Source organism: Triticum aestivum, chromosome 2D (genome assembly GCF_018294505.1).
Source record: "Triticum aestivum cultivar Chinese Spring chromosome 2D, IWGSC CS RefSeq v2.1, whole genome shotgun sequence".
Taxonomy (NCBI): Eukaryota; Viridiplantae; Streptophyta; class Magnoliopsida; order Poales; family Poaceae; genus Triticum; species Triticum aestivum.
The window spans coordinates 589711202-589783290 of record NC_057799.1 but is presented as its reverse complement, the minus strand read 5'-3'; the positions used below and the strand labels follow the sequence as shown (position 1 = coordinate 589783290).

The window sequence follows — 72089 nt, the reverse complement described above, 5'->3', positions numbered from 1 at the left end:
CGACTCTAGCCTCACCATCGTCAACTCACCGTGAGCCACTCTACTCTACTCTCCGTTCATATTTGCATGATTTTTTTTATTTCGTTTGCAAATGTTCAGTGGTCTCACAGATGATTTTACTGGTGTGTTATGTCTGTGTTGCAAAAAAAGTGGATATGCATCACCAGAGTCATTGCGGGCGGAGATGACGCTCAAATGCGACGTCTATAGCTTCGGAGTCGTGCTGCTGGAAATCCTTAGTGGACAAAGGAACGGCGAGGCGCAGAGGCTCCTTTCACATGTAAGTAGAAACTGCATCGTCTCAATTGTCTACGGTCTTGGCCGTATCTCATGAAAATCATGTTAGCGATTCTCTTTTGTTTTGCAGGCATGGGGATTGTGGGAGCAGGACAGGACAATGGCTGTTCTTGATTCGGCGGTGAATCTCCCTCCCCTCTCTCGGCCTGATTCCCACATCGGCTCTGAACTCGGGAGGTGCATTCAGATTGGGCTTCTCTGCATCCAGGAATCACCGGACGACAGGCCGGCCATGTCTGACGTTGCCGCGATGCTAACCACCAAGACCTCACAGATCGCTCAGCCCAACAGACCCGGAATATATAACCGAACAAGGTTTGTGACTGGTCAGGCGGATCTCACTAGGTCCACAATAATCGATCTCGAGTAGCCGGCTCTGATCAAGATTTGAAATCAGAGTTTACAAGAGCATGGAATGCCCAAGCGAGCTCATTTTTCGTTTATCTTGTTCCGTTGGCCGCCAGTAGCGTATTCGAAGATGAAGATATGTGCTACCAGAAAGTGTAACTTCCTCTGTTTTATCCTTTAATTGATGTGTTCCTTGTCCATGGTTAAAAAAAGTCGCAAATGGTAAGGAAATGCTGGCATTAAAATGTATACTCGCAATCTCTTCTCACAGTTTGAATTACACATGAGAATTTGGGCTGCTACTGGTGGCACATGCGTGAGTGACAAATCGAAGGGAAACATGTATTGGTTTTCGATACTAATGACAGACGGTGTGTGTTCATATAATCTTTGATAGGTAGGATTGTTGTCTCCTGAAATGGGCTATGGTAAGGCAGATCTCTGGATCATCAGTTCATCACCCAAGACCCAGCTGCTGGAGTTCTACTGTTGTACAGTACTGAAAAATGGCTCCCTGCAGCTTATAATCCAGAGCAAATTAGAGTTGGAACAAGGCAGGACCCAATACACTAACAAAATAGCTACTGCCTCTGTTCCAAATTCCAATGAACTGTAAAAAACATCTTACATTTAAAAACAAAGGGTGTAGATTGTATACGTACGTAACAGTTGCGGCAAACTTGACACTGAAAACAACTGTTCAAAATTTAGTGTGATGAAAATAAAATAGACGAAAATTATGTAGACCTAGAAGAAGATATATTTTTTTTTGACCTAACAAAACTCACATCGTCGGTTCAACCCTCCTCTTGCCCCTTCGCAGTCCCTCGCTCGACCTTCCTTCCAACGCGGGGCGGCGGCGGCCGCCGTGCCGTGCCTTAGCGTCACCGTGACTGCCAACGCCTCACTGCCGCCCCCGTCCTCCCGCCTCTCGGGGACGCGCGTCGCCGCCGCCATTGCCGTTCCCCTTCTTCCTCGCCCCCCGGGACATCCTGCCACTGCCCCGTCCCAGTTTGGCCATTGGGTCTCCTTCCTTCCTTGGAGTTCGAGGTATGAGCAGCTAGTCTTTTTAGGAACCAACTACGTACTTTGTTTTCATCCAGCGCAGCATGAACCACCTCAAAATTTACCTCAGATTTGAGTTGTTTATAAATCAATCAATCCCATTAGGGAGGGTAGTCAATTCTGGGATTTGCCGGCACACCATCCATATCCGCCCCTGCTCCTGGCAAATCCAACTGCCATTCAGATCATACCCCGCTCCCCACCCCCAGTAACAAAGAAAGGAAAGTTGCAGCAACATGAACTGCTTGACCTCTCTGTGCCGCCGCCACACAGCCTCGTGGCGCCCAGGTGTCTTGGGCGCCATGCGAGGACTCTTCTTCTGGCACACTGCACCGGCTGTCTGTCGACCGCCGGCGGCACCACACATTCAGAACATTAATCGTGCCATCGCTCGTCCACACGCACTAAGACAGGTGCAGCCACCGCCCTCTCGGCACTACGGCACCATCCTGCCTAGACCAGTGACCCACTTCACCCACACGCATTTATCAGAATGCATCAAGGGAGGTTAATCCTTCTCTTGATCAAGAAGTTCATTGGACCGAATTACATAGTTGAATCACTGTTCTCACAAAAAGCTAGTAGATATGATGTCCCGTATCAAACTTTTCTTGCATTTATGGCTCAATTTGTTGCGTTATTTTTTGAGTTCTTACAAGGCTATTGGCCTTAAGAGCCAATGAAAAGAGTGATATATTCAATCCATGTTTGCTACAAATGTTACACATGATGACTACAACGATAGGAAAAAATAAAATAAAATGGACAAACAAATTCACCTGAATGTCTAGAATCAAAAGGCAAGACACTCATTTCAGATGTCGTAGAAATATTTTTATGGACTGAACTAGTGGCGGAGCTTGACAAGAATCTAGGGGGGGGGGGGGGGGGGGGGGGCATAGCGAAAATATGAACAACTAGGAGGGCAAAGAATTGATTTCTTTTCAAATCTAAGCTATGCATATTAATTTTTCTTCATTATTTTGCCTTGGGCTGGGGGCGGGCGGGGGGGATGGGGGGGGGGGGGGGGGGGGGCATGGCCCCCTCAGACTTGCACTAAGCTCCGCCACTGGACTGAACATTGTTAGCAACTTCAGAGCATTTGAAGAAAAAGAACAATGTTTATGTAGAACAGATACTAACTTGTTCAAATCCATATTAGATAAATAAATTGTCACGTATACATTAATGAGATCTCAAATTGGCATTGCTCGTCTGATGACACGATTATTCTGCATAAGTGTTTCATCCACAACAGGACCAGAAGTGACCCAAATAAAAGTGTTTCGGTGTTACACAGTTCCTGAAACCAAGGTGATAGGCACCAATGTTTTTCTAGGAAGTTTGAATACCATCTTTCATGCTTCCCCATGAAGGAAATGCACGGGGATAACCAGAACTGAGAGCCTATCACAGAATAGCTATCACTTTCATTGAAAAAAAATTGCTGATAGATTTTACGAAAGAAGAAAGCAATTATAAAAAGAACTAGATAATGCTCGGCGCGTTGCTACGATTTTTTCTAGCAATGAACTTATTAAAGATAAAAATAGAATATATGAAAATAGTACCACAGTGCACTTAATCTAGAGGTAAATGGAGGGTGGATGCATGTTACATTGTCTTGTGACATTCAAGCACAATTATTTATTGTTAAAAAAAATTAATGATGTGGAGGGGTTTCATGTTCTTTGATGATGTGGATGGCTTGCATGTGTTAGAACGTGAAAAATGAGAAATTCAATGGTTGCATGGGCGCTTGATGATGTGGAGGACGTGCATGTGGTGAAAAGTGAAAAGTCGATTAATTGCATGCACTTGATGATGTGGATAGCTTACATGTGCATTAAAATGAGAGATGACATGTGTGAGACATATATGATGAGGTAGATAGCTTACATGTGCATTAAAATGAGAGATGACATGTGTGAGACATATATGATGAGGTAGATAGCTTACATGTGCATTAAAATGAGAGATGACATGTGATGAGGTGGATAAGTTGCACGTTAAGTTAAATAAGATAGTGATGATGAACTTTTTAAGCATATAGGATAAGGAAAATTATAGTCATCAATAGGCCACATCAACCGTGGGCCGTTTATGATCGTTTTGCAAATGACTTCTGTTGCACGCTAGAAACATCACATGATCTTTTGATTGCATTGGCTAGAGCATGCACTTCTACATGGTATCAGAGTTAAGAGGTCTTCACTTCAAGACCCGGCTGACGCAATTAAATTGCAGCCCACTTTTAGTTCATATTTAGGCCTGAGGAAGCCACACGTGAGGGGGAGTGTTGACGTATAAAAGTATTGCTGGTCAGATCGGTTTTTTGGTTGCGTTGACTAGAGCATGCACTTCTACAAATTGGACTGCTTCTCCTAATCCACGCGTAGGTCGGTGGGTAGTGACAACTCCCACCCCCACCCCGGTAATGGGCAGCCCACTCGGGCTGTTGTGCGTCTTCCCTCACTTGCTTTGGAAAGTTTTTGAACCTCCGAGACTTTTATTTTTTTTCCAACGCGTTTTATTTTACTGATGTTCTTATTTTTTTTCTGTTTCCCTCTAAAATTCATGACTTTTTCAAAATTATGAATATTTGAAAATTCAGGAACATTTTTATGTTTGCTCGGCGCACGGAACAGGAGCTCCCTATTTTATTTTTGACGCAGCACAGGAGCTCCCTAATTGGACATCAGCAATGAGTCCACACAGTATTGCACTTTTTTGTTGGAATATGGGCTGGATTCGGTCCACGGAAGCCCATTAGCCGTTCAGCCCGCTTCTTCCCCAGCCGTCGCACGTGCGGCCGGACAACGGCACAAGCCACACAACATCAGTGCCCCCCATTCGCCGTCGGCGGTCAGGAACGACGGCTACCGCCCCACGCCGAACAACTCCATGTGCTACTCCCCTAGTTTCTCGGGCGACTTCGTTCCGCGACGGGAGGAGACAGGAATGGAGGATTTGCTACGGCGGCCAACGGTGGCGGCGACGGGCCATCCGCCACCGGCGCGCGGCCGGCCCCACCAGCGCCATCTTCTTCGACACGTACGGGGATCTGCCCCTCCAGTGACGGCGGTGCGTCGTCGACGGGATCTGGGTGCGGCGGCCGCCACTCGCCGGCCTCCTCCGCTGCCCCCAATTCCCCACGGCAACCAACTGGTCCTTCCCGGGCCTTCACGTCCTCCCAGTGGCCAGTGCCTCCCGCCGTGCCAATGGGGTGTGCCTGGCCTCGGCGGTGGTGGAAGGTAGTCCCAGCACCTGACGGACGTCGACGCTTTCAATCCGAACCTCCGGATGCATCTTCAGCTTCAGACATTCAGGGAATCCACCCAAGTTCCGGATGCAGTGATCCACACCCCACACGGTATGTCATATTTTATCTCCACTATCGTGTGAAAAAAACTAGAGTATGAAGCATTATTGGTTTGAACTGTTTAAAGAACACCATCTATTTGAGGGTGCTGGAGAATCTGTCGATGCCAGCGCTGCTCAGAGGTTTGTTGCCCAGCCAGTTTTATCCACGGAGTTGGCTAAACTAAACCAATGAACTGGTCAACAGGCTAGATCTGGAAGTTCTTACCAATGAACTGGCTAAGAATTCGAAATTGCGACCACAAATTGCATCTAAAGTGCTGTTCTCTGTAAGCGGTATGCACGGCCACTAGAGAAATGCAGCAAACAGCTCAACATGGCCTTCCATCTAGGGAGGAGACCCGATCAGGACATGTTCAAACCTCTGACTTTGCTTGTAGTTGGTGTACCGATATTTTTATCTGAAGGGCCATACAAAATGCAGCAAACGGAATCAGTTGTTGCTGTCGTTTGATGATCTGTTGATCAAACAGAACACCATGTTTCCTGGCATGAAGCGAGCGGTACCTCGCATCGTGCCGTTCACCTTGACACCTCGTCTTGTCTGACATGCTTGGTACGAATGTACTGAAGAATCTGTCAATGCTGGCGCTCAAAAGTTTCTTGCCCGGCAAGTTTCGCGCTGGAGTTGGCTTTTTTTAAATCAAAAAGGGGAGTTGTTATAATTCTTATTTCTTAATCAAATTTTATTTTATATGGTGAACCAATCGGTTGGTGAACAAGTTCCTTGAAGTTTCTTCCAGCCTTGCAAGAACCATTCAATGTAGACGCGGTTGATATCAATCAAGGATTAAAAATTGCCGTGACAAGGCGCCGTCCTTACTTCCTACCCAAGACCAGCCACTGGATAATGTTTATCTTCTACAAGTGCATAATTCTGCCACTGCCCCTTCGGATGATTCAAGCACCAAATTAGGCCAGACACATCCAAACACACGAAAAATGTATAAGGCCGGGTATATGTAGACCGGCGGTTAGCCTAGTTACCTTGTTCGAGTAGTCTTTTGCCCCAGATCGCGGGACAAGAAACACCAGCCATCATGTGGTCAAAGAATCAGCCACACCTCCACAGCCTCCTGCTTATCGTCGTTCCATTCCTCTTTGTTTCCACAGCCTCTGCCGCGAATCCTGAATCTGACATCCTTGACAAGGGCCGCAACATCACCGACGGTGAGACCCTTGTCTCACCTGGTGGGTCATTCACCCTTGGTTTCTTCCCTCCTGGGGTGCTAGGCAAGAGATACCTTGGGATTTGGTTCTCCATGGATGAGGACGCCATCTGTTGGGTAGCTAACAGAGACCATCCTCTCACTGACGCTCGCGGGGTGCTGGTGATCAGTGACACGCGAAGCCTTCTCTTGATTGATAGCTCCGGCCAGGTCGTGTGGTCTTCAAACACGACAGGCACTGCCTCAACGACGGTGCAGCTGCTCGAGTCCGGCAACCTAGTCTCGAGAGATGGGAACGCCAGCGGTGCCATCACGTGGCAGTCGTTTGACCACCCGTCAAACACATTGCTGCCCGGCATGAAGATTGGCAAGAACCTATGGACCGGGGAAGAGTGGTACCTCACGTCATGGCGTTCAGCTGACGACCCTGCCACAGGGAATTTTCGCTACATCACTGACACGGAGGGCGTACCACAAAATGTGATGTTGGATGGTGGCAAAAGGATTTACCGCACGGGACCGTGGAACGGCCTATGGTTCAGTGGTGTCACGGAGATGGGCACGTATTCTGACATGTTCATCTACCGATTGACGAGCAGCCCAAGCGAGATAACCTATGGCTATGTCGCCAAGGCTGGAACGCCCTTCTCACGTCTAGTTCTGACCGACGACGGGTTATTCCGACGCCTGGTATGGGACACGAGCAGTCGGGCGTGGAAGATCTTCTTCCAAGGGCCGAGGGACATCTGCGACCAGTATGGCAGGTGTGGGGCATTTGGACTGTGCAACGCCAGTGCACCGTCGACGTCGTTCTGCAGCTGCGTCAGGGGGTTCAGCCCAGCATCTCCCGTGCAGTGGAAGATGAGGGACACCTCCAACGGTTGCCGCCGAAATGTGACATTGGACTGTGGTAATGGAATATCCACCACGGATGGTTTTGTGGTGATGCAGGGAGTGAAGCTTCCTGACACGCACAACGCATCAGTGGATGCTAGCATCACGTTGGAGGAGTGCAGGACGAGGTGCCTGGCCAACTGTTCTTGTCTGGCGTATGCTCCATTGGATCTCAAAGGAGGAGGCACTGGCACAGGCTGCATCATCTGGAGAGAGGACCTCATGGACCTCCGGCATGTAGATGGGGGGCAAAGCCTGTTTCTGAGATCAGCCAAGTCAGAATTAGGTACTACTACACTTTTTTTTGCAAGGATGTTTTTTTTACCTTTGAAACAATTAGTAATGCAGTTTATTTGGTTTTATTGCTCTTTAAAGAAACCAACCGCTGCAATTCAGCTCAAAAAGGGGGTGATTCTGCAAGGTTGCTCAAAAAAAGTTGTTTCGTTACCTTTCAGTTCAGGGTTTAGAAAACCCACTCTCTTTCAAATAAGATTTCTGGTTCTGCTAACTTAGGGGTGCTCTTGAGAAGTACAACATGGATGCCCTCCTTTCCCACATCTGATCTCCACCCATCTAGCTTTGATACTGGAAATATTAATTTTAACTGAATATCATATAGAACTCCAACTCGTAGCTAGATTGTCAACGTTTAACTAAATATTTAATTTGGCGCATACTGTAGCAACTAAGGCGGTAAATTCTAAAGATGTTCATCATTTATCGGTGGTAATTTTGAACTTGCATGATGGTTTTTTCATGGACAACAGACCTAAAGAACTGGGCGTTGACCAGTTGGCTAGTGGCGTGCGAGTTGTAGTAATCATAGGGGCTAGTCCCAGGCTCGCAGGGCGTGTGACTGGTTATTTATTTCTCAATAAATCTCCATAGGAGGCTAGTCCCTGCTAGTATCTTTTTTATATAAACAATCGTCCCTTGTGACGCTTCATTTCGTAGAGGAAATGAGAAAAACTACAGGTTCAGTGTTAATCATACTAGATAACACCCTGCGCGTTGCTGCGGGAAATTAGTATATCAAGTTCTAAAAACGGTTGAAGTGTATTCCTAAAGGACAAATAAGATATGAGAATGAACTGAATTTTACCGCTGAAGTGGGATGCTTGTGAGCTCAGGCAAACCACATTTGCAAAATGATAGCTCTATATTGTTTCAATCTCGCAAATTACAGAAAGCTTATCAACCAAAGAAAAATTATAGTAAGGCATTCATTCTTCCAAGTATCATCACAAAGTTGCAACAATAATTAGACGTTTGGTTTATGAACAGTAATGAAATTTGTGGACCAAAACTCTTTGCCCACTTACAACAGACATCATGGGCGGGAAGCATAGGGACTAAAACTTGCTGCCATCATTACGTCAAGCATACATCTTCAGAAAGCCGCCATCCCCATACATAATCTACCCCTTGCCATGGCTACAGCTGCTCCTGGACACGGGAAGACGCCTTCTAGTAGATTTTTGTGCCATTACAAATCTTACTTTGTTCAAGTATTCCATATCACCAGGGACCACAACTCTGAAGCTCATAGATCAGTTAAGATAGCACTTGAGGACGATAGTTTAAATGCTCTCAGGATGAGTTGTAGTAATCCTGATCATTATAACAGGCAATGGCCTATTAGTTAGGTTATCACTCACATACATCTATAGGAAATTGTTATCATTGATGTATGACAATGAAATCAGATTAAGCGAACTTTATATATTGTACAAAGATAGATACAGATACAAAACAAAACAGGATGTCAAATTTAAAAAAAAAACTGAATGGGATAGCCAAATTCCATACATACAAATCAATTTAATACGCATAATTTGTTGCCAGGGGAGATTTGGTCCAGATCTTAGGATACAGGTACATATACAACAAACAACCGGAACAATAAAAAAGAATAGGGACTGTCTTATCACCAGTCACCCAATGGCGCAATGACATATGTGTAGCTTGTTATTGAGTTAGGTTCCCTGGTCTCAATCGATTTTGCCTTTTCTGTGTCCTGTTCTGCCCCACCCGTCCACCATCTACTTTGTCCTACCCACCCCCAAGGCTAAAGGGCCGGGTATTTTTTATGGAGAGTAAACTTCCAAGCCGATTAGGTGAAACGGCCACCACTTCAGCATCACCACCACTGACTGAAAAAACTGACTGGAACATAATCTCTGAAAAGCATAGAAGTGTTGGAGTGACATGTTCCAGATCGCAGAAAAAACCGCATGCTTCAATCTTTGTTCGCGGAGCTTCACCTACAATGTTACTGTGAAGGAGATGCGGGGTAGCTGATACAAAAGAGAGACGACTTAGTACATGATGTTACTGTAAATAAGATATAAGCAGGAATAAGACTGGACATAAGACACCTGTGCATCAATATATTTAGCACTGGGGAAACACTTTTGAAATCGCACACTTCTTGGATGTATGCATCAGACTTAGGAAAATAATGGCAGGTGACAATAGTATATAGTTAAGTAAGATCGCTGACCTACTTTACTTTTTATCATACAACTTGTCGATAGATACTCAAAAAGAATCTGCACATAGGGCAGATAGCAATTCAAGTATAAAACACAGCTTTTCTCAACAAAATCAGCTATTATACGAATGGTGAACTGCGACAGAACTGGTAGTTCAATCTATATAATGCCAAAGATTGAAGATAGCAATATATCATACCTATCAAGAAGAGACAGAGGATAATATTCTTATGAAACGTAATTGGGTATTCTTAAGATAAATATGGATCATAAACTTATTGAATAGGTTTTTTTTCCAAAAATGCAAATAATGGCCTGCTATATGGACTAATGAACTTGCTATCAATGACTGCATCAAAGTTTCAAAAGACATATTGGCAGTGGAGAATAAAGATTACCTTGATTTATTTTCAACCACCATTTTCATCAAAGACCTTGCCGACATAGATTAAAACATGGACATCTGCGCAAAGAAACATTAGACGGATTGGGGGTTTCAGTTGTCAAGCCACTACAGCCTGAGATGTTGTGGTAGTTGCCCCGCAAATAAAAGGTAAATCAAACCTTCTTGCAAGAATATGAGTTGAACGTATGTACATCAACCGCAGCAACACATGAGAAATTTATGGGGAATTGAGAGGGAGGGAGAGAACAGAGAAGGGCAAGATCAGGAGGCTGATAGATATATGTCCCATGTAGGAGACGGGAACCTGAGAAGGAGGAGGATCGCTTACCTACAAAAGGGGCAAATGAGGCAAGGTCATTGGCTATTGATTAGTTTTTCCCGCATTTGTTTAGCAGGATTCACTTCATAATAGATGGATAGATCAGAAATCACAGAAACAAAAATACCTAGAACAGAAATCACTCAAACTCCCATTACATGGACTCATCCATATATAGCTTGTCACGACATCTTCCTTCTTTCTACGAGCAGGACTGGTGAACGAAGATGTCCTCTTGGAAAAACATATAACTTTCATTTTAGGGTTGACAATTTGTGTAATAAGTAAAAGGAGTAGTTTTATAGAAGCAGTTAAAAGCAAGTAAGTATGCCATAAATGGTACTCCCTCCGTCCTGGTATACATTTCGAGGTTCAAGTTTCGTATCATGTCCCATACCGCACTAGCTAGGTTGTTGCACAAACTGAAGTGACACATACCTCCACTAATAATGTGCATGATTAAATCTGGTTTACCCTCCTCTCTGGTCTTGCCGTTTGCTGGATTGTTCTTACCTACATGCGCAATATAATGCAACAAATTTTCGCCGGAGCAATAATGCAGAACTGTCACAGGTGAAGCGCAGCCGCCCAAGTCGTTTCCTACTGGGATTGTTATTGGTGTAACAGTGCCCCTGGTCACTATAATTCTGGCTCTCGTTGCTTTCTGGTTTTCCCCCTGGAGGAGACGATGGAACAGAGAAAGAATATTAGGTAAAATTTGATCTATATAGACACATTGGTTGCGTTCATATTCCTTTGTTGTAGCATTGCGAAAAAGGATAGAAACAACCTGACAAGCCAATTTTTTTTGCAGTAGACAATCCTCCAAGGGTTGTACACAATGCTCCAAGGGTTGTAGACAATGTCGCTCCTGATAGTCATCCTCCGAATCTTGCGTTACTCACGACATCCTTCCCTGCAGTTGGTCTTCCTGCTGTAGTACAGGCTACAGGAAATTTCTCCGAAGCAAATATCATTGGCAAAGGCGGATTTAGTGTCATCTACAAGGTGTTAATTATTTCTTGTACATAGTATGAACTGACAACTTGTCACGCACTGACTACACAGTACACACAAAGAGTTTGAATTCAGAGTTTCAGACATCCCAACTGCACCCTTCAGTATATCCGTGGAATCTACATCATAACACTTCATTGTACAATCACCAGGGGGAGCTAGATGGTTATGGAACGGTTGCTGTAAAGAGGCTCAAACAAGATAGTCTTAGCGAGAAAATCAAGGGGGATTATGCAAGGGAAATAGTACTGATGTCAAGGTTCACACATGCCAATCTTGTTAAGCTTCTCTGTTATTGCCAAGAAAATGCTGAGTGCATACTTGTCTACGAGTTCATGAGGAACAGGAGTTTGAATCTCTACATTTTTGGTAATCACTGCATTGCATAACATCTAATTTATCATGCATTACATGTAGAAACGCGCAAGACACAACTTGCTATTCCTATCTGTTTTTCTGCCTCACACGCCTATTAGCAACTGTCAGGAGAAGATAGCAGCCTCCGCTCCTTGCTGAATTGGGCGCAAAGAGTAAAAATAATTCGTGGGATCGCCGTAGGTCTGGAATGGCTTCATGGCGAGGGAGTCATTCATAGGGATCTAAAACCTGGCAATATACTTCTGAATGACACATTGGAACCTAAGATAGCAGACTTTGGCACTGCTAAGACGTTAATTGAGGACCCGACAAATCAGACGTTGGTGCAGACAGCGTACGTTTGAAATCTCAAATCCTCATCTATTAGTTGTTCCAAATTCAAGTCTAGCTAGTTGGCAACAGCTATGGATATTTCTGTTCTTGTCTCGCAGCATCCAGGAGAGACCTCAATTAACTCCTTTTTTTTCTTTTTGCTAAATGAAGGGGATATGTGGCTCCAGAATATGCAGGGGAAGGGACCCTGACAGACAAGTGTGATGTATACAGCTTCGGAGTTGTCTTGCTGGAGATAGTCAGAGGCAAAAGAAAAAAAGATGAGCCGGCGTTCCTTCCTCAAGTAAGTACTAAGTACACGTCTTGTAATATCTTCCCACTGAAACGAGCACCGGTGAGTATGAACTCAGCGGATACCCCAAACACACGTTCCACACATTCCGAAGATGGCCGTATCGAAAAATGAGCGCGACGCTGTATGATGGTGCATTTCTTTCTTTTGCAGGTCTGGGAATCGTGGAAGCAATGCGAGATCGGGGAGCTTCTTGATCCGCAAGTGGGTGAACCTGAAGAGGCCTTTTCAGTGCTAGCCAGGTGCATCCATATTGGCCTTCACTGCGTGCAGCATTTGCCAGAGCAGAGGCCTGCCATGCCTGACGTTGTGGCGATGCTAACCAACACCGGCACACACCTCCCCATGCCAAGCAACCCCACGGCCAACATCGGAGCCGGCCCTCGCGCACAACCAATATCGGATGGCACGCCCGGACCGAGCCGGACCTTGTGACCATCCATCACTTGAACAGTTTGTGATATCTTGGGACGAGAATGAAATCCTTTCAAGTTTGAGTGCCTCCTCCCTCCATGCATGGCTTCATTGCGTTTCAGCTTACCAGGGTGACACGGTGAGAGTGTGTGGAAGAGGAATATGTTTCAGACAGTTGCAGCATTCTAACCTTTTCTCTTAACACTGGATGCCGCCTTCGTTTTCATTTTCCTTTCTGGGTATTTGTTCAAATTACGACATGATGGATGGAACTTTCGATCATTAACACACTTTGTATGAGCATTTGGCGCAACAAAATTGCAGCTTAATTTGTGAGGCAAATGCTATATATATGGTCCATGCCACAGGCTAAGCTTTTGGGGCCGTCAGAGATGAGTACAGTAGCAAGTGGAACATGGATCAGAGATCAAAACATGATGCACTGCAGCTTCATTTCTTTTCTACCCAAGGAAAAAAAATCCCATGACTGGAAGAAGAACATGGTTAAATTTATGGTGTATGTAAAAAAAATTGCAAGCACACCATGTCGGTGTGTTTGGCTGTGAGCAAGCATGCCAAGCCAGCCTGCGTGCGATCGTTCAAACGATTATTCGTCTCTTTCCTGTCATTTTTCTTCTTCTTCTTCTTCTTCCACAAATATTCATCAATATGAAGTGCTGACCACACCTGCCGTGTGGTGCTAAAAGTGCCCGGGGAGCGACTTATAAACTAGCCCTACTTGACCCGGCTAAGCGGTATGGTACTAATAACAAAAGCTAAACACAACGCTGCATCTGCGTGCGGCTCCACGGTTGGGCCGTAGGCCCATAGCTCCGTATACTCTGCATCGTGTTCACAGGCGACGGCCCCGAAGGATGTTTCCCGGGCTCGGAATCTGCTTCGTTCATGCCGTCTGTGCCTGTCGGCATACCGCAATACTAGATGCTACACGCAGGAGAACTCAAAAAAAAGAAAAAAAGATGCTACAGGCAGGAAATTTCTCTCAAGTAAAAAAATGCCATTTATAAGAGCAACTCCAATGGGGTGACCCATTTCGTACGCCCGCATCTGTTTGGGTCGGCGCGGACAAAAGTGGCGGCCCAACGCGCCGACCCAAACGGACGCGCGTCCGTTTTTCGTCCGCGGGCGACCCATTCCAGGCCCAATTTTGAGCCGGATTTGCGTCGGTGCGGACACGAGACGGACGCGCGCGCGCGCCTACTCCTCTCCCCGGGCCCGCCGGTCGATGGCAGCCACCACATTCCCCTCATTTTCCCCAAAAACGCTCCCGCCCGCGCGCGCCCCCGCCCCCCAACCAGCCATGGAGGACGCCATCGACCTCGACCTCGACGCCGCTACCGGCCTCGCCTCCCTCGCCTCGTCCGGCGCCGTCGCCCCCTCCGGGAAAGGCAAGCCTCGTGCCCCGCGCAAGACCGCCGCCGCGACCAAGCCGAAGAAGGCGCTGACGCCCGAACAGCGGGCAAGGGAGTCGGCCAAGAGGAAGGACCGGAGGCATGCCGCGGACGCGAGGGATGAGGCCGCCGCGCAGGCCGCCGCCGTCGCCGCCGCGCAGCAGGAGTTCACCAACGCCCGCGTCGCCGCGGGAACGAGGGAGGCGCTCTACATGCTAGGGATAAACCCTAGTCAGCACAGCGTCCTCCAAGCCGCCGTCGTCGCGGCCAGCACCGGCTTGTCGTCGTTTCCTCGGATGGTGCTGCCCGACTCACCCCGCGCGTCGACTTGCAACCCGGTCCCCGGCTTCCACGTCTACCCGCAGGCCTCCCGCCTCTCCGGGGAGTGCTCACCCGACGTGAGCGTGGTCGCGCCTTCCACGCCCGTGCCCGCGCCCATCGACCTCAACGCCACCCCGGTGGTCGGTGGCTCGTCGTCCGGCGGCACGAGGAAACGCGCGCGACAGACGCTGGCTGGCGGGCTCCCGGACGCCCGTAACCTGTTCGAGGAAATGCCGTCCGCCATCGACGAGGACTACATGCAAAACCTCATCTTCGAGGGTGGTGCGCCGGGCGCTGGCTACGATCCCGACGAGACACAAAGCCAGGACGGCCACGGGGCGTTCACGCCGGCCGCTGGCTATGATCCCGATCAGGCGGCCTTCATGCGTGATCAGGTCGGCATCAACCTAGACGACTTCCTCCTCGACCACGAGTTCCCGGAGGACTATGGGCTAGAGGAAGAGAACGAGTGCGACATCGAAGTGGAGTCTTTGTTCGAGGACGAGCTCGCCAACCAAACCGCCGGTCCTAAGCCAAAGCGCAAGAGCAAGCGCACGAAGGCGTACACAGCTGCCGAGGACAAAGCTTCTTTGCGAGTGTTGGCGAGACATTGGACAAGACCCAAAGACGGACGCCGAGCAAAAGCATTCGACCTTTTGGACTCGTGTGCACCGCGAGTTTCATGAGCGCAAGAAGTTTCCACCTTACCAATTTGTGAGCACGCGCGGGTGGGTCTCCATTTCCAAGCGGTGGAGGGTGATCCAACAAGAGTGCAACAAGTTTTGCGCAATCCTTGAGAGCGTCAAGGCCCGCCCCGTGAGCGGCATCGGCGTGCAAGACATGGTATGATAGCAAGCAAGCCGCCCTCTTTTCCATCAAGATCATCCTTTTACGTCTTCATTTGCTATCACTTGCCCATATGCTTGCATGGAAACATTTTGTAGGCATTTCAAGCTTTGGAGGCATTCAAGGTTCAACACAATGGCAAGTGCTTCAACCTCTCCCATTGCTATCGGGTCATCAAGGACGAAGAGAAGTTCAAGGCTCAATATGCCGCACTCAAGGCACGTGGGGAGAAGGGCGCCGTGGAGGATGTTGGGGAGGGCGAGCCGGCACGGCCGCGGGGGAAGACCAACTCCAAGAAGGAGGACAAGCGAGATGCGGCCACCAACGCCTTGATCGCAAGCGTGGACGGCATGATGAATAAGAAGGACTCAAGGGAGGAGGAGCGCCGGCGTTTCAAGGCGGAGCAAATGGATGCTTTCATGGAGATCCAAAGGAGGAGGCTTGATCTTGACGCCGAGAAGCAAGCCAAGATGTTCGAGCTCGAGGCGGAGAAGCAAGCCAAGATGCTAGAGATCGAGGCCGCCAACGCCAAGACAAAGGCGAAAGAAGTGGCTCTTGCAAGCATGATGACCGGGGTGGAGATCATGAAGGTGGATCTCAACGCCTTGTCGCCAAGGAAGAGGCCGTGGTTCGAGAAGATGCAGGCCGACATGCTCAAGTTCGACGACGAGTGATCTATGGCGTCGAGGGCCATCTTTTTTGTATGCCGGCATGTGTGCCGGCATGACCACGGGAGCCGCGATGGCGTGGTCGAACTCAAGTCCCACCTTTTTTTGTGTGCTGGCATGTGTGTGGGCCGGCTAGTGAGTGCGCCAGCATGAACTATGGTATTTCCTGAGGCCGGCATTGTATGCCGGCGCTGGCATGGTGTCGGCATGAGACATGGCCACTGACATGATCGGCCGCGAGCCTTTTTTATTTAAAAGTTGAATGCGGACATGAAATGGGTCGGCGCGTTGGGCGCATTACCGACCCAAATGCAAAACTGGGCGGATGCCGGGCGGGCGGCCGACCCAAACGGACAAAAAGCGGACAAATGCGCCGTCCGTTTGGGTCGCCCCATTGGAGTTGCTCTAAAGCGGGATTTAACGTCGCGTCCAAAGCGCTAATTATTTCTTGTACGAGTACATATGAAGTGAAATTTGCCACACATTGATTGCACAATACACAGAGAGTATGCAACATACAGTAGTACGTATTTGGTTGGAGGGGAACTTTTGGTCTATGTTGACATATGCATTCTATATGGAAAAAAAATAGTAATTCAACAAAAAGTCAAAAATTCCTGAAAATATTTTTGAAATAAACTTGACCTTCTATTGTACTCGTGAGAAATAAAATCCACAAAAAAAATCCTTTTGAATTCTTTTCAAAAAAGACAAATTTTTGGCTAAAATAGTGTGAATAGTAACCTATAATAGCAAATAAATTTTGTCTTTTTTGCTGTGAGGTTAACTTTTGTTTTTTTTCGTCGACATTTATATATCAGTGCAAAAGTAAGTCAAGTGTTTTGTCAAAATAGTTCTTACCTATTTTGACTTTTTATTAAAATATTAAAAAATCCCCATATAGGATGCATATACAACCAGGAACCAAAGTGTATTTCCCGTATTTGGTTGCATATCAATCTTGCTAAGCTCCTGTATGAGTACCATTGATATGGCCAGGACAAGGAGGGAGATCGGTGAGTGGGTATTAGTCTACGAGCAGATGGAGAACAGGATGTTCGGATATCTATACATACATGTTTCCTACTCACTGCAATGCATGTGTGCCGTATCAAATCAATCTAGTATCATTTATATATGTACAATTGCAATCCACAACTATCCCTATCTGTTTTTCTGTTCCTTTTCTTTTTTGCAGGAATAATACTTGTCTTGCTCAATTATCAGGTCCTTACAATCCTCTTGGGCAAACTTCAAAACATCCTCCGGGCTCGAACCGACCCACTTAATTGTTCGACTCTAGCAAAACTAGCTAGCCTATCACTCTCTTTATTTTGACAACGAGGAACAAGACTACAAGAGTAATACAAGATTGCCTAAGACTCAATAGTAACTTTAGTAACTTAATTTCGCCAACCAGTGAAGCATAAACCGACCGGTCCACCTTGCCACAATAAATCATAGCCACTGATGTACTTGAGTCCATCTTGACTTCGATTGGACGATCAGAACGTTAATTTGCAAAAGACAGTCCTTCCATACATGCGCACAACTTTCCTTCTAGGGCATCTCTGCACGAGAACAAGGCTCTGCTGCAAGATGAGAAGATGACAGTACCAGCAACAATGCAACATCACGTAAGATCATCCCGGCACCCGCAACACCATCAAATGAGTAAGAACCGTCCGTATTTAGCTTAACCCAACCTTGATGGGGCGGACTCCACGCAGTTCCTATTTGGGAATGCAGGAGAACAAAACTGAACGAGCTCCACTCCACAACACGCTAAAATGTACTCCCAGCTTTTCTTTCTATGACAGAAGAAAAGGGAGCAATTCATCTTATCTCAGAAATAATAAAGCAGAAAACACATGACATGACATCCAGGTCAACTTTCATCTCCGTTTTACCATGGCTGTCGATTCATGTTCAATCAACCAGATCAACTATTCAATAACCAGCCCCGCAAAAAAAAAACTATTCAATAACCAGATCACCTTCCAATTCTTATCCAAAACACTAAGTAAACATCCGGAATTCAAAAATACCATTAAAAAAAGAAGCAGCTTTTGTAATCCGAACTACTCCCTCTGTTCCACTTTTGTCGCTTTGGAATCCGAACTACTCCCTCTGTTCACTTTTGTAAGTCGTTTAGGACAGCTGAAATTAAACTGTTTTAGGTGCTATTTTAAATGTCTAAAAGGTCTTATAAAAGTGAACGGAGGGAGTAGTACATTTGGATGAACTTTGGACAGACCGAGTGGCCCAGATAAGTCAAATTATGCATCCCTAGTTTTGGTCATAATTACTTGCAACAGACGTGCTTTGCCTACTCAACAGAAAATAAAAAGGATTTGATAGCGGTAGCTCTGCAAGAAGCCACTAGCAGTACATTTATGATAATGGCTTCATCCATTTCGCAAGGTCTTGCACTCTTGCTCTTGAACGGCGCATATCAGACATCAGTGATCTCCGCCAGGGATGGAAATCTACCACGATCTGAGAAGTTATTATGCACAAAAATCAAAACCAACATTCCAAGTCAGCATTTGCAGTTTGATTTGCTATATACAAGTACAACATAATACGAAAGGTCTTTACAAAATAATACTAGTAAATGAGCTTCAGATATACAAGAAAAACAATAGAATAATTCAGAGAAGAATATCAGACATGGGTGAGCTTCGCCAGCGATGGAAATCTACCACGATCTGAAAAGTTATTATGCACAAAAATCAAAACCAACATTCCAACTCAGCATTTACAGCTTGGTTTGCTATATACAAGTACAGCATAATACGAGATCAAAAAATGCTTCACAAAATAATAGAAAATGATCTCCAGATGTGAGCTTCAGATATACCAGAATAACAATAGAATAGTTCTGAAAAGATTATCTGAAACAAAGTAAGAACATCAAATGAGATTTAAAAGTTTGCATGCATATTTGTATTTTTAACCAATGCGGTCCATAATAACAATTGAAATCACAGAATTCAAATTAAGGTCAGTTTCCGATGGACATGTATTCAGTTTTCACTAACAAACACACATGGTCTATGGCAATCTCTACATGTGAAGATAACAACTACTCCCTGCGCCCAAAAACAAGTTCAACGAATTTAACCAAAGCCATGACACTTATTTTGGGACAGAGGGAGTAATAATTACAGTTTGACTTTGTTGAAGCTGTTCACAAACCAGAACCAACAAACTAAGCAGACACAGATACAGTAAAGAAAATGCAACGCAACAGATATGTACGAGGTTGTTGTAGTAGTATTTAGCAAACAGCTAGCGCCCACTTCACTCTTCATCGATTACATCAAACTTCACATTTTTGTAGTCAGTAGTATTTTTGTTTTATCTCGGTGTTCCCTGTTATGACAGGCTTGGAGTAGTGTTTTTCTGTTCTCTATTTCCTTCCCCTTCCCATCGTATGGACATTCTTATTCCGTCTGTAGTACAATGATGTGCAGTTCTTCTAAGCATTCAAGAAAAGAAAAGTATTTGACCAATCAATGGCTCTAGCGAAAAGTAGAAATTTAAGGGCTAGTGATGCAATTGGGCTTCCCATGGGCTGATCTATATAATAGCAGAAGAACAACCAGACTTAACTCCAAAATAAAAAAATTAACACAAAATTAGGACTTGGCTACTAGTATCTCCAATTGTATGTCCAAAAGGTTTGGTGCTGATACTTGATAGCACTTTTGGAGGCAACAATAATACTGTATCCTACATTGAAGAACTAAGTGCTTGTACTCATTACAAGTGTTACAAGACTAAGTTGAGGTGTGAACTTCTGCTATGCCAGAAAATAACAAACTGTTATTTTTTTCAAGAAAATCTGAAGCAAGGTAACAGGGTAATACTACATCAACAGATTTGACAGCATATTTAGCAATTCCACTAGTGCTTGGTTGTGCTCCTTAACAAGTTAAATCTCATAACAAAAATCATGTTCTGTTTTCCAATGTCATATACTAGCACATACATAAATCAAACTAACACACATTACTTAAAATATGAGTAATTGTTCACAGACCATAATAAACCAACCAATTAAGGAAATATATAGATGCTATAAAGAAATCGCAGGATAACAGACCAGAAGGAAGGGCTAGGACCATACCTGGAGTATAGAAGCTCATGTAGGGTAGGACGCTGAAGTAGACCCCAGACTCGGCAACCTTCTTAACCAGCCCAGAATCTAGCTTGATTGTGAATAAGCCAGCACCGGTGCTGACGAATATGACACCCACACCCTCTGCAGATCCAACCACAAATGGTTTGTCATCAGAATTGGCAACAGGTATAATACTCTCCAGCTGGATGGCCCTGCACCATGCCCACTCTGCATCTCCTTCTGCATTCACCTTTCTTGACCACAGATGAAGGCTGGAACCCTCAACGCAGGCAAACCCCAGTGAACTGTCCTCCATCACCATGAGGGCGACCTTGTCCACAGACTTTTTTTTGACACCAACGTTGTACACACACTTTGTTGGCGGATCAATCAGGGATATGTGATTCTTGCTCCAGTTATACTTGACGACTGGGTTACCCCAGCGAAGTGTGAAGTAGGCTTCATCTCCAATGACAGCGCCCCGCCTAGGCTGGACATAGGGCTTGTAGTAGAATCCAGCCGCAAAGGCATCTCGCCTATGCTGGACATCACAGCCGGCGTCCATTGTCACCGGCGTGCTCCACGCGCCTGTCTCTGATGAGTACACGGCGGCCTTGACTAGATCTGTGTAGTCCTCGGTGACCAGAAAGACAACCCGAAAGGGGCCGCCGTGGCAGTCGAGGTGGTCGCAGCCCGGCACGGCGCAGAACACGGCGGCAGTGTAGATGAGCCACGGGATGCCGGGCTCCGGGAGGCGGTGCTGCTCGCCCGTGACGGGGTCCCAGACGACGAAATGCCAAGCCCCGACCCCCACGTGGAGGAGGACGCGGCCGTGGCGGCAGTCGAGGGGGCGCGTGCGGCTGAGGTCGGGGTAGGGGGAGAGGGGCGCCGCGGTGGCGAGGGCGAGGCGGGCGGCGGGATCTCCTTCGAAGACATGGAGCCTGTGGAGGAGGCCAACAAAAGAGGCTTTGGTTCAGGTCGGGTCAGCCCATTAGTCCCGGTTCAGTTTAGAACCGGGACTCATGGGCACTGGTCCCGGTTCGTGAGGCCAGGGGCCTGCCGGGCCTCATGGGGCATTGGTCCCGGTTCGTCTGACCCCTTTGGTCCCGGTTGGTGGGACGAACCGGGACCAATAGGCCTCGCTCCTGGCCCATCATCATTGATCCCGGTTGGCGGCTTGAACCGGGACCACAGGTTGCCCTTTAGTCCCGGTTCATGCCACGAATCGGGACCAATGAGGTGCCTATATATACCCCTCGCCCGCGAGCAGAGCACTCCAGTGCTCTGTTTTTCTCTGGCCGGCGAGGGGAGGGCTTTGTGGTGCTCTAGCTCACCTCCTATGCACATGAGGTGTTCGATAAAATGCCCGAGCCACACTAGTTAAGCTTTCTCCTCTCGAAGCTCGACCTCAAAGCTCCATTTTCCTCAAGATTTGTGTAGGTTTAGCGGCCCGTCACGTCCAATTTCCGTCTTCACCGCCGTCGATCGCCCACGCCGATCTCGTCGCCGGCACCATCGTGGTGAGCCTCTTGTTCTTATCTTCTTTCTGAAAGAAAAAAAATCTTACTTTAGATGTATGGTTTAATTAATTAGATGCTCTGGAGAACTATATGTTGTTAGATGAGAACTATGTATGTACTTTGGTTTTAATGTGATGATGAACTTCTATTAATTTGGTCACTTAATTATCTATTCATGATGTTCTGTAATGGTTTTTGACACACTTAATTATATATAATGCACGCAGATGAACCGGCAATGGATGTACGGTGACAGACACACCTCCGAGTACATTAAGGGCGTGCATGATTTTCTCGAAGTGGCTGAGGCAAACAAGCAGAATGGTTTTATGTGTTGTCCATGCCCTAAATATGGGAATACGAAGTCTTACTCTGACCGGAAAATCCTTCACACCCACCTACTTTATAAGGGTTTCATGCCACACTATAATGTTTGGACGAGGCACGGAGAAATAGGGGTTATGATGGAAGACGGCGAAGAAGAAGAGGACGATGACAACTATGTGCCCCCTGAATACGGTGATGCTGCAACGGGGGAAGCTGCTGAAGATCAAGAGGAACCAGACGATGTGCCCAATGATGCTGCAACAGGGGAAGCTGCTGAAGATCAAGAGGAACCAGACGATGTGCCCGATGATGATGATCTCCGCCGGGTCATTGTCGATGCAAGGACGCAATACGAAAGTCAAAAGGAGAAGCTGAAGTTCGATCGCATGTTAGAGGACCACAAAAAAGGGTTGTACCCCGATTGCGAAGATGGCAACACAAAGCTCGGTACCGTACTGGAATTGCTGCAGTGGAAGGCAGAGAATGATGTGCCTGACAAAGGATTTGAGAAGCTACTGAAAATATTGAAGAAGAAGCTTCCAAAGGATAACGAATTGCCCGACGGTACATACGCAGCAAAGAAGGTCGTATGCCCTCTAGGATTGGAGGTGCAGAAGATACATGCATGCCCTAATGACTGCATCCTCTACCGCGGTGCGTACAAGGATCTGAATGCATGCCCGGTATGCGGTGCATTGCGGTATAAGATCAGACGAGATGACCCTGGTGATGTTGACGGCGAGCCCCCCAGGAAGAGGGTTCCTGCGAAGGTGATGTGGTATGCTCCTATAATACCACGGTTGAAACGTCTGTTCAGAAACGAAGAGCATGCCAAGTTGATGCGATGGCACAGTGAGGACCGTAAGAAAGACGGGAAGTTGAGAGCACCCGCTGACGGGTCGCAGTGGAGAAAAATCGAGAGAAAGTACTGGGATGAGTTTGCAGGTGACCCATTGAACGTATGGTTTGGTTTAAGCGCGGATGGCATTAATCCTTTCGGGGAGCAGAGCAGCAATCACAGCACATGGCCCGTGACTCTATGTATGTATAACCTTCCTCCTTGGATGTGCATGAAGCGGAAGTTCATAATGATGCCAGTTCTCATCCAAGGCCCTAAGCAACCAGGTAACGACATTGATGTGTACCTAAGGCCATTAGTTGAAGAACTTTTACAGATGTGGAATGAAAACGGTGTACGTACGTGGGATGAGCACAAACAGGAGGAATTTAACCTGCACGCGATGCTGTTTGTAACCATCAATGATTGGCCCGCTCTCAGTAACCTTTCAGGACAGACAAACAAGGGATACCACGCATGCACGCACTGTTTAGCCGACACCGAAAGTATATACCTGGACAAATGCAGGAAGAATGTGTACCTGGGCCATCGTCGATTTCTTCCGACCAACCATCAATGTCGAAATAAAGGCAAGCATTTCAAAGGCGAGGCAGACCACCGGAAGAAGCCCGCCATGCGTACCGGTGATCACGTACTTGCTATGGTCAATGATTTACACGTAATTTTTGGAAAGGGTCCCGGCGGACTAGCTGTTCCGAATGACGTTGAGGGACACGCACCCATGTGGAAGAAGAAATCTATATTTTGGGACCTACCCTACTGGAAAGACCTAGAGGTCTGCTCTTCAATCGACGTGATGCACGTGACGAAGAACCTTTGCGTAAACCTGCTAGGCTTCTTGGGCGTGTATGGGAAGACAAAAGATACACCTGAGGCACGGGAGAACCTGCAACGTTTGCACGAAAAAGACGGCATGCCTCCGAAGCAGTATGAAGGTCCTGCCAGCTACGCTCTTACGAAAGAAGAGAAAGAAATCTTCTTTGAATGCCTGCTCAGTATGAAGGCCCCGACTGGCTTCTCGTCGAATATAAAGGGAATAATAAATATGCCAGAGAAAAAGTTCCAGAACCTAAAGTCTCATGACTGCCACGTGATTATGACGCAACTGCTTCCGGTTGCATTGAGGGGGCTTCTACCGGAAAACGTCCGATTAGCCATTGTGAAGCTATGTGCATTCCTCAATGCAATCTCTCAGAAGGTGATCGACCAGAAATCATACCAAGGCTAAGGAGTGATGTGGCGTAATGTCTTGTCAGTTTCGAGCACGTCCTAGTTCATCTAGTCGACGAGATTGTCATTTTGGGGCCCGTATTTCTACTCAATATGTTCCCCTTTGAGAGGTTCATGGGAGTCTTAAAGAAATATGTCCGTAACCGCGCTAGGCCAGAAGGAAGCATCTCCATGGGCCATCAAACATAGGATGTCATTGGGTTTGTGTTGACTTCATTCCTGGCCTTAAGAAGATAGGTCTCCCTAAATCGCGGTATGAGGGGAGACTGACTGGAAAAGGCATGCTTGGAGGGGACTCAATAGTATGCAGGGACGGATATTCTTGGTCTCAAGCATACTACACAGTTCTACAGAACTCTACCTTGGTGACCCCGTATGTCGATGAACACAAGAACAGTCTGCGCTCCAAACACCCGGAGCAGTGCGACGACTGGATTACATGTGAATACATCAGGACTTTCAGCAGTTGGTTGCAAACACGTCTCAGAGGTGACATCACTATTTGTGATGAGCTGTACTCGTTGTCCAGGGGACCATCTTCGACTGTATTGACTTACAAAGGATACGAGATAAATGGGAATACATTTTACATGATCGCCCAAAATCAAAAGAGCACCAACAAAAACAGCGGTGTCCGCTTTGATGCAGCAACCGAAAGGGAAAAGGACACATATTATGGTTACATAGTGGACATATGGGAACTTGACTACGGACATGATTTTAAGGTCCTTTTGTTTAAGTGCAAATGGGTCAATCTGTCCGGAGGCGGGGTACAGGTAGACCCACAGTACGGAATGACAACAGTGGATCTGAAAAATCTTGGTACACTGACGATCCGTTCGTCCTAGCCAATGATGTGGCACAGGTTATCTATGTGAAGGATATGTCTACCAAACCGAGAAAAAGAAAAGATAAGGAAGCGAATACATCATATGATGAGCCAAAGCGCCACATAGTTCTTTCAGGAAAAAAAGGACATCGTGGGAGTGGAGGGCAAGACAGACATGTGTAAAGATTATGAAAAGTTTCATGAAATTCCTCCCTTCAAAGTCAAGGCTGACCCAAGCATCCTGATAAACGATGAAGATTATCCATGGTTACGACGCAATAAGCAAATGACACAAGCGAAGAAAAAGTGAAGACTTTCTCCCGCAACTATTATGATGATACCATGCCAACTTTGTAACAGACGAGTATGATACCATTGTCCGTTTTGTACCCGAAGTGCATCCAGTTTTTGCCGTAACCCTCTCAACTTTCTTGCACATGCTATGTGGATGAAATGATGATACCATGCCAACTTTCAACCTTTTCAGAGTTCATTTGAAATGCTTTTCAATTTCAGGGTCTTATAGCTCAAAATAATCAATAAATGCATGAAAAATAACAAATGAAGTCAGAAAGGGCAGAAAGAACCGGTACTAGAGGAATCAACTAAAAAGCTTTTATAAACCTCTAGTATTATTGAAACTAAAATTATATAGAATTTATGCAACTAAAATTATCAAAGTATTTTCTGTTCAAAACATTAAAAGCAAAAAGAATTTTCATAAAATAAATACAAAAAGCAAAAAAGAAAAGAAAATAAATAAGTATAAACAAAATAAACTTTTATAAATAAGTAGAAACAAAATAAAATAAATAAGTACAAACAAAATAAAATAAATAAAATAAACTTTTATAAAATAAATAAGTAGAAACAAAATAAAATAAACTATAATAAAACAAAATAAATAAACCTTAATAAAATAAATAAAATAGCAACAGTAAGTATTTTGTTGTAACTAGAAACAAAATAGAGAAATAAAGCAACAAAGAAAACAAAAAAACTAGAAAAAAAAATAAAAAAGCCACCTCCTGGGCCACCACGGCCTGAATACGACTAGAAACCGAGCTAGTTGGGCTAGGATTTAGGCCCGCAGAAGGCCCAGCAGGCCCACAGGCAAAGCAGTGTCAAATTAGGCCCATAGGCCTGCAGTTCAGAGGAGTTCGAGAGAGAGGAGGCAGCAGTGCTTATAAACAGGTAGTCGACGCTCTCAACTAGCGAGGTGGGACTAAACTCCCACCACCACGCCGCTGTGCAAGGCCATTGGTCCTGGTTGGTGGCATGAACCGGGACCAATGCCACCCTTTGGTCCCGGTTTGTGGCAGCAACCGGGACCAATGCCCCCCCTTTAGTCCCGGTTGGTGCCAACAACCGGGACCAAAGGCCGCCGCTTCCCGCCCCTTGGGCTGCTGAAAAGAGGCATTTGGTCCCGGTTGGTGACACCAACCAGGACTAAAGGGTGGCATTGGTACCGGTTTGTGCCACCAACTGGTACCAATGGGTTTGCTATATAAGCCAGCACTTGTGAAAATTTCGTCAGTTCTTCGATCCCTCCGACGACGCCACCAGGCTGCCCGAGCTCGCCGTGCCTCTGCCGCGCCCCCAACCACGCCGCCGTTGCCCCGCCCCGACCACGCCGCCGTCGCCCCTGTCCCCCGACCATGCCACGCGCCCTCGCCGTGCCTCTGCCGCGCTCCCGACCCGCCCCGTCGACGCCGTCGCCGTCCTTTGCCCCGTCGACGCCATCGCCCCTGCCCCGACCACGCCGCCGTCGCCCCTGCCCCCCGACCACGCCGCGCGCCCTCGCCGTGCCTCTGCCGCGCCCCCGACCCGCCCCATCGATGCCGTCACCGCCCTCTGCCCCATCGACGCCATCGCCCCTGCCCCGACCACGCCGCCGTCGCCCCTGCCCCGACCACGCCGCCGTCGCCGCCCTCTACACCGACATCGGCACCGTGCCTCTGCCCCTGCCCCGACCACGCCGCACCTCTCCTTGGTCAGACCGGCGCCGCCCCCCTGTCCTCTCCTCTGTTTTTTCACATATTTATGATGTTTTTTTTTCCAGATTATATGTATATGTGTGAGTAATGTATGTGTGTATATCTGATTATGTGTCTTTTTTTAGATTTTTTGTTCATATATATGATGATTTGTTTTTTGCATTTTTATAAAAATGTATATATGTATGTATGTTCTCTGTGCATATAAAAGTTCGATTTTTAGTGCATTTGGGTACATTTTAGGTTAGTTTTATCTATATATGATCTCTGATTTAGTACATTTTAGGTTAGTTTCATTTTTAGAAAAGTTATATATATTTAGGAAAAGAAGGAAGAGAAGGAAGAAGGAAGAAGAAGAAAAAGTTTTATATATGCAAAAGTTACATTTTTAGAAAAGTATTATATATCTAGCTAGGAAGATAATGAAGAAGAAGAAAAAGAAGGAGAGTAAAAAGGAAAATAAGAAGAAGAAAAAAGAAGAAAAAGAAGAGGAGAAGAAGAGAAAATAGAATATTCTATTTTCTCTTCTTCTCCTCTATTCCTTTCTTCTTCTCCTCTTTTTCTTCTTCTTTTTTTCTTCAATCTTCTCCTCTATTAATATCTTCTTCTCCTCTTTTTATTTGTTATTTGTCTTCTTATTTTTTATCGGATATGTCGTTGTCGATATACCCCGTGTCCCGATAACTTCAACACAAGGGGGGGGGGGGTCGACCTACTGTTGGGAACGTAGTAATTTCAAAAAATTTCCTACGCACACGCAAGATCATGGTGACGCATAGCAACGAGAGGGGAGAGTGTTGTCCACGTACCCTCGTAGACCGAAAGCGGAAGCATTATCACAACGAAGTTGATGTAGTCGTACGTCTTCACGATCCGACCGATCAAGTACCGAACGCACGGCACCTCCGAGTTCAGCACACGTTCAGCTCGATGACGTCCCTCGAACTCCGATCCAGCCGAGTGTTGAGGGAGAGTTTCGTCAGCACGGCGGGGTGGTGACGATGATGATGTTCTACCGACGCAGGGCTTCGCCTAAGCTCCGCAATGATATTATCGAGGTGTAATATGGTGGAGGGGGCACCGCACACGGCTAAAATACCGTATATCAATTGTGTGAACAGGTGCCCCCTGCCCCCGTATATAAAGGAGCAAGGGGGAGGCCGGCTGCCTTTGGGCGCGCCAAGGAGAGGGGGGGAGTCCTCCTCCTAGTAGGAGTAGGACTCCCCTTTCCTAGTCCAACTAGGAAGAGAGGGGGGGGAAGGAAAGAGAGGGAGAGGGAGAGGGAAAGAGGGGCTGCGCCCCCTCCCCTAGTCCAATTCGGACTCCTCATGGGAGGGGGCGCGCCACCTTCTGGCTGCTGCTGCCCTCTCTCTCCCCTCAAGGCCCACTAAGGCCCAATACTTCCCCGGGGGGGTTCCGGTAACCCCTCCGGCACTCCGGTTTTATCCGAAACTTCTCCGGAACACTTCCGGTGTCTGAATATAGTCGTCCAATATATCAATCTTTATGTCTTGACCATTTCGAGACTCCTCGTCATGTCCGTGATCACATCCGGGACTCCGAACAACCTTCGGTACATCAAAACATGTAAACTCATAATATAACTGTCATCGTAACTTTAAGCGTGCGGACCCTACGGGTTCGAGAACTATGTAGACATGACCGAGACACCTCTCCGGTCAATAACCAATAGCGGAACCTAGATGCTCATATTGGTTCCCACATATTCTACGAAGATCTTTATTGGTCACACCGCATAACAACATACGTTGTTCCCTTTGTCATCGGTATGTTACTTGCCCGAGATTCGATCGTCGGTATCTCGATACCTAGTTCAATCTCGTTACCGGCAAGTCTCTTTACTCGTTCTGTTTTACATCATCCCGCAACTAACTCATTAGTCAGAATGCTTGCAAGGCTTATAGTGATGTGCATTACTGAGTGGGCCCAGAGATACCTCTCCGACAATCAGAGTGACAAATCCTAATCTCGAAATACGCCAACCCAACAAGTACCTTTGGAGACACCTGTAGAGCACCTTTATAATCACCCATTTACGTTGTGACGTTTGGTAGCACACAAAGTGTTCCTCCGGTAAACGGGAGTTGCATAATCTCATAGTCATAGGAACATGTATAAGTCATGAAGAAAGCAATAGCAACATACTAAACGATCGGGTGCTAAGCTAACGGAATGGGTCAAGTCAATCACGTCATTCTCCTAATGAGGTGATCCCGTTAATCAAATGACAACTCATGTCTATGGCTAGGAAACATAACCATCTTTGATTAACGAGCTAGTCAAGTAGAGGCATACTAGTGACACACTGTTTGTCTATGTATTCACACATGTATTATGTTTCCGGTTAATACAATTCTAGCATGAATAATAAACATTTATCATGATATAAGGAAATAAATAATACTTTATTATTGCCTCTAGGGCATATTTCCTTCAGTCTCCCACTTGCACTAGAGTCAATAATCTAGATTACACAGTAATGATTCTTACACCCATGGAGTCTTGGTGCTGATCATGTTTTGCTCGTGGAAGAGGCTTAGTCAACGGGTCTGCAACATTCAGATCCGTATGTATCTTGCAAATTTCTATGTCTCCCACCTGGACTAAATCCCGGATGGAATTGAAGCGTCTTTTGATGTGCTTGGTTCTCTTGTGAAATCTGGATTCCTTTGCTAAGGCAATTGCACCAGTATTGTCACAAAAGATTTTCATTGGTCCCGATGCACTAGGTATGACACCTAGATCGGATATGAACTCCTTCATCCAGACTCCTTCATTTGCTGCTTCCGAAGCAGCTATGTACTCCGCTTCACACGTAGATCCCGCCACGACACTTTGCTTAGAACTGCACCAACTGACAGCTCCACCGTTCAATGTAAATACGTATCCGGTTTGCGATTTAGAATCGTCCGGATCAGTGTCAAAGCTTGCATCAACGTAACCACTTACGATGAGCTCTTTGTCACCTCCATAAACGAGAAACATATCCTTAGTCCTTTTCAGGTATTTCAGGATGTTCTTGACCGCTGTCCAGTGATCCACTCCTGGATTACTTTGGTACCTCCCTGCTAAACTTATAGCAAGGCACACATCAGGTCTGGTACACAGCATTGCATACATGATAGAGCCTATGGCTGAAGCATAGGGAACATCTTTCATCTTCTCTCTATCTTCTGCAGTGGTCGGGCATTGAGTCTTACTCAATCTCACACCTTGTAGTACAGGCAAGAACCCTTTCTTTGCTTGATCCATTTTGAACTTCTTCAAAACTTTGTCAAGGTATGTGCTTTGTGAAAGTCCAATTAAGCGTCTTGATCTATCTCTATAGATCTTAATGCCTAATATATATGCAGCTTCACCGAGGTCTTTCATTGAAAAACTCTTATTCAAGTATCCCTTTATGCTATCCAGAAATTCTATATCATTTCCAATCAGCAATATGTCATCCACATATAATATCAGAAATGCTACTGAGCTCCCACTCACTTTCTTGTAAATACAGGCTTCTCCAAAAGTCTGTATAAAACCAAATGCTTTGATCACACTATCAAAGCGTTTATTCCAACTCCGAGAGGCTTGCACCAGTCCATAAATGGATCGCTGGAGCTTGCACACTTTGTTAGCTCCCTTTGGATCGACAAAACCTTCCGGTTGCATCATATACAACTCTTCTTCCAGAAATCCATTCAGGAATGCAGTTTTGACATCCATTTGCCAAATTTCATAATCATAAAATGCGGCAATTGCTAACATGATTCGGACAGACTTAAGCATCGCTACGGGTGAGAAGGTCTCATCGTAGTCAATCCCTTGAACTTGTCGAAAACCTTTCGCAACAAGTCGAGCTTTATAGACAGTAACATTACCATCAGCGTCAGTCTTCTTCTTGAAGATCCATTTATTTTCAATGGCTTGCCGACCATCGGGCAAGTCAACCAAAGTCCATACTTTGTTCTCATACATGGATCCCATCTCGGATTTCATGGCTTCAAGCCATTTTGCGGAATCTGGGCTCACCATCGCTTCTTCATAGTTCGTAGGTTCGTCATGGTCTAGTAACATAACCTCCAGAACAGGATTACCGTACCACTCTGGTGCGGATCTTGATCTAGTTGACCTACGAGGTTCAGTAATAACTTGATCTGAAGTTTCATGATCATTATCATTAACTTCCTCACTAATTGGTGTAGGTGTCGCAGAAACTGATTTCTGTGATGATCTACTTTCCAATAAGGGAGCAGGTACAGTTACCTCATCAAGTTCTACTTTCCTCCCACTCACTTCTTTCGAGAGAAACTCCTTCTCTAGAAAGGATCCATTCTTAGCAACGAATATCTTGCCTTCGGATCTGTGATAGAAGGTGTACCCAACAGTCTCCTTTGGGTATCCTATGAAGACACATTTCTCCGATTTAGGTTCGAGCTTATCAGGTTGAAGTTTCTTCACATAAGCATCGCAACCCCAAACTTTAAGATACGACAACTTTGGTTTCTTGCCAAACCATAGTTCATAAGGCGTCGTCTCAACGGATTTCGATGGTGTCCTATTTAGAGTGAATGCAGCCGTCTCTAAAGCATAACCCCAAAACGATAGCGGTAAATCAGTAAGAGACATCATAGATCGCACCATATCTAATAAAGTACGATTACGACGTTCGGACACACCATTACGCTGTGGTGTTCCGGGTGGCGTGAGTTGCGAAACTATTCCGCATTGTTTCAAATGTAGGCCAAACTCGTAACTCAAATATTCTCCTCCACGATCTGATCGTAGAAACTTTATTTTCTTGTTACGATGATTTTCAACTTCACTCTGAAATTCTTTGAACTTTTCAAATGTTTCAGACTTATGTTTCATTAAGTAGATATACCCATATCTGCTCAAATCATCTGTGAAGGTGAGAAAATAACGATATCCGCCACGAGCCTCAATATTCATCGGACCACATACATCTGTATGTATGATTTCCAATAAATCTGTTGCTCTCTCCATAGTTCCGGAGAACGGTGTTTTAGTCATCTTGCCCATGAGGCACGGTTCGCAAGTACCAAGTGATTCATAATCAAGTGATTCCAAAAGTCCATCAGTATGGAGTTTCTTCATGCGCTTTACACCGATATGACCTAAACGGCAGTGCCACAAATAAGTTGCACTGTCATTATCAACTCTGCATCTTTTGGCTTCAACATTATGAATATGTGTGTCACTACTATCGAGATTCATTAAAAATAGACCACTCTTCAAGGGTGCATGACCATAAAAGATATTATTCATATAAATAGAACAACCATTATTCTCTGATTTAAATGAATAACCGTCTCGCATCAAACAAGATCCAGATATAATGTTCATGCTCAACGCTGTCACCAAATAACAATTATTTAGGTCTAATACTAATCCCGAAGGTAGATGTAGAGGTAGCGTGCCGACGGCGATCACATCGACTTTGGAACCATTTCCCACGCGCATCGTCACCTCGTCCTTAGCCAATCTTCGCTCAATCCGTAGCCCCTGTTTCGAGTTGCAAATATTAGCAACAGAACCAGTATCAAATACCCAGGTGCTACTGCGAGCATTAGTAAGGTACACATCAATAACATGTATATCACATATACCTTTGTTAACCTTGCCATCCTTCTTATCCGCCAAATACTTGGGGCAGTTCCGCTTCCAGTGACCAGTCTGCTTGCAGTAGAAGCACTCAGTTTCAGGCTTAGGTCCAGACTTGGATTTCTTCTCCTGAACAGCAACTTGCTTGCTGTTCTTCTTGAAGTTCCCCTTCTTCTTCCCTTTGCCCTTTTTCTTGAAACTAGTGGTTTTACTGACCATCAACACTTGATGCTCCTTTTTGATTTCTACCTCCGCTGCCTTTAGCATTGCGAAGAGCTCGGGAATTGTCTTATTCATCCCTTGCATGTTATAGTTCATCACGAAGCTCTTGTAGCTTGGTGGCAGTGATTGAAGAATTCTGTCAATGACGCTATCATCCGGAAGATTAACTCCCAGTTGAATCAAGTGATTATTATACCCAGACATTTTGAGTATATGCTCACTGACAGAACTATTCTCTTCCATCTTGCAGCTATAGAACTTATTGGAGACTTCATATCTCTCAATCCGGGCATTTGCTTGAAATATTAACTTCAACTCCTGGAACATCTCATATGCTCCATGACGTTCAAAACGTCGTTGAAGACCCGGTTCTAAGCCGTAAAGCATGGCACACTGAACTATTGAGTAGTCATCAGCTTTGCTCTGCCAGACGTTCATAACTTCTGGTGTTGCTCTTGCAGGAGGCCTGGCACCTAGCGGTGCTTCCAGGACGTAATTCTTCTGTGCAGCAATGAGGATAATCCTCAAGTTACGGACCCAGTCCGTGTAATTGCTACCATCATCTTTCAACTTTGCTTTCTCAAGGAACGCATTAAAATTCAACGGAACAACAGCACGGGCCATTTATCTACAATTAACATAGACAAGCAAGATACTATCAGGTACTAAGTTCATGATAAATTCAAGTTCAATTAATCATATTACTTAAGAACTCCCACTTAGATAGACATCCCTCTCATCATCTAAGTGATTACGTGATCCAAATCAACTAAACCATGTCCGATCATCACGTGAGATGGAGTAGTTTCAATGGTGAACATCACTATGTTGATCATATCTACTATATGATTCACGCTCGACCTTTCGGTCTCCGTGTCCCGAGGCCATATCTGCATATGCTAGGCTCGTCAAGTTTAACCTGAGTATTCCGCGTGTGCAACTGTTTTGCACCCGTTGTATTTGAACGTAGAGCCTATCACACCCGATCATCACGTGGTGTCTCAGCACGAAGAACTTTTGCAACGGTGCATACTCAGGGAGAACACTTTTATCTTGAAATTTTAGTGAGAGATCATCTTATAATGCTACCGTCAATCAAAGCAAGATAAGATGCATAAAAGATTAACATCACATGCAATCAATATAAGTGATATGATATGGCCATCATCATCTTGTGCTTGTGATCTCCATCTCCGAAGCACCGTCATGATCACCATCGTCACCGGCGCGACACCTTGATCTCCATCGTAGTATCGTTGTCGTCTCGCCAACTTATTGCTTTTACGACTATCGCTACCGCTTAGTGATAAAGTAAAACAATTACATGGCGATTGCATTGCATACAATAAAGCGACAACCATATGGCTCCTGCCAGTTGCCGATAACTCGGTTACAAAACATGATCATCTCATACAATAAAATATAGCATCATGTCTTGACCGTATCACATCACAACATGCCCTGCAAAAACAAGTTAGACGTCCTCTACTTTGTTGTTGCAAGTTTTACGTGGCTGCTACGGGCTTAGCAAGAACCGTTCTTACCTACGCATCAAAACCACAACGATAGTTTGTCAAGTTGGTGCTGTTTTAACCTTCGCAAGGACCGGGCGTAGCTACACTCGGTTCAACTAAAGTGAGAGAGACGGACACCCGCCAGTCACCTTTAAGCAACGAGTGCTCCCAACGGTGAAACCAGTCTCGCGTAAGCGTACGCGTAATGTCGGTCCGGGCCGCTTCATCTCACAATACCGCCGAACCAAAGTATGACATGCTGGTAAGCAGTATGACTTATATCGCCCACAACTCACTTGTGTTCTACTCGTGCATAGCATCAACGCATAAAACCTGGCTCTGATACCACTGTTGGGAACGTAGTAATTTCAAAAAATTTCCTACGCACACGCAAGATCATGGTGATGCATAGCAACAAGAGGGGAGAGTGTTGTCCGCGTACCCTCGTAGACCGAAAGCGGAAGCGTTATCACAACGCAGTTGATGTAGTCGTACGTCTTCACGATCCGACCGATCAAGTACCGAACGCACGGCACCTCCGAGTTCAGCACACGTTCAGCTCGATGACGTCCCTCGAACTCCGATCCAGCCGAGTGTTGAGGGAGAGTTTCGTCAGCACGATGGCGTGGTGACGACGATGATGTTCTACCGATGCAGGGCTTCGCCTAAGCTCTGCAACAATATTATCGAGGTGTAATATGGTGCAGGGGGGCACCGCACACGGCTAAAATATCGTATATCAATTGTGTGAACAGGTGCCCCCTGCCCCCGTATATAAAGGAGCAAGGGGGAGGCCGGCTGCCTTTGGGCGCGCCAAGGAGAGGGGGGAGTCCTCCTCCTAGTAGGAGTAGGACTCCCCTTTCCTAGTCCAACTAGGAAGAGAGGGGGGGAGGAAAGAGAGGGAGAGGGAGAGGGAAAGAGGGGCTGCGCCCCCCTCCCCTAGTCCAATTCGGACTCCTCATGGGAGGGGGCGCGCCACCTTCTGGCTGCTGCCCTCTCTCTCCCCTCAAGGCCCACTAAGGCCCAATACTTCCCCGGGGGGTTCCGGTAACCCCTCCTGCACTCCGGTTTTATCCGAAACTTCTCCGGAACACTTCCGATGTCCGAATATAGTCGTCCAATATATCAATATTTATGTCTCGACCATTTCGAGACTCCTCGTCATGTCCGTGATTGCATCCGGGACTCCGAACAACCTTCGGTACATCAAAACATATAAACTCATAATATAACTGTCATCGTAACTTTAAGCGTGCGGACCCTACGGGTTCGAGAACTATGTAGACATGACCGAGACACCTCTCCGGTCAATAACCAATAGCGGAACCTGGATGCTCATATTGGTTCCCACATATTCTACGAAGATCTTTATCGGTCAGACCGCATAACAACATACGTTGTTCCCTTTGTCATCAGTATGTTACTTGCCCGAGATTCGATCGTCGGTATCTCGATACCTAGTTCAATCTCGTTACCGGCAAGTCTCTTTACTCGTTCCGTAATACATCATCCCGCAACTAACTCATTAGTCACAATGCTTGCAAGGCTTATAGTGATGTGCATTACTGAGTGGGCCCAGAGATACCTCTCCGACAATCGGAGTGACAAATCCTAATCTCGAAATACGCCAACCCAACAAGTACCTTTGGAGACACCTGTAGAGCACCTTTATAATCACCCATTTACGTTGTGACGTTTGGTAGCACACAAAGTGTTCCTCCGGTAAACGGGAGTTGCATAATCTCATAGTCATAGGAACATGTATAAGTCATGAAGAAAGCAATAGCAACATACTAAACGATCGGGTGCTAAGCTAACGGAATGGGTCAAGTCAATCACGTCATTCTCCTAATGAGGTGATCTCGTTAATCAAATGACAACTCATGTCTATGGCTAGGAAACATAACCATCTTTGATTAACGAGCTAGTCAAGTAGAGGCATACTAGTGACACACTGTTTGTCTATGTATTCACACATGTATTATGTTTCCGGTTAATACAATTCTAGCATGAATAATAAACATTTATCATGATATAAGGAAATAAATAATACTTTATTATTGCCTCTAGGGCATATTTCCTTCACCTACCCCCTCCCCGATAACATTATTTTCCCATGTATGTATGTCGTCGTTGTCGATATAACCCCCTCCCGGATAACTTCGACCGTGATAACTTATACCACGGGAGCACCCCCCGGCCCTCTCACTCGACCAAAACTCTCGAGGACACCCAAACCCTAGAAAAAAACGATGTCGGTCTCCTACCCCTCCCGCCGCGCCCCTACCCTTGAAGCGTTGCCGAGGCCACCCCAAACCCGGAATAAGCTAGGTCTACGTTTGCACTAATATATCCACCCGCTGTCATGTTTGTGTAATAATTGTCATGTTGTAATATTTGCAGAAACAATGGAGCACGGACGAGACGAGGAAGCAGAAGAGGTGTTGGGGGACATAATCTTAGCCGGAGGTGATGTCTTGTCGTATCTTAATGACAATGATGGTCTGGAAGAACAGGGTGAAGAAGCAGGCTACGGTGATCGAAGAGTGGAGGAGGAAAGACATGATTATGATGGCTCCGGTGACCCAATGCTGGTGCAAGAAGGAGCACGTGGTGACGGCTCCGCTGACCGAACAGAGTCCGGCCAGGTAAATATATTAGTTAAGCCTGTGCTGACTAGCTAATTGATGCATTCATTGTTTTGGTATGTACACATATTAATTAACTCTCGTCTTTCTTCTTTTTTCTAGCCCTCCGGATCGAGCACAACTTCGGTAAAGAGACGAGGCCCGAAGAAAAAGTTGCGCTCGGATGAAAGGTTTGAGATCACAGCAATCGCGCGCGACGTCCAACCGATTGAACCCATCCAGACAAAGGAAGCATTTGCTGCTCAGTGCGGGGTTCTTGTTAGGGACAAGATCCCGATCAGCATCCACCAATGGTATAAGCCTAAGAAGGAAGACCCTGAGGTGTCTTATGTCAATGATATGCAGAAAGATGATCTTTGGACTGAGCTGAAGGCGAATTTCACCCTACCGCCAGAGGAGGATCCGGAGAAGCCAGCTAAAGAACAATTAATCAAGTCTCATGCTCTTAAGAAGATGGCAGACCTATTCAGGAGGTGGAAGAATGAGCTGAAAACGTTTGTCGACAAAGAAGAGACACCAGAATTCATCGGCAAATATGAGAAGATCAGAGATCACTGGCCCGCATTTGTGGCCCACAAGACATCGGAAAAGAGTAAGAAGATGTCAGCGACAAACAAGAAAAATGTTGCGAAGAAGAAGCTTCACCATCGCACGGGGTCAGGTGGCTACCTCAAAGCCCGGCCTAAGTGGGCCAAGGCTGAGAATGATCTGCTTGATAAAGGGATCGAACCAGAGACAATGAACTGGCCAGACCGTTGCCGGACTTGGTTCTTCGGGGCTGGCGGAACCTTGAACCCTGTATCAGGGAAGTGCGTTTGGAAGGATGAGCAAATGAGAATACCAGTCAAGAGGCTTCAGCACTATATCGATGCAGCGCAGCAAGGGACGTTCGTTCCAGACAGAGAGAACGACGAGCTCACAATGGCCCTCGGGAATCCTGAGCACCCTGGACGGACACGAGGCACGCCAGGCTCCGTTCCATGGAAGGCTGGTTTTCCGGACGCAGGCGGTTACAAATGCCAGGAGAGGAGGAAAAATGTGGAGCACACCCAAATTCAGAAGCTGCACGAAAGGGTTCAAGCGCTAGAGGAACGAGACGTAGCTCGCAGCAAGCGACCTACCGAAACTACCCCCAAAGCTACCCCGCCATCTCAGCGGAGAAGGAGCTTCGCTTCCACCGAGCTGCTTCAGCCGGAGCATGTCTTGACGGCTCCTGCTAGCTACCCCGTGGATGCTATCACGGAGTCTCAACATTGCCACCTTATGACGCAATGGCAGAACTTCAAAGTCAAGGCGGATGTCGGCTCTGTTCGACCTCCTGAACCCGGCGCAACTTTTCACTGTCGTCTGATTCCAGAAGGATATTCTAGGGTGACGGTGGACGAAATAACGGAGGGATTTGAGGACCTCCAGCTTGACCACCCTACCGGTGAAGGGGAGACTCGGCTGGGTTCTACTCTGAAGACTCCATGCCTATGGCGGAAGGAGCTCATCAACCTTCCGAACTGGACGCCTCCGCCTCCTCCTCCTTCGGCGAGTAAGGGCACTCCGCCTCCTCCTCCGGCGAGTGATCAGGGCACTCAGCCTCCTTCTCCGGCGCGTGGCGGCACTCCGCCTCCTTCTCCGCCTGCGCCGGCGCGCCCGAGCAGCCAACCTCCTCCTTCTCCACCTCGTCAGCAAGGGCGGAAGAGACCCGCCGCCGCTCCGGCTGCTCCAGCGCGTCATAGTGCTTCTCCTCTGCCTCGTAAGCAAGGAAAGAAGACAGCCGCAGCCGCTCCGTCTGCTCTGTCGGCGTCTAGCAGTACAGCCAGAGGCGGGAGGCAATACAGATTCGGTACTTCTCTGAAGACTCCAGAGAAGTTACCATACGAGAGGACCGAGGAGGAAACCATGAAGATCGTGCGAGCCGAAGTGACGAACTTCTTTGAAGGGGTGAAAGCAAAGAAACATCCACCTCCAGAGGAGAAGGTAGATCCAGTGAAAGCGAAGCGCACTCTGGCTGCCCTGACAAAACCACCAAAGTCTCCGCCGAAAGGCAACTATGAGCACATTATTGCAAAGACATTTGTCGAAGCGGAGCGGTCGGGAAGTACTGTCAGTGATCAAAGGTTAAAAGAACGACGAGCTGGGAAAAAAATTGCCCAGCTCGGCGAACAAGCGAACCAATCGTGCCCCCCGCTCAAGGTGTCTAACGACATCGTCGCTAATGATCCGAGGATGGTGCCCGGTTATAGCAATCTTGGAGATTACCTGCCCGACGATGTACATTATGATTTCTTGGAGGTGGACGAACACAGATACGAGTACGGGAAGCCTCTCGTCAAAGATGAAAGATCTCTAACAACGATGATGTGAAGATTACATGATTGGTACATGAAAACCTGTAGAGAGTCTGGGGGGAGGAATACTTTGACGCTGAGAGTTAAAGAGGAGCATGACCTCGTTGGAATTGAAATGTTGAATGTTCCATTTGAGGAGTTCTTCCAGTTTTTCAATCAAAAGGCCCTCGATAAATCAACGATCACTTGCTACTGTCTGTAAGTAGTACTACTTCTGTCATTAAGTCTCTCTATATAGGTCAGCTCTTTCATTGCATGTATTTATAATTATCCTCACTATATTATGCAGATTGAAGATCGCCGAATTGAAGAAAAGACAAATCGGTGGTATTGGATTCATTAACACAAATCTCATAGATGCAACTGAGGTTAAATATCATGCCAAAAATACCGAGGCCAACTTGCTACGATCGTTGGTAATAAATCAAAACAAAGATATAATACTCTTTCCTTACAACTTCAAGTGAGTGTTACTGTCTTGTGCATATTCGGTTTCCCTTATTAGTCCAGGTTATAGTAATGTAATTGATGACTTATGCATGCGTGCGCAGCTTCCACTATATTCTCCTAGAGATTAAGCTTGAGCAGGGACTAGTAACCGTCTTAGACTCGAGACGAAAAGATCCCCAGGACTATGCGGACATGACTCAAATGCTCGAGAAGTAAGTTAAATCGATCATTATCCACCATGCATATCAGCAACTTTGTTCATTTCCTGATATTAAGTAATTGTTTTCTTTGTCTGGCAGGGTTTGGAGAAAATTCACCAAAAAAGCTCCGGCACTGCCGAAGAAGCTGCAATTTAGACACCCGAAAGTAAGTACTATAGTAGCATGTTCCGCGCATCTCCTAGTGATTCAAGCGCTAGTTTCATCAATACCATTTAGCATGCTTGCTTATCAGTTTGATTGACCTCTATTTCTTGTAAAGTGGTTGTGGCAGGAACAAGGGAAATGATTCCTGTGGATACTACGTTTGCGAGTCCATCCACTACACGACCTGTGAGCGGGGCTACTCTAAGGAACAATATGAAGTGCGTAAGCAATAATATTCACAATTTTATTTTATTACCATCATTTGTGTTGAGTTTCATTTATTCATATATATATATATATGTATGTATTGACCCCTTCTTCAAATTAGATCTTTCGGATGCGGGATGAACTCCTACCACCAGATCGTATGCGAGCAATTCAAGAGGAATTGGCGGCATTCTTCCTTGACCACGTGATCACTAAAAACGGAGAATACTATGTGGACCCTGTGTTCATATATAATTAGGAGATTATATTGTAAGAGATAATTATTGTATATATGTAGCCGGTAGTGTCGGATAGATATACGAGAACTTGTTGTTCGACCAATCTCTCGGAGAAGGAGAGGTGGTCGATATCATTTCTCTGTGTATGCATATATATGTTCATGACGATCTTCTGTTTCCTTCATTTGCTTACTAGCTAGCGTGTCTAGTCCTCTCTATACGTATATAGTACGTAGAGTCGACCAAGCACGGAGATAAGAGAGGACACTTCTCTCTATTAATTAGCTAGCTAACACAATATATGAAACACCTAAATTAACCCCCCAAAACCCCCAACCCCCCCTTTAAAAAAAATAAAAACCCCAGCCCCTGAAATGCTGACGCGTGGATGCCTATTGGTCCCGGTTAGTGCCACCAACCGGGACCAAAGGCCCTCCTGCCTGGGCTCGCTGCACCGGCCACGTGGAGGCCCATCTGTCCCAGTTCGTGTAAGAACCGGGACTAAAGGGCTAGGGCATTAGTAACGACCCTTTAGTCCCGGTTCAACAACCGGGACAAAAGGCCCTTACCAACCGGGACAGATGACCCTTTTTCTACTAGTGGCAGGGGAGGCGCACGGTGGAAGACGCTGTAGCGGCGGCGGAAGGAGGGGTCGCGGAGGACGCGGAGCCAGGGCTTGCAGACGAGGGCGGCGCGGAAGAGGTGCTCAGGCTCGTCCGACGGGAGGCGGAGGAAGATCTCGGCGGTGACGTCGTCCATCAGCGACGCCATGGGCAGCGGAAGCGAGGGTTTTGTGTGGGGATTGGGCGATTGGGGAGCGGAGCGAGGCAGGCAGACTCCTTTCACCTACTCGGCTGGGTTCCAACAAAACAGCTTCACCACCGTTTTCACTGTCATGTCATGTGTAATCTTTTTTTCAATAGCAGCCCTATTAATTTTAGGGTCTAACTGTTTTCTAGGCTTTGATTGAAGATTAAATAAATTGAAACGTTTTACGTTGGTGCGTTGGCTGAACGCTGGGCCGGTCGCACCGCTCAATCGCTCGCGCAGCCCGCTGCTACTAAGCCACCTGCGCCCCACGTGACCGCTCAACCAGTCAAACCTTACTATCGACCGCTCAACCTCTCTTCTTCCACAAGACGCTTCTCTTTCTCCTCCTCTTCCATCTCCCCATCCCGGCCAATGCGACTCCTCCGCTGATCCTTCCCCCTCCTCTCCTCAGGCGAGCCCAAGGCAGCAGATCCACCCCATGGTATCCGGCAAATCAAGATGCTGCCCCGGCGAGCTGCAACGGCATCCTGGACCGCGTGCCGCGGGATGCTGCAATGGCGCCGCGGTGAGCTGGAATCGGTGACTCCCTACACCGCGCCCCCGTATGGCGTGCTGCAACCGGCCGCAGAGGAGCTGCAACCACCGGTACGGCGTGCTACCACCCGAGACGAGGAGTGCTACCATGGTCATGCGGCAAGCGGGCACAATCCCATGATGCTGGAACCAGTGATCCATTTTGCTGGAAGCAGCAATTTTTTTTGCTGGAACCGGCCTTCTTCCCCAGCTTGTAATGGGGCTTGGCGAGCTAGGTGCTACAACCGGTAATCTTGTTTGCTGGAACCCAATGATTTTTTTTGCTGGAACCAAATTCTCTTCCTGAGGTGCGGCGGTAAGGCGAATTTTTGCTGCATTTGTTGTTTCTAGGATTTTTGCTGGAACCAGATTAATTTGTTGCTGAAAATGGCTGTGTTTTTTGCTACAATCGATTTTGACAGAGATTTGTTGTTTTGTGAGATTTTTTGCTGGAACCAGTGTTACCACCGGCTGTGAGATATGCTGGAACCGTAGCAATTTTTTGCTGGAACCAGGTCGCCAGTGGTCGCTTCCCACAAAATTGCTGGAACCGGCGGTGAATTTTGTTGGGACTGCATAATTATTTTGCTGGAACCATGATCGCCATAGAAGATGCGGGGGGTGGATGTTTTTGACCTCCGGCGGGCAGCGGCGAGCCGGCGGCAGGGGAGGAGGTGGGTGCGGGGCCGTGCTGGAGTAAGATAGTGATTCAGTCGGGGGGAGGAGGTGCGTGGGATTTGCAGGGCGAGCGGGGGATTTGCAGGGCGACGAAGACGACGACCGAATCTACAGTGATAGGAGCATAATCAAACTGTTCTGCGGGGCTCCGTATTAGGCAAATCGAACGGCCCACGCGGGACCGGCCAAAATTTTTGGCCGACGCGCCGGCGCCTATCAGTACACTCTTCAACAACCCAAAAGGGGCCTTGTTGCAAAATTTTGCCAAAAACCTTTTTGAACAGCTAAAAAATTGACTGGGCGGGCTGCGTATTTGTTGCACGCGGACTGTTGCCGCAAACCAAAAATAGTCGCGCGTGAACGCCCAACCGTCACCTGGATATTTCCCCCTAGCAGCACCACCTCTGCCCCTAACCGTTGTTGCTGTAATTTTGCCTGTCGTCGAAACCGTCGCCGGCCCGCATTCATCTTCCGGCTTCGTCGCTTCAGACGCGTGTCGAAGCCCAGCCGCACCGTCGAATCGGGATCCGGCGACGCACCCCTCCGCCACCCGATTCCGATTGGTTGTCGGTCCTCCGCCGCCCGTCATGGTCCTCGCCGCTCCTCTGCGGGTCATAGCCTCGACTAGCGGTCACCGAAGCTCCGGTGTTGGCCACGCGACAGCCGCGACCGAGCACAACCTTCGTTGCTTTGGATGGCGGCCACGGTACGCCGTCGTCGTTTTTTTGCTGCGAAGTCAACCTCCCAGCGTCAACGAGGCCCTCCCCGGCCATTTTGATCAAGCACGGCGAGCACCTCAGCTTCGTCGAGCAATCGAATGGTTGTCTTCTTCTCGCATTGTAGGTGTTCCACCAATTGCCTGCAATGTTTTTTTTGCTTTCTCGTTTTTTGTTGTGCACAAATGTAAGTAGTTTGCGATGGAGATTTTCTTATCGTAGATGAATTCAATTGATTCATCTTATCTGTGGGGTGATCCCTCATCGGACAAGGAATTTTATATGACCGAAGAGGAAGACATAGTGTTGATCTTGACTATGCACACGAACAAGAGGCTGAAGCATGATGGTTATGTTTTCAGCCGTGAGCACTACTTTCTCTCGATTAGGAAGTTGTTGGGCCCACAAGTGCAAGTGTTTGTAGTAACCAATGTTTTTTCTTAAGTGACCTCAAAGTTTATTGAACCAACAGGAGCTACGCGGCACAACCAATGACCAATACCTACATACATAAACACAAAACTTTCTTGTGCCCTCAACTGAACTAGCGAGGTTGTCAGTCTCACTAGCTTTGCTAGTTACAAAGGATTAAAACAACAATGGAAACGAAAAAAGGCTTTGACCTTGGCAAGTTGACGAGAATGTCAAAGCAAGAAATTAAAAGAATGTTAATTGAGATAGAAAGCTTTATGGAAGAAAATGAACCGATGTCCATAAGTACTTATTGCAATACTCTGTTTTTAACTTAATACTTTAAGATGCGACTTCGCACCACATCTCCACCATTGTGTGCATAAGCGCACTCAAATCTAGCAGTGTATGATTGCCTGGGGGGCGGTGGGTTGCCGGAAGATGTCAACCAGATCTCGATCGAAGCACTGAGTGAGTTCTTCATACTTGGAGATAAGCTTGTGGATGTTCGGTTGGATGAGGAGGTGGAGGACTACCTGATTTTGGTGCGGGATAAGGACGAGAGATTCTTTGTTAGGTCGGCCTATCGTGCATTCTTTCTTTGCGGGGACATACGATGTGGCCCGGTGCTTGCATGATAAGGAGGTCTAGGGCGCCAGAAGGTGTTCGGGTGGCTGGCAGCTCGAGATAGATGTTGGACGGCCGATAGTTTGGAGCAACGTGGAATGCCGCATCCGGCGGCTTGCACCTTCTACGACCAACAACCAGAGACTCTGTAACACATTCTTCTTGGGTGTGTCCTTGCGAGAGAGGTGTGAACGGTCATCCCCATGCATGGGAAAAGCATGAGTGGATCCCTACAATGGACAGTAACCTGGTGGATCGGTGGGTGTGTAAAGAAACTGCAGGCAGCTCACCAGTGACATTTGGACGGTGATCTTGTTTCTTCTCTGGACCTTTAGACACAGGAACGACATGGTGTACAATGGCGTAACCCCTAGGAATGTACTCCACATGGTCCAATAAGAAGGGACTAACTAGAGGACGACATGACTTTCGTGCGGCGGGCCTCGTAGATGGGCTGAGATGTAGCGAGTAGTCGGTTTTTCGGCTTTCAGTTTTTGTTTTCTCCCTCTTGGAAAGGGCTTTGTAGCCGATCATCATGTTGTATCAGGCGTCTTGTCTCGAAAAATGACATCTGAGCATGGGCACTATGTGCCCGTTATTTTGAAGTTCAAAATAACAAATCCGTACGGCTTGAAAAATTCCAAATTTTTGTGTACGTGCACGTATAGCAGTGCAATATAACATGCCAAAATTCACCAATATACGTGCTTGCATGTGAGAGACATAAAAGACAAAATACATGCAAATTTGGGGCCAATTTTTTTTACCTTTTAGGTCGAAATTTTGTCTTTTTTGTGCAGCAGACAATACAAAGTATTTTCGAACGAATTTTCGCACGCACTTAGACCACATGCATGCGTATTCATGTAAAAGGATCATTTTTTTCAAATCTTTCAAGCACTTGTTTTGGGGGGTTCAAAATAAAGTGCTCCGTTGCCCCATGTTCTGAAATTCCGTTTTAGTCTTGTCTTCCCTTCTACACTACTAGAGTACTAGTACGTGCAGCTTAAACTATGTATATATCTATGTCACTTTCGTATCTCCTGTCAAATCTCAGCCTTCATGTTTTGGAAATAAAAGAAGAGTCAACGCACCAAAACTAAACTGTCACGCAGACATAGTATTTAGAGCTGAGTCCAGTTCTCGGCAACGGCATAAGAGCATCTCTTGCAGACCCGTATAATGCCGTGACCCGCAAAATAATCGTCAAAATACGGGCCGCGCGGGAAATACTGCCCGATCAGACCCTACAAACGCGTCCGACCTGTAAATTCTTTTGCGAGGCGCGGCAAAAGTTCGCTCTTAACCTTTAGATTCACAGGGTGGGAGGCCGACCCGAGCTCGCCCCCTATCCGCAGCGAGATTTGGCGCGAAATTTCCGCGCGGCCGCTCCCGCTTCCCCACCCCCTCGGCCTCCATTGGCCCGCCACCGCCCGCTCCGGTCTATCTTCCCCGGCCATTCTTCGCCGCCATGAAAGCTTCCCAGCCGTCCCCCGTCAGCGTGGAGGTCACGCACGCGCAATCCTCTCTGACAGATATCGTCGCCGGTCATGTTGCCCCCGCCGTCGCTCAAGGCACCACCGCGCTGCCCGCAAGCGACAGGGAAACGTGGTCGTGCAGGGTGGAAATCCCGCTGGCCCCATCGGGAAGGCACGTGGCCGGGCGCCGTCGCCGCCGCACAATCTGCCCGGCCGCCGCCGGAGAAGGTGGGCAAGGTTTCGGGCGTGAAGCGCAAGAAGGTTCCTACGAAAAGGCCGGCGCCTTCATCCAGTCCCTCCGCCCCGGCAAGAGATTCCCCGACGATGGCGTTCAACGACGTTGCTTCCACCGCAGGCGAGGTGTTCGAAGAAATGGCCGGAAGGTATGCATCTTCGATCCCTTCTACTTACTTTGATTTTTGCCCTTGTGGTAGCTCGTGACTTGATGTCACTCACTGCAGCAGTGGTTCGAACAATGCCACTGCCGAGCTCGTCAACTTGTTGAACACCAACACCGTCGACATCGATCAAGCCCCGTTCGCTGATTTCGATTACAATGAAATGGAGGGTGGCGTGGATGATCACGATGGTGAAGATGAAGTGGAGGAGGTAGATGAGGGGGTGTATGAGTGAGGTGTCTCTTGATGCTACACGATGTTGGAAGACCAAATCTTGATCAAGGCTTGGAGTGCGGTGTCTCTTGATGCTTGCACCGGTACATCTCAAACCGCCAAGAGGTATTGGCAAAGAATCGAAGCTCACTACTTCCGCATGATGGGGAAGCATCCCAATAGGACTCCATGCACCTTTCGGTCACTCCAAGGTCGTTGGGACGTGATTAAGCCAATTTTTAGCCGTTGGGTTGCTTGCTTGGAACAAGTTCGCAATGCACCTCCAAGTGGAATCATGGAATCCGACTATGTGAGTTTGTTTTCACGTCCCATGTTGTGCAAATCATTTGTACCATTTTAAGTGATTGCATCATTCGGTGATGGATTCGGGGGCTGCGATGCCATCGATGGAGGTGGTGCGGAGTGAAGATCATGACGACGGGTGAAAAGAGACCACGATGATGATGGACGTGGTCGTCGCTTTTGCATGAAGTCCTTTTGCGTTTGTCGTACATAATTATGCTTTTATTTGTGCGCGAACTATGTTTTATTGTTCGAATTTCAACTCAATTGTTGGAATCACTATCAAATTCGCTTATCGAGGGTTTTCGGTTTGCAGGGCGCCGTGGGCTACGGCCCAGCAGAACCCGCGTAACCGACCTGTCTTGACGGGTCGGGCTCGGCCCCGCATAGCCTACCCGTTGTTTGCTCGGCCGCAGCTCGTGTCGACTGAGGGAGTCCTGGACTAAGGGGTCCTCGGGCGTCCGGCCTGTTAGCCATGGGCCGGACTGATGGGCCGTGAAGATACAAAGACCGAATACTCTACCCGTGTCCGGATGGGACTCTCCTTGGCGTGGAAGGCAAGCTTGGCGATCAAATATGTAGATTCCTTTCTGTGTAACCGACCTTGTGTAACCCTATATCCTCCCGGTGTCTATATAAACCGGAGGACTTAGTCCGGAGAGGAGAGACTCATTACCATAGTCATACGGGCTAGACTTTTAGGGTTTAGCCATTACGATCTCGTGGTAGATCAACTCTTGTAATACTCATATTCATCAAGATCAATCAAGCAGGAAGTAGGGTATTACCTCCATAGAGAGGGCCCGAACCTGGGTAAACATTGTGTCCCCCGTCTCCTGTTCTGAAACAATTGCATGGACGAAGGAATCGTCTACGCCATCAACCGCCGTCGCATATTACACTTTGCTGACCTGGCAACTATCGTACAGAAGTACATCGCAATGGAAAGCACCTGGAAAACTCAGGCAGCCCGTTGGGAACCATCGGTCCACACTCAACCCCTCGTTCAGGCGAAAAGGGTGCACCCTCGTGGCACGCCCGGCCCAATAGTAAAGAAATACAAATCCACTACGGGGCGCGGAACCGTTCTGGAAGGATGGCTCAATGGGCCATGCAAAATACACGCAACACCGGATAACATACCAACCCACAGCCTTAGAGCATGTTGGATACTCCGGCAAGTGGCCAAGAGCGGCGAAGATATCCTCACCAAGAATACACCAAAACAACACCCCCCCAGAAGACGACGACCCCAAAGTACTGACGGTCTTCGAGACATTCGCTTCAAACAATAGGCGCAAAAGGGCACTCCGCGAACTCGCCGAAGTCTGCCAAATCGCAGAAATAAACCCTTGGAACGACACGGCTATAACTTTTAATGCCAGGGACGAACGAAAATACAGGACAGTCCGAGCACCAGCCGCCTTGGTCCTTAGTCCAATTGTGGACGGCTTTCGGCTCACCAAGGTTCTCATGGGTGGCGACAGCGGACTGAACCTCATTTATGAGGACACACTCCATAAAATGTAAATAGACAGGAGCCGCATTGAGCAAAGCAGCACGACCTTCCGAGGAATCATTCCTAGTCGGGAGGCACAGTGTGTGGGAAAAATCACACTTGACGTGGTATTCGGTACGCCGGAGAATTATCGGTCCGAAGAGATAACCTTCCAAGTTTCCCCTTTCAACAACGGATATCACGCCCTCTTGGGGCGAGGTGCATTTACACGCTTCCAAGCTATACCTCATTACGGATACATGAAGCTTAAGATGCCCAGGCCCAACGGCACAATCACTCTCGCCAGTGATCCAGACATAGCACTCCGCGCCGAGAATAAAACCGCATCCCTCGCCCTTGAGGCATTATCTGAAGCCCTCGCGGCCGAAGAGTTAACCACATTGCGCTCCACGGTGGATAGGGATGATGTGGTCCTAGACAAACGACCCAAATCCACCTCCTTCAAGCCGGCAGAGGAAATAGTCAAATTCAGGTCCATCCAACAGACCCCAACAAGACAGCATCTATCGGGGCACAACTCGATCCAATGGTCGATGCCGCGCTATGAGAGTTTCTGTGTGAAAACTGGGACATATTCGCCTCGCACCCTTCTGACATGCCAGGAATCCCACGCAGGCTAGCCCAACACAGCCTCAATATCTTAAAGGGATATAAACCGGTCAAACAAACACTGTGGTGTTTTTTCGAACCCAAACGACAAACTATGGGAGAAGAGCTAGCCAAGTTACTCGAAGCCGGACTCATCAGAGAAATAAAACACCCGAACTAGCTAGTAAACCTGGTGATGCTACCAAAGAAGGATAAATCCTGGCACCTATGTGTCGATTTCAAAGACCTCAACAAGGCTTGCCCCAAAGATACCTTCGCCCTCTCCCGGATCGATCAGATCATTGACGCTACCGCAGGACATGACTCGTTGTGTTTTCTCGACGCATACTCCGGATACCATCAGATCAAGATGAAGGAGTCCGATCAAGCCGCAACGGCATTCATTACCCCATATGGGCCTTTCTGCTTCAACACTATGCCTTTCGGGGTCAAAAACACTGGCGCCACTTACCAACGCATGATTCAAACATGCCTGGAGAAGCAGATTGGCAAGACAGTAGAAGCATATGTGGACGACGTCGTCATTAAGACCAGGCATGTCGAGTCGCTAATAGACGATTTACGTCTCACATTCGACAACCTCCGTGCATACGACATTAAGCTCAATCTAGAAAAGTGCGTTTTCGGCGTCCCCGCCGGAAAACTACTGGGCTTCATTGTTTCCAGCAGAGGAATCAGCCAAAATCCGAGCTTTGTCGCAATTGGCTACACCAACAGACCTTAAACAGGTCCAAAAACTGTCCAGATGTGTGGCAGCGTTAAGCCGCTTTATCTCCAGATTGGGAGAAAAGGCATTGCCACTGTACCGCCTACTCCGGCGCACCGATCACTTCGAGTGGACGGATGCGGCAACGGCCGGACTGGAAGAAATAAAAGCCCTCCTAGCGAGCAACCCAATCCTGGCCGCGCCAAACGTTGGCGAACCCATGCTATTATACATATCGGCCAGACACCAGGTGGTTGCTACCTCTTCAGCACTGCGTTGGTTTTCCCTTGAAGAGGAAAGGATGATGCAGTAAAGTAGCGTAAGTATTTCCCTCAGTTTTTGAGAACCAAGGTATCAATCCAGTAGGAGGCCACGCTCAAGTCCCTTGCACCTTCACAAACAAATAAGAACCTTGCAACCAACGCGATAAAGGGGTTGTCAATCCCTTCACGGCCACTTGCAAAAGTGAGATCTGATAGAGATGATAAGATAGTATTTTTGGTATTTTTTATGATAAAGACTAAAAGTAAAGAAAGCAAAATAAACGGTAATAGAAATAACTTGTTGACGGGAGATTAATATGATGGAAAATAGACCCCGGGGCCATAGGTTTCACTAGTTGCTTCTCTCAAGATAGCATAAGTATTACGGTGGGTAAACGAATTACTGTCGAGCAATTGATAGAATTGAGCATAGTTATGAGAATATCTAGGTATGATCATGTATATAGGCATCATGTCCGTGACAAGTAGACCGACTCCTGCCTGCATCTACTACTATTACTCCACACATCGACCGCTATGTAGCATGCATCTAGAGTATTGAGTTCATAAGAACGGAGTAACGCTTTAAGCAAGATGACATGATGTAGAGGGATAAAATCATGCAATATGATATAAACCCCATCTTTTTATCCTCGATGGCAACAATACAATACGTGTCGTTTCCCCTACTATCACTGGGATCGAGCACCGCAACATTGAACCCAAAGCTAAGCACTTCTCCCATTGCAAGAAAGATCAATCTAGTAGGCCAAACCAAACTGATAATTCGAAGAGACTTGCAAAGATAACCAATCATACATAAAAGAATTCAGAGGAGATTCAAATATTGTTCATAGATAATCTTGATCATAACCCACAATTCATCGGATCTCGACAAACACACCTCAAAAGAAGAGTTACATCAAATAGATCTCCAAGAGAACCGAGGAGAAATTTGTATTGAGATCCAAAGAGAGAGAAGAAGCCATCTAGCTAATAACTATGGACCCGAAGGTCTGAGGTAAACTACTCACACATCATCGGAGAGGCTATAGTGTTGATGTAGAAGCCCTCCGTGATCAATGCCCCCTCCGACGGAGCGCCGGAAAAGTCCCCAAGATGGGATCTCACGGGTACAGAAGGTTGCGGTGGTGGAAATAGGGTTTTGGCTCCGTATATGATGTTTCCAGGGTATATGAGTATATATAGGCGAAGGAGGTTGGTCAGGAGAGCTACGAGGGGCCCACGAGGGTGGAGGGCGCGCCCCCTGCCTCATGGCCTCCTCGTTGATTGCTTGACGTCCACTCCAAGTCCTCTGGATCACGTTTGTTCCGAAAATCACATTCCCGAAGGTTTCATTCCGTTTGGATTCCGTTTGATATCCTTTTCCTTCGAAACACTGAAATAGGCAAAAAACAGCAATTCGGGCTGGGCCTCCGGTTAATAGGTTAGTCCCAAAAATAATATAAAAGTGTATAATAAAGCCCATTAAACATCCAAAACAGAATATAATATAGCATGGAACAATAAAAAATTATAGATACGTTGGAGACGTATCAAGCATCCCCAAGCTTAATTCCTGCTCGTCCTCGAGTAGGTAAATGATAAAAACAGAATTTTTGATGTGGAATGCTACTTGGCATAATTTTCAATGTAATTCTCTTATTTGTGGTATGAATATTCAGATCCGAAAGATTCAAGATAAAAGTTTAGTATTGACATAAAGTAATAATACTTCAAGCATACTAACTAAGCAATTATGTCTTCTCAAAATAACATGGCCAAAGAAAGTTCATCCCTACAAAATCATATAGTTTGGTCATGCTCCATTTTCGTCACACAAGAATGCTCTCATCATGCACAACCCCGATGACAACCCAAGCAATTGTTTCATACTTTAGTAATCTCAAACTTTTTTCAACTTTCACGCAATATATGAGCGTGAGCCATGGATATAGCACTATGGGTGGAATAGAATATGATGACGGGGGTTGTGTGGAGAAGACAAAAAAGGAGAAAGTCTGACATTGCACTACTAGGGAAAAGCCTAGCAGCAGCGCGGGTTTTAGGACTATCAGTAGCACGGGCAGGAGCGCTACTGGTATGTCACTACAGCTAAAGGTTAGCAGTAGCGTTGGTTAACCCACGCTACTGCTACACCGACTTAGTAGTAGCACTTTCTCGACGCGGCGCTACTGGTAATTACTAGTAGCGCTTCTCCCAGCCCGCGCTACTACTATTATTCCGTATTTTATTTCTTTTTTATTTCATGTTGTATTCATACACCTCTATACAAGTTTTCATACAGCAGCAATTTAGAGATTGTTTTTACATCATAATGAGTTATTACATCATTGGGTGAAAGAACCGTGGACTAGTTTCAAGTGGATGGACATCCACTTGAAACTAATCTGCGGTTCTTTCACGCAATGATATAATAAATATCATCATCATCATATCATTAACAACTTATCATCATAATACATCATTGTCATATAACACCTCCTCATGATCATCGTTTTCATCGATGAGACATCACATAGCAAGTTGGTCACTAGTCATAATCACAACTACTCCTCATCATCAACTCTAACACATTGTACCACATAATAAACATATTGTACCTCATAGGACCTACTACATTCTCTTAGGACCTACTATATTCTCTAAGGTAAAATAGCAAAAAACAAGATAGCCCCTGGCTCTCCATTATGGAGAATGCAGATTATCCTGTCTCCAATTCTTGCCTTTCGCTTAATGTTGCTTCCAAGAACCTCCTTACGAATGTCCAAACATTTTTTCCACTCTTTGATTAGCATGTGTTCACCGGTTTCAGAAATCCGATATGCACAGGTGAGATCCGTAGGATGACCTGGCTGTATGTTCAGAACTTCAAGGCGACCATTGTAATACATCAGATGAGGCACACAATCCATCGGGATTTTCTGTTGAAAAACATAGTAATAACTTCGTAGTTAGCAATGATGTACTAGTTTTAGAAGTATGCAAAAGATGCACGGATGTCGTAATAGTAAAAAATCTTACCAGGGTATCTCCATAGAAGTTATCGTGGTTCAACACGTGCACTAGTGGCACGTATTCACCATAATTTGGAGGAGTTCGATAATAGGTATTGTAATTCTCAAAGAAAGTACAAAATGCGATCAGATGATTTTTCTCCTTATAAGTTAATTCGGAGCCATCGGTGTAGTGGGTTTTGTCTACCATCTTCCGCACATTCTTTGAAGAATGAAAATAAGCTGTCAATGGAAATAAGCTGTCAACTATTTTGAAATAAACAATATAAATTAGTTAATAACTATGTTTGAGAAACTCACATAGCGGTAGAATCGGAAGCGTATCAACAAGGACCCAAATGTCCATATTGTTTTGCTCGATGTCAGGATCACCAAGATCCATGGTGACAATCATACCCTCATAAAAACCATACATTTTGCAAAGTGCTTCCCAATTTTGGCAACCAAAATGGGTTACGCTCTGAGAATTGTACAGATTTACTTCAAAATCCATATCATGATGGGTCCTTAGGTGTATTTTCTTTGTTTCAAAATTTTCATGGTCTTCAAAACCCATCCTCTCCAAGACATAGCGTCTTGCATGGCATGGGATAAGCTAGTCGAATTGTAAAAGATGAAAATTAGACGTTGAAATAGTTGAAGTCGTGCTTAATTACGAAAAAAACACTTGTCGTCGTTGCGTACCGTTTCAACGTCGAAGGTCTCCTCGAGCTTAATGCTGAAGCGCCGATCATCGTCCAGGTGAGGGCACCTGTCGCACAGACCTCGATCGTCGTGGCACCAGCTGCACTCCCCGGGAGACTTTCGTCATCCGAGTACGACATTTCCTACGTTCATAATTCCAAGATTAAACTTGTACAATTAAATATATGTACTAAAAAACCTAAATTAGATCATTATTTTTCAAGAAAATCCAGGCCACTCGATATTTCCTACATATTCTAGCACAAGTCATGCCAGAATTCACGGAAAAATCCGGCATGACCTTTGCTAAAAAAGGACATATCGAGCGCCTGAAATTTGCCGGAACGGAAATTAATCAACACTCCGGCAAAACATAGGCCACTCGGAGGTGTAACCTGAACATGACCGGCCACTTGGGCAACCACATATCCTATTTGATCAACACAGGATATACATGTTTTTATCTACATCATATATATCTTATAGGACTCATATTGACATGGAGATTTGGCTGGTCTCACCTCGAGGTCGGAGGGGGTCGGTGACGGGGACGACGGCGGGGATGATGGAGGGGCTCCTTGATTTCTGCAAAAGCAAAAACCCTATAAGTTATCACTAATACATCCCGAATAATTGCTTAAAATAAAAAAATAACAACAAATATGACATGTTCAACTAGTTCTATTAATTCAACTAGTTCTTACTGAATATAAACTTACTATAAATAGAAAAAAAACAGTTCTTTCTAAAAATAAAGTAGTTCAACTAGTTATATTAATTTTCTTACTAAAAATACATTAGTTCTATTAATTCAACTAGTTCAACTAGTTTATTAATTTACTTACTAAATAAACTAGTCCTATTAATCATTTAATATAAATAAAGTAGTTATATTAATCACTTACTAAATAAACTATTTCTATTAAACACTTGCTAAAAATTCTACTACCCTAGTTCTACCCTAAATTTTCTTACTTCTATTTTATTCAAAACACCTAAAATAGTCAAAAAAATTCTATTAAAAAACTACATTCTACAATGTCTACATTCTAAAATCTACATTTAAATTACCTACAATTTGCAAGAACAGAGACAAGGGAGGGAGGGAGGAGAGAGGAGGGGGAGGGGGCGTCCGGAGGAGGAGGGGAGGGGCCAGCCGGAGGAGGAGGAGGAAGGGGCGGTGGGAGGAGGGCTGCCGGCGGAGGAGGGAGGAGGGGCGGCCGGAGGAGGGGAGGAGGGGCCGGCCGGAGGAGGAGGAGGGAGGGGCGGTGGGAGGAGGGCTGCCGGCGGAGGAGGGAGGAGGGGGCGGCCGGAGGCGGAGGGACGAGGGCGCGGTGGGAGGAGGAGGGAGGAGGGCGTGGTGGGAGGAGGAGGGAGGAGGGCGTGGTGGGAGGAGGAGGGAGGGAAGGAGGGAGTACCTTGGTGGAGGACGGACGACGGCGGCGGCGGCGGCGGACGACGGGTATCGGCGCGGGCGAGAATGACTGAGAGGGAGAGTGAGTGAGAGAGGGTCGGCCGCGTGGGGAGGATAAGGTAGGGTTAGTAGTAGCGCGTGTGCGAGAAAAGCACTACAATTAAGGAGAATAGCAGTAGCGCAGGGCGAGGATACGCGCTACTGCTAAGTTGGGCTAGCCATGTGTGCCCAGTTCAAACATAGCAGCATCGCTTTTTGCTAGTACGCGCTACTGCTAAAGTTATAGCAGTAGCGCGGTTTATTTACGGGCGCTGCTACTAAGTAGCAGTAGCGCGTGATTTTGTCCAGCGCTGCTGCTAAGATGCTGTGTATAAGGTTTTCCCTAGTAGTGTTGACGCGGCTAATGAATGAGCTAGGGAGATGCCCATCGATTGATGTCAATGCAAGGAGTAGGGATTGCCATGCAACGGATGCACTAGAGCTATAAATGCATGAAAGCTCAACAAAAGAAACTAAGTGGGTGTGCATCCAACTTGCTTGCTCACGAAGACCTAGGGCATTTGAGGAAGCCCATTGTTGGAATATACAAGCCAAGTTCTATAATGAAAAATTCCCACTAGTATATGAAAGTGACAAAACAAGAGACTCTCTATCATAAAGATCACGGTGCTATTTTGAAGCAAAAGTGTGGAAAAAAGGATAGTAGCATTGTCCCCTTTTTTATTTTATTTATTTTATTTTTTTGGGCCTTTCCTTTTTTTATTTGGCCTTTCTCCTTTTTTTTGGGACTATGCTCTATGAATGATGATCATCACACTTCTATTTATTTACAACTCAATGATTACAACTCGATACTAGAACAAAGTATGACTCTATATGAATGCCTCCGGCAGTGTACCGGGATGGGCAATAAATCAAGAGTGATATGTATGAAATAATATGCATGGTGGCTTTGCCACAAATACGATGTCAACTACATGATCATGCAAGGCAATATGACAATGATGAAATGTGTCATGATAAACAGAACGGTGGAAAGTTGCATGGCAATATATCTCGGAATGGCTATGGAAATGCCATAATAGGTAGGTATGGTGGCTGTTTTGAGGAAGATATAAGGAGGTTTATGTGTGATAGAGCGTATCGTATCACGGGGTTTGGATGCACCGGCGAAGTTTGCACCAACTCTCAAGGTGAGAAAGGGCAATGCATGGTACCGAAGAGGCTAGCAATGATGGAAGGGTGAGAGTGCGTATAATCCATGGACTCAACATTAGTCATAAAGAACTCACATACTTATTGAAAAAATCTACAAGTCATCAAAAACCAAGCACTACGCGCATGCTCCTAGGGGGATAGATTGGTAGGAAAAGACCATCGCTCGTCCCCAACCGCCACTCATAAGGAGGACAATCAAAGAACACCTCATGTTTCAAATTTGTTACACAATGTTTACCATACGTGCATGCTACGGGACTTGCAAACTTCAACACAATTATTTCTCAAATTCACAATTACTCAAATAGCACAACTTTAATATTACTACCTCCATATGTCAAAACAATCATCAAGCATCAAACTTTTCTTAGTATTCAACGCACTTATAAGAAAGTTTTTACTAATCTTGGATGCCTATCATATTAGGACTAATTTCACAATTTAAGCAAATTACCATGCTGTTTTGTAGGACTCTTAAAATGATATAAGTGAAGCATGAGAGAACAATAGTTTCTATAAAACAAACCACCACCGTGCTCTAAAAGATATAAGTGAAGCACTAGAGCAAAAATTATATAGCTCAAAAGATATAAGTGAAGCACATAGAGTATTCTAATAAATTCCGAATCATGTGTGTCTCTCTCAAAAGTGTATTCAGCGAGGAAGATTGTGGTAAACTAAAAACAAAGACTCAAATCATACAAGACGCTCCAAGCAAAACACATATCATGTGGTGAATAAAAATATAGCTCCAAGTAAAGTTACCGATGGACGAAGACGAAGGAGGGGATGCCTTCCGGGGCATCCCCAAGCTTTGGCTTTTTGGTGTCCTTGGATTTACCTTGGGGTGCCTTGGGCATCCCCAAGCTTAGGCTCTTGCCACTCCTTGTTCCATAATCCATCAAATCCTTACCGAAAACTTGAAAACTTCACAACACAAAACTTAACAGAAAATCTTGTGAGCTCCGTTAGCGAAAGAAAACAAAACACCACTTCAAGGTACTGTAATGAACTCATTCTTTATTTATATTGGTGTTAAACCTACTGTATTCCAACTTCTCTATGGTTTATAAACTATTTTATTAACCATAGACTCATCAAAGTAAGCAAACAACACACGAAAAACAGAATCTGTCAAAAACAGAACAGTCTGTAGTAATCTGTATCTAATGAAAACTTCTGGAACTCAGAAAAATCTACGAAAATAGGAAGACCTAAATAATTTGTTTATTGATCTACTGCAATTGGAATCAGTATTTTATCACGTTCTGGTGATTTTAAACAATTGTTTTCGTGAACAGAAAGTTTCTGGAATTTTCAGCAAGAACAAATAACTATCATCCAAGAGGATCCTATAGGTTTTACTTGGCACAAACACTAATTGAAACACAAAAACAAATCTAACTAGAGGCTAGATCGGCTAGATCAAAGATTTATTCCTAAACAGGAGCAAAAAGCAAAAAACTAAAATAAAATTGGGTTGCCTCCCAACAAGCGCTATCGTTTAACGCCCCTAGCTAGGCATAAAAACAAGGATAGATCTAAGTATTATCATCTTTGGTAGGCAATTCTTCAATAAGACACCTATAACCCCTAGGAGTTTGTTTATTTTTATTAATTATCAAACTCCTAGGCACAAAATTGAGAAAATCATTTGTAGCAAAAGGTTCCTTAAGGATAGCGAGAAAGTTGGGGTGAACACTTATGGATTTGAGGTCCGCATTTTCCTTACTAGAAGTTTCACCCTTATTTTTAGGAACATACATCAATTTGGCAATCTTAGCATTAGAAGGAGTGTTTTTCACGGAAGAAAAGGCAGGCCCTAGGTTGGTAATAATATCCTCAATTTTATCGATTCTAGTGGAATCTTGATCTATCTTTTCATTAACCATAGGTTCCTTTTCTTTACATTTTTTAAGAGCGACTCCTACCTTAGATCCGTATTAGGTAACTTGGTAGTGGATCTTTCTATCCAAAATTTCAATCAACTCTACGGTGGCAACTTTATTTTCATTAATTTCAAGCCGTTGCATCACATGTTCCAAAGTTAAAATAGTTCCATTAACCAAAAGAGGTGGTGGGCCAAACAAATCTATCATAGCATTATAGGAATCAAAAGTATGGCTACCCAAGAAATTTCCTCCGGTAATGGTACCAAGAATATATCTATTCCAAGGAGTGATGCCTACATAAAAATTGCGAAGAAGAACGGAAGTAGATTGCTTCCTAGTAGATCTATTTTGCGCATTGCAAATTCTGTACCAAGCATCTTTTAGATTTTCTCCCTCCCTTTGTTTAAAATTAAGAATTTCATTCTCGGGAGACAAAGGAGTAGATAAAGGACTAGCCATAACGACGAAGCAAGCGAAAAAGAGGCGAAGGGAAAAGAGGGCGAATAAAACGGCAAGGGTGAAGTGGGGGAGAGGAAAACGAGAGGCAAATGGCAAATAAAGTAATGCGAGGGATAAGAGTTTTGTGATGGGTAGGTCTTGACTTGTGCGTAGACTCCCCGGTAACGGCGCCAGAAATCCTTCTTGCTACCTCTTGAGCACTGTGTTGGTTTTTGAGAACCAAGGTATCAATCTAGTAGGAGGCCACGCTCAAGTCCCTTGCACCTATAGAAACAAATAAGAACCTTGCAACCAACGCGTTAAAGGGGTTGTCAATCCCTTCACGGCCACTTGCAAAAGTGAGATCTGATAGAGATGATAAGATATTATTTTTGGTATTTTTATGATAAAGACTAAAAGTAAAGAAAGCAAAATAAACGGTAAGAGAAATAAATTGTTGACGGGAGATTAATATGATGGAAAATAGACCCGGGGGCCATAGGTTTCACTCGTGGCTTCTCTCAAGATATCATAAGTATTACGGTGGGTAAACGAATTGCTGTCGAGCAATTGATAGAATTGAGCATAGTTATGAGAATATCTAGGTATGGTCATGTATATAGGCATCACGTCTGTGACAAGTAGACCGACTCCTGCCTGCATCTACTACTATTACTCCACACATCGACCGCTATCCGGCATGCATCTAGAGTACTAAGTTCATAAGAACGGAGTAACGCTTTAAGCAAGATGACATGATGTAGAGGGATAAACTCATGCAATATGATATAAACCCCATCTTTTCATCCTCGATGGCAACAATACAATACGTGTCGTTTCCCCTACTGTCACTGGGATCAAGCACCGCAAGATTGAACCCAAAGCTAAGCACTTCTCCCATTGCAAGAAAGATCAATCTAGTATGCCAAACCAAACTGATAATTCAAAGAGACTTGCAAAGATAACCAATCATAGATAAAAGAATTCAGAGGAGATTCAAATATTGTTCATAGATAATCTTGATCATAAACCCACAATTCATCGGATCTCAACAAACACACCGCAAAAGAAGAGTTACATCAAATAGATCTCCAAGAGAATCGAGGAGAACTTTGTATTGAGATCCAAAGAGAGAGAAGAAGCCATCTAGCTAATAACTATGGACCCGAAGGTCTGAGGTAAACTACTCACACATCATCGGAGAGGCTATAGTGTTGATGTAGAAGCCCTCCGTGATCAATGCCGCCTCCGGCGGAGCGCCGGAAAAGGCCCCAAGATGGGATCTCACGGGTACAGACGGTTGCGGCCGTGGAAATAGGGTTTTGGCTCCGTATATGATGTTTCCAGGGTATATGAGTATATATAGGCGAAGGAGGTCGGTCAGGAGAGCTACGAGGGGCCCACGAGGGTGGAGGGCGCGCCCAGGGGGGTAGGCGCGCCCCTGCCTCGTGGCCTCCTTGTTGATTGCTTGACGTCCACTCCAAGTCCTCTGGATCACGTTTGTTCCGAAAATCACGTTCCCGAAGGTTTCATTCCGTTTGGACTCCGTTTGATATCCTTTTCCTTCGAAACACTAAAATAGGCAAAAAAACAACAATTCGGGTTGGGCCTCCGGTTAATAGGTTAGTCCCAAAAATAATATAAAAGTGTATAATAAAGCCCATTAAACATCCAAAACAGAATATAATATAGCATGGAACAATAAAAAATTATAGATACGTTGGAGACGTATCAGTGGTGAGCGCCGTACTCGTTGTTGAGCGAGAGCAGGTCGGACATAAGTTCCCGCTTCAGAAGCCAGTATATTACGTATCCACTGTTCTCACACCATGCAAATCCCGGTACCCCAATTATCAAAAGATAGCATACGGGGTCTTCATGGCATCCCGGAAGCTGCCACATTATTTTCAAGAGTGTTCGATCACGGTGGCTTCCGAAGTACCACTCAGTGATATAATAAACAACCGCGATGCTACGGGCCAGATTGCCAAATGGGCCATTGAGCTCCTTCCATTCGACATAACATACAAACCACGTCGATCCATTGAATCCCAAGTATTGGCGGACTTCATCGCCGAATGGACAGAGGCCGAACTCCCTAAGGAGTACGGCACATATTCCAACTGGGTCATGTATTTCGATGGCTCCAAAATGCTGGCAGGATTAGGAGCGGGTGTCATTTTAACGTCCCCCACTGGAGATGTAGTCCAGTACGTACTACAAATATTATATACAGACTCCAACAACGCAGCCGAATATGAGGCCTTATTGCATGGTCTTCGGATGGCCACCTCCATGGGCATACAACGCCTAGAAGTGCGCGGGGACTCAAACCTCGCAATATCTCAAATAAATGGAGATTTTGACGCCAAAGATCCGAAAATGGCGGCTTATCTTAATGCTGTCCTAAAAATGTCAGCTCGGTTCGAGGGGCTCAAGTTTCATCACGTGGCTCGAGAAAGTAATCAAGCGGCGGACGTCCTTGCTCGCATCGGCGCCAAGCGCGACTCCGTACCACCTAACATCTTTCCGGAAAGGCTTTTTAAGCCATCCGTGGTGTGGCAAGGGGAAAGCGGCGATGCTAGTCTGGATCCGAACACAATCCCAGATTCCGAACACACCGATATCGCCGGGGGCTCGCCCACCGAAATAACACCGTCGGCCCATCTCATTACGGAAGTCATTGCCCCATGGACCGAACCCTTCTTGGCCTACCTTAATAGGAAAGAACTCCCTGAGGATTAGAATAAGGCCCACCGCATTGTCAGGCGTTTGAAGGCCTACAAGGTTCACGACGGAGAGCTCTACAAGAAAAGCGCTACCGGAGTCCTTCAAAGATGTATCTCCGAGGAAGAGGGGCGGCAGCTCTTGGCGGAAATTCATGCCAGCCTCGGTAGTGACCACGCCGCAGCTCGGACCCTTGTTAGCAAGGCCTTCCGTACATGTTTTTATTGGCCGATGGCCCGGGCAGACGCACAGGACCTTGTCCAACGTTGCGTCGGATGCCAGCTTTTCGCCAACCAGAGCCATATGCCACCCACCGCTCTGCAAACAATCCCCATCACCTGGCCTTTCGTGGTTTGGGGGCTTGATATGGTCGGACCCCTTAAAGGAGGAAGCCATAAGAAAAAATATCTGTTGGTCATGGTGGATAAATTCACTAAATGGATAGAGGCCAAACCAGTTAAAACGGCCGAGGCCAGACCAGTGATAGACTTTATATACGGCGTTGTACACCGTTATGGTGTCCCACATAGCATCATCACCGGTAACGGCTCCAACTTCACAGCCGATGAGGTGAAAAATTGGTGCGCCAATCTGGGCATTAAGCTCGATTACTGTTGGGGAACGTAGTAATTTCAAAAAATTTCCTACGCACACGCAAGATCATGGTGATGCATAGCAACGAGAGGGGAGAGTGTTGTCCACGTACCCTCGTAGACCGACAGCGGAAGCGTTATCACAACGCGGTTGATGTAGTTGTACGTCTTCACGATCCGACCGATCAAGTACCGAACGTACGGCACCTCCGAGTTCTACACACGTTCAGCTCGATGACGTCCCTCGAACTCCGATCCAGCCGAGTGTTGAGGGAGAGTTTCGTCAGCACTACGGCGTGGTGACGATGATGATGTTCCACCGACGCAGGGCTTCGCCTTAGCTCCGCAACGGTATTATCGAGGTGTAATATGGTGGAGGGGGGCACCGCACACGGCTAAGAGATCTCAAGGATCAATTGTTGTGTCTCTGGGGTGCCCCCCTGCCCCCGTATATAAAGGAGCAAGGGGGAGGCGGCCGGCCAAGGGGAGAGGCGCGCCATAGGGGGGAGTCCTACTCCCACCGGGAGTAGGACTCCTCCTTTCCTTGTGGGAGTAGGAGAAGGGAAGGGGGAAGGAGAAAGAAGGAAGGGTGCGCCCCCCTTCCCTAGTCCAATTCGGACCAGACCATGGGGAGGGGTGCGGCCACCTTTTGAGGCCTTTCTCTCCTTTCCCGTATGGCCCATTAAGGCCCAATACGAATTCCCGTAACTCTCCGGTACTCCGAAAACTACCCGAATCACTCGGAACCTTTCCAAGTCCGAATATAGTCATCCAATATATCGATTTTTACGTCTCGACCATTTCGAGACTCCTTGTCATATCCCCGATCTCATCCGGGACTCCGAACTCCTTCGGTACATCAAAACTCAATAAAACTGTCATCGTAACGTTAAGCGTGCGGACCCTACGGGTTCGAGAACTATGTAGACATGACCGAGACACGTCTCCGGTCAATAACCAATAGCGGGACCTGGATGCCCATATTGGCTCCCACATATTCTACGAAGATCTTTATCGGCCAGACCGCATAACACATACATTGTTCCCTTTGTCACCGGTATGTTACTTGCCCGAGATTTGATCGTCGGTATCTCGATACCTAGTTCAATCTCGTTACCGGCAAGTCTCTTTACTCGTTCCGTAACACATCATCCCGCAACTAACTCATTAGTCACAATGCTTGCAAGGCTTATAGTGATGTGCATTACCGAGTGGGCCCAGAGATACCTCTCCGACAATTGGAGTGACAAATCCTAATCTCGAAATACGCCAACCCAACAAGTACCTTTGGAGACACCTGTAGAGCACCTTTATAATCACCCATTTACGTTGTGACGTTTGGTAGCACACAAAGTGTTCCTCCGGTAAACGGGAGTTGCATAATCTCATAGTCATAGGAACATGTATAAGTCATGAAGAAAGCAATAGCAACATACTAAACGATCGAGTGCTAAGCTAACGGAATGGGTCAAGTCAATCACGTCATTCTCCTAATGAGGTGATCTCGTTAATCAAATGACAACTCATGTCTATGGCTAGGAAACATAACCATCTTTGATTAACGAGCTAGTCAAGTAGAGGCATACTAGTGACACTCTGTTTGTCTATGTATTCACACATGTATTATGTTTCCGGTTAATACAATTCTAGCATGAATAATAAACATTTATCATGATATAAGGAAATAAATAATACTTTATTATTGCCTCTAGGGCATATTTCCTTCAGTCTCCCACTTGCACTAGAGTCAATAATCTAGTTCACATCGCCATGTGATTTAACATCAATAATTCACATCACCATGTGATTAACACCCATAGTTCACATCTCTATGTGACCAACACTCAAAGGGTTTACTAGAGTCAATAATCTAGTTCACATCGCTATGTGATTAACACCCAAAGAGTACTAAGGTGTGATCATGTTTTGATTGTGAGATAATTTTAGTCAACGGGTCTGTCACATTCAGATCCGTAAGTATTTTGCAAATTTCTATGTCTACAATGCTCTGCACGGAGCTACTCTAGCTAATTGCTCCCACTTTCAATATGTATCTAGACCGAGACTTAGAGTCATCTAGATTAGTGTCAAAACTTGCATCGACGTAACCCTTTACGACGAACCTTTTGTCACTTCCATAATCGAGAAACATATCCTTATTCCACTAAGGATAATTTTGACCGCTGTCCAGTGATCTACTCCTAGATCACTATTGTACTCCCTTGCCAAAATCAGTGTAGGGTATACAATAGATCTGGTACACAGCATGGCATACTTTATAGAACCTATGGCCGAGGCATAGGGAATGACTTTCATTCTCTTTCTATCTTCTGCCGTGGTCGGGCTTTGAGTCTTACTCAATTTCACACCTTGTAACACAGGCAAGAAACTCTTTCTTTGACTGTTCCATTTTGAACCACTTCAAAATCTTGTTAAGGTATGTACTCATTGAAAAAACTTATCAAGCGTCTTGATCTATCTCTATAGATCTTGATGCTCAATATGTAAGCAGCTTCACCGAGGTCTTTCTTTGAAAAACTCCTTTCAAACACTCCTTTATGCTTTGCAGAATAATTCTACATTATTTCCGATCAACAATATGTCATTCACATATACTTATCAGAAATGTTGTAGTGCTCCCACTCACTTTCTTGTAAATACAGGCTTCACCGCAAGTCTGTATAAAACTATATCCTTTGATCAACTTATCAAAGCGTATATTCCAACTCCGAGATGCTTGCACCAGTCCATAGATGGATCGCTGGAGCTTGCATATTTTGTTAGCACCTTTAGGATTGACAAAACCTTCTGGTTGCATCATATACAACTCTTCTTTAATAAATCCATTAAGGAATGCAGTTTTGTTTATCCATTTGCCAGATTTCATAAAATGCGGCAATTGCTAACATGATTCGGACAGACTTAAGCATAGATACGAGTGAGAAACTCTCATCGTAGTCAACACCTTGAACTTGTCGAAAACCTTTTTGCGACAATTCTAGCTTTGTAGATAGTAACACTACTATCAGCGTCCGTCTTCCTCTTGAAGATCCATTTAATCTCAATGGCTCGCCGATCATTGGGCAAGTCAATCAAAGTCCACACTTTGTTCTCATACATGGATCTCATCTCAGATTTCATGGCCTCAAGCCATTTCGCGGAATCTGGGCTCATCATCGCTTCCTCATAGTTCGTAGGTTCGTCATGGTCTAGTAACATAACCTCCAGAACAGGATTACCGTACCACTCTGGTGCGGATCTTACTCTGGTTGACCTACGAGGTTCAGTAATAACTTGATCTGAAGTTCCATGATCATCATCATTAACTTCCTCACTAATTGGTGTAGGAGTCACAGGAACAGATTTCTGTGATGAACTACTTTCCAATAAGGGAGCAGGTACAGTTACCTCATCAAGTTCTACTTTCCTCCCACTCACTTCTTTCGAGAGAAACTCCTTCTCTAGAAAGGATCCATTCTTAGCAACGAATGTCTTGCCTTCGGATCTGTGATAGAAGGTGTACCCAACTGTCTCCTTTGGGTATCCTATGAAGACACATTTCTCCGATTTGGGTTTGAGCTTATCAGGATGAAACTTTTTCACATAAGCATCGCAACCCCAAACTTTAAGAAACGACAACTTTGGTTTCTTGCCAAACCACAGTTCATAAGGCGTCGTCTCAACGGATTTTGATGGTACCCTATTTAACGTGAATGCAGCTGTCTCTAATGCATAACCCCAAAACGATAGTGGTAGATCGGTAAGAGACATCATATATCGCACCATATCTAATAAAGTACGGTTACGATGTTCGGACACACCATTACACCGTGGTGTTCCAGGTGGCGTGAGTAGTGAAACTATTTCACATTGTTTTAACTGAAGGCCAAACTCGTAACTCAAATACTCTTCTCCACGATCAGATCGTAGAAACTTTATTTTCTTGTTACGATGATTTTCGCTTCACTCTGAAATTATATGAACTTTTCAAATGTTTCAGACTTCTGTTTCATTAAGTAGATATACCCATATCTGCTCAAATCATCTGTGAAGGTCAGAAAATAATGATACCTGCTACGAGCCTCAATATTCATCGGACCACATACATCTGTATGTATGATTTCCAACAAATCTGTTGCTCTCTCCATAGTTCCGGAGAACGGCGTTTTAGTCATCTTGCCCATGAGGCACGGTTCGCAAGCATCAAGTGATTCATAATCAAGTGATTCCAAAATCCCATCAGTATGGAGTTTCTTCATGCGCTTTACACCAATATGACCTAAACGGCAGTGCCACAAATAAGTTGCACTATCATTATTAACTTTGCATCTTTTGGCTTCAATATTATGAATATGTGTATCACTACGATCGAGATCCAACAAACCATTTTCGTTGGTGTGTATGACCATAGAAGGTTTTTATTCATGTAAACAGAACAACAATTGTTCTCTAACTTAAATGAATAACCGTATTGCAATAAACATGATCAAATCATATTCATGCTCAACGCAAACACCAAATAACACTTATTTAGTTTCAACACTAATCCCGAAAGTACAGGGAGTGTGCGATGATGATCATATCAATCTTGGAACTATTTCCAACACATATCCTCACCTCGCCTTTTACTAGTCTCTGTTTATTCTGCAACTCCCGTTTCGAGTTACTACTCTTAGCAACTGAACCAGTATCAAATACCGAGGGGTTGCTATAAACACTAGTAAAGTACACATCAATAACATGTATATCCAATATACCTTTGTTCACTTTGCCATCCTTCTTATCCACCAAATACTTGGGGTAGTTCCGCTTCCAGTGACCAGTCCCTTTGCAGTAGAAGCACTTAGTCTCAGGCTTAGGACCAGACTTAGGCTTCTTCACTTGAGCAGCAACTTGCTTGCCGTTCTTCTTGAAGTTCCCCTTCTTCCCTTTGCCCTTTTCTTGAAACTAGTGGTCTCGTCAACCATCAACACTTGATGTTTTTCTTGATTTCTACCTTCGTCGATTTCAGCATCACGAAGAGCTCGGGAATTACTTTCGTCATCCCTTGCATACTATAGTTCATCACGAAGTTCTACTAACTTGGTGATGGTGACTAGAGAATTCTGTCAATCACTATTTTATCTGGAAGATTAACTCCCACTTGATTCAAGCGATTGTAGTACCCAGACAATCTGAGCACATGCTCACTAGTTGAGCGATTCTCCTCCATCTTTTAGCTATAGAACTTGTTGGAGACTTCATATCTCTCAACTCGGGTATTTGCTTGAAATATTAACTTCAACTCCTGGAACATCTCATATGGTCCATGACGTTCAAAACGTCTTTGAAGTCCCGATTCTAAGCCGTTAAGCATGGTGCACTAAACTATCAAGTAGTCATCATATTGAGCTAGCCAAACGTTCATAACGTCTGCATCTGCTCCTGCAATAGGTCTGTCACCTAGCGGTGCATCAAGGACATAATTTTTCTGTGCAGCAATGAGGATAATCCTCAGATCACGGATCCAATCCGCATCTTTGCTACTAACATCTTTCAACATAATTTTTCTCTAGGAACATATCAAAAATAAACACAGGGAAGCAACAACGCGAGCTATTGATCTACAACATAATTTGCAAAATACTATCAGGACTAAGTTCATGATAAATTTAAGTTCAATTAATCATATTACTTAAGAACTCCCACTTAGATAGACATCCCTCTAATCCTCTAAGTGATCACGTGATCCATATCAACTAAACCATGTCCGATCATCACGTGAGATGGAGTAGTTTCAATGGTGAACATCACTATGTTGATCATATCTACTATATGATTCACGCTCGACCTTTCGGTCTCCGTGTTCCGAGGCCATATCTGTTATATGCTAGGCTCGTCAAGTTTAACCTGAGTATTCCGCGTGTGCAACTGTTTTGCACCCGTTGTATTTGAACGTAGAGCCTATCACACCCGATCATCACGTGGTGTCTCAGCACGAAGAACTTTCGCAACGGTGCATACTCAGGGAGAACACTTATACTTTGATAATTTAGTGAAGGATCATCTTATAATGCTACCGTCAAACAAAGCAAGATAAGATGCATAAAGGATTAACATCACATGCAATCAATATAAGTGATATGATATGGCCATCATCATCTTGTGCTTGTGATCTCCATCTCCGAAGCACCGTCATGATCACCATCGTCACCGGCGCGACACCTTGATCTCCATCGTAGCATCGTTGTCGTCTCGCCAACTTATTGCTTTTACGACTATCGCTACCGCTTAGTGATAAAGTAAACTATTACATGGCGATTGCATCTCATACAATAAAGCGACAACCATATGGCTCCTGCCAGTTGCCGATAACTCGGTTACAAAACATGATCATCTCATACAACAATTATATCACATCATGTCTTGACCATATCACATCACAACATGCCCTGCAAAAACAAGTTAGACGTCCTCTACTTTGTTGTTGCAAGTTTTACGTGGCTGCTACGGGCTTAGCAAGAACCGTTCTTACCTACGCATCAAAACCACAACGATAGTTTGTCAAGTTGGTGCTGTTTTAACCTTCGCAAGGACCGGGCGTAGCCACACTCGGTTCAACTAAAGTGAGAGAGACAGACACCCGCCAGTCACCTTTAAGCAACGAGTGCTCGCAACGGTGAAACCAGTCTCGCGTAAGCGTACGCGTAATGTCGGTCCGGGCCGCTTCATCTCACAATACCGCTGAACCAAAGTATGACATGCTGGTAAGCAGTATGACTTATATCGCCCACAACTCACTTGTGTTCTACTCGTGCATAGCATCAACGCATAAAACCAGGCTCGGATGCCACTGTTGGGGAACGTAGTAATTTCAAAAAATTCCTACGCACACGCAAGATCATGGTGATGCATAGCAACGAGAGGGGAGAGTGTTGTCCACGTACCCTCGTAGACCGACAGCGGAAGCGTTATCACAACGCGGTTGATGTAGTCGTACGTCTTCACGATCCGACCGATCAAGTACCGAACGTACGGCACCTCCGAGTTCTACACACGTTCAGCTCGATGACGTCCCTCGAACTCCGATCCAGCCGAGTGTTGAGGGAGAGTTTCGTCAGCACGACGGCGTGGTGACGATGATGATGTTCCACCGACGCAGGGCTTCGCCTAAGCTCCGCAACGGTATTATCGAGGTGTAATATGGTGGAGGGGGGCACCGCACACGGCTAAGAGATCTCAAGGATCAATTGTTGTGTCTCTGGGGTGCCCCCTGCCCCCGTATATAAAGGAGCAAGGGGGAGGCAGCCGGCCAAGGGGAGAGGCGCGCCATAGGGGGGAGTCCTACTCCCACCGGGAGTAGGACTCCTCCTTTCCTTGTGGGAGTAGGAGAAGGGAAGGGGAAGGAGAAAGAAGGAAGGGTGCGCCCCCCTTCCCTAGTCCAATTCGGACCAGACCATGGGGAGGGGTGCGGCCACCTTTTGAGGCCTTTCTCTCCTTTCCCGTATGGCCCATTAAGGCCCAATACGAATTCCCGTAACTCTCCGGTACTCCGAAAAATACCCGAATCACTCGGAACCTTTCCGAAGTCCGAATATAGTCGTCCAATATATCGATTTTTACGTCTCGACCATTTCGAGACTCCTCGTCATATCCCCGATCTCATCCGGGACTCCGAACTCCTTCGGTACATCAAAAACTCAATAAAACTGTCATCGTAACGTTAAGCGTGCGGACCCTACGGGTTCGAGAACTATGTAGACATGACCGAGACACGTCTCCGGTCAATAACCAATAGCGGGACCTGGATGCCCATATTGGCTCCCACATATTCTACGAAGATCTTTATCGGTCAGACCGCATAACAACATACGTTGTTCCCTTTGTCACCGGTATGTTACTTGCCCGAGATTTGATCGTCGGTATCTCGATACCTAGTTCAATCTCGTTACCGGCAAGTCTCTTTACTCGTTCCGTAACACATCATCCCGCAACTAACTCATTAGTCACAATGCTTGCAAGGCTTATAGTGATGTGCATTACCGAGTGGGCCCAGAGATACCTCTCCGACAATTGGAGTGACAAATCCTAATCTCGAAATACGCCAACCCAACAAGTACCTTTGGAGACACCTGTAGAGCACCTTTATAATCACCCATTTACGTTGTGACGTTTGGTAGCACACAAAGTGTTCCTCCGGTAAACGGGAGTTGCATAATCTCATAGTCATAGGAACATGTATAAGTCATGAAGAAAGCAATAGCAACATACTAAACGATCGAGTGCTAAGCTAACGGAATGGGTCAAGTCAATCACATCATTCTCCTAATGAGGTGATCTCGTTAATCAAATGACAACTCATGTCTATGGCTAGGAAACATAACCATCTTTGATTAACGAGCTAGTCAAGTAGAGGCATACTAGTGACACTCTGTTTGTCTATGTATTCACACATGTATTATGTTTCCGGTTAATACAATTCTAGCATGAATAATAAACATTTATCATGATATAAGGAAATAAATAATACTTTATTATTGCCTCTAGGGCATATTTCCTTCAGTCTCCCACTTGCACTAGAGTCAATAATCTAGTTCACATCGCCATGTGATTTAACATCAATAATTCACATCACCATGTGATTAACACCCATAGTTCACATCTCTATGTGACCAACACTCAAAGGGTTTACTAGAGTCAATAATCTAGTTCACATCGCTATGTGATTAACACCCAAAGAGTACTAAGGTGTGATCATGTTTTGATTGTGAGATAATTTTAGTCAACGGGTCTGTCACATTCAGATCCGTAAGTATTTTGCAAATTTCTATGTCTACAATGCTCTGCACGGAGCTACTCTAGCTAATTGCTCCCACTTTCAATATGTATCTAGACCGAGACTTAGAGTCATCTAGATTAGTGTCAAAACTTGCATCGACGTAACCTTTACGACGAACCTTTTGTCACTTCCATAATCGAGAAACATATCCTTATTCCAGTAAGGATAATTTTGACCGCTGTCCAGTGATCTACTCCTAGATCACTATTGTACTCCCTTGCCAAAATCAGTGTAGGGTATACAATAGATCTGGTACACAGCATGGCATACTTTATAGAACCTATGGCCGAGGCATAGGGAATGACTTTCATTCTTTTTCTATCTTCTGCCGTGGTCGGGTTTGAGTCTTACTCAATTTCACACCTTGTAACACAGGCAAGAAACTCTTTCTTTGACTGTTCCATTTTGAACCACTTCAAAATCTTGTTAAGGTATGTACTCATTGAAAAAACTTATCAAGCGTCTTGATCTATCTCTATAGATCTTGATGCTCAATATGTAAGCAGCTTCACCGAGGTCTTTCTTTGAAAAACTCCTTTCAACTCCTTATGCTTTGCAGAATAATTCTACATTATTTCCGATCAACAATATGTCATTCACATATACTTATCAGAAATGCTGTAGTGCTCCCACTCACTTTCTTGTAAATACAGGCTTCACCGCAAGTCTGTATAAAACTATATCCTTTGATCAACTTATCAAAGTGTATATTCCAACTCCGAGATGCTTGCACCAGTCCATAGATGGATCGCTGGAGCTTGCATATTTTGTTAGCACCTTTAGGATTGACAAAACCTTCTGGTTGCATCATATACAACTCTTCTTTAATAAATCCATTAAGGAATGTAGTTTTGTTTATCCATTTGCCAGATTTCATAAAATGCGGCAATTGCTAAACATGATTCGAACAGACTTAAGCATCGCTGCGAGTGAGAAAATCTCATCGTAGTCAACACCTTGAACTTTGTCAAAAACCTTTTTCCGACAAGTCTAGCTTTGTAGATAGTAACACTACTATCAACGTCCGTCTTCCTCTTGAAGATCCATTTAATCTCAATGGCTCGCCGATCATTGGGCAAGTCAATCAAAGTCCACACTTTGTTCTCATATATGGATCTTATCTCAGATTTCATGGCCTCAAGCCATTTCGCGGAATCTGGGCTCATCATCGCTTCCTCATAGTTCGTAGGTTCGTCATGGTCTAGTAACATAACCTCTAGAACAGGATTACCGTACCACTCTGGTGCGGATCTTACTCTGGTTGACCTACGAGGTTCAGTAATAACTTGATCTGAAGTTCCATGATCATCATCATTAACTTCCTCACTAATTGGTGTAGGAGTCACAGGAACAGATTTCTGTGATGAACTACTTTCCAATAAGGGAGCAGGTACAGTTACCTCATCAAGTTCTACTTTCCTCCCACTCACTTCTTTCGAGA

The 72089-nt window shown here is 45.7% G+C and overlaps 3 protein-coding genes across 5 annotated transcripts in view; 2 read left to right on the top strand and 1 right to left on the bottom strand.

The window, feature by feature from the left end:
• Positions 1 to 1007, top strand: part of LOC123054753 (receptor-like serine/threonine-protein kinase SD1-8) — a 5549-nt gene extending 4542 nt beyond the window's left edge. For both annotated transcript variants that reach the window (XM_044478591.1, XM_044478592.1), the window contains exons 5-7: positions 1 to 30; positions 151 to 280; positions 368 to 1007. The exon at positions 1 to 30 is cut by the window's left edge. In XM_044478591.1, coding sequence (XP_044334526.1) covers positions 1 to 30; positions 151 to 280; positions 368 to 667 — 460 coding nt within the window. In that variant the 3' untranslated portion in view covers positions 668 to 1007. The remainder of the gene's footprint in view (positions 31 to 150; positions 281 to 367) is intronic.
• Positions 1008 to 4333: 3326 nt separating this feature from the next.
• LOC123054752 (G-type lectin S-receptor-like serine/threonine-protein kinase At4g27290) lies at positions 4334 to 13188 on the top strand. Of its 2 annotated transcripts, none has more exons than XM_044478590.1 (7): positions 4334 to 7440; positions 10948 to 11085; positions 11192 to 11382; positions 11544 to 11760; positions 11878 to 12103; positions 12253 to 12385; positions 12548 to 13188. In XM_044478590.1, the coding sequence occupies exons 1-7, from the start codon at positions 6132 to 6134 to the stop codon at positions 12827 to 12829; spliced, it is 2496 nt and encodes an 831-aa protein (XP_044334525.1). In that variant the 5' UTR covers positions 4334 to 6131; the 3' UTR covers positions 12830 to 13188. The 2 variants fall into 2 exon arrangements, with proteins under 2 accessions (XP_044334525.1, XP_044334524.1); XM_044478589.1 differs by having other exon boundaries at positions 4335 to 7440; positions 11189 to 11382.
• A 5399-nt stretch (positions 13189 to 18587) lies between these two features.
• LOC123055992 (uncharacterized) lies at positions 18588 to 41332 on the bottom strand. Its single transcript, XM_044479773.1, has 3 exons — positions 41179 to 41332; positions 20191 to 21150; positions 18588 to 18766 (listed from the first exon to the last, which is right to left on the bottom strand). Exons 1-3 carry the CDS (start codon positions 41330 to 41332, stop codon positions 18723 to 18725), a joined length of 1158 nt encoding a protein of 385 aa, XP_044335708.1. The 3' UTR covers positions 18588 to 18722.
• Between the last annotated feature and the right edge of the window lie 30757 nt (positions 41333 to 72089).

Coding starts and splice junctions, on each gene's coding strand:
- LOC123054752 (XM_044478589.1), top strand. CDS start 6,132: ATGTGGTCAAAGAATCAGCCACACCTCCACAGCCTCCTGCTTATCGTC. Junction 11,383..11,543: donor GATTTAGTGTCATCTACAAG/GTGTTAATTATT, acceptor TACAATCACCAG/GGGGAGCTAGATGGTTATGG. Junction 12,386..12,547: donor AGCCGGCGTTCCTTCCTCAA/GTAAGTACTAAG, acceptor TTTCTTTTGCAG/GTCTGGGAATCGTGGAAGCA.
- LOC123055992 (XM_044479773.1), bottom strand. CDS start 41,332: ATGGCGTCGCTGATGGACGACGTCACCGCCGAGATCTTCCTCCGCCTC. Junction 21,151..41,178: donor CCGCTACAGCGTCTTCCACC/GTGCGCCTCCCC, acceptor CCTGAACCAAAG/CCTCTTTTGTTGGCCTCCTC. Junction 18,767..20,190: donor CATGAGCTTCTATACTCCAG/GTATGGTCCTAG, acceptor ATAACTTTTCAG/ATCGTGGTAGATTTCCATCG.